At 37.2% G+C, this 72,089-nt stretch overlaps 3 protein-coding genes across 8 annotated transcripts in view; 1 reads left to right on the top strand and 2 right to left on the bottom strand.

Annotated features, from left to right (window-relative positions):
* The window catches only part of mRpL48 (mitochondrial ribosomal protein L48), a 38,575-nt gene extending 32,435 nt beyond the window's left edge, over positions 1–6,140 (bottom strand). Inside the window, exon 1 of the mRNA XM_073969439.1 lies at positions 6,135–6,140. The gene's annotated coding sequence lies outside the window, so the exon portion shown is untranslated. The remainder of the gene's footprint in view (positions 1–6,134) is intronic.
* A 4,388-nt stretch (positions 6,141–10,528) lies between these two features.
* Positions 10,529–12,531, bottom strand: cpb (F-actin-capping protein subunit beta). Its single transcript, XM_073969429.1, has 2 exons — positions 12,240–12,531; positions 10,529–11,825 (listed from the first exon to the last, which is right to left on the bottom strand). The coding sequence occupies exons 1-2, from the start codon at positions 12,240–12,242 to the stop codon at positions 11,004–11,006; spliced, it is 825 nt and encodes a 274-aa protein (XP_073825530.1). The 5' UTR covers positions 12,243–12,531; the 3' UTR covers positions 10,529–11,003.
* Positions 12,532–30,980: 18,449 nt separating this feature from the next.
* On the top strand, positions 30,981–61,502 carry Dlg5 (MAGUK family member discs large 5). 6 transcript variants are annotated; one of them, XM_073969442.1, is made up of 9 exons: positions 30,981–31,511; positions 32,449–32,643; positions 47,529–47,740; positions 49,750–54,063; positions 54,944–55,558; positions 55,711–55,930; positions 56,010–56,544; positions 56,619–56,835; positions 60,087–61,502. In XM_073969442.1, the coding sequence occupies exons 3-9, from the start codon at positions 47,686–47,688 to the stop codon at positions 60,188–60,190; spliced, it is 6,060 nt and encodes a 2,019-aa protein (XP_073825543.1). In that variant the 5' UTR covers positions 30,981–31,511; positions 32,449–32,643; positions 47,529–47,685; the 3' UTR covers positions 60,191–61,502. The 6 variants fall into 6 exon arrangements, with proteins under 6 accessions (XP_073825543.1, XP_073825547.1, XP_073825546.1 ...); XM_073969446.1 differs by lacking the exon at positions 32,449–32,643 and having other exon boundaries at positions 30,985–31,511; positions 56,010–56,251; positions 56,315–56,544; XM_073969445.1 differs by having other exon boundaries at positions 30,985–32,643; positions 56,010–56,251; positions 56,315–56,544.
* Positions 61,503–72,089: the final 10,587 nt, after the last annotated feature.

The raw sequence follows: 72,089 nt of genomic DNA, 5'->3' as shown, positions 1-72,089 counted from the left end.
TCAAATGTCGTAGGCGTAGTCGTAGTTTACAATTTTTATTATATACTACTAACATTTTTTATTTTATAGCATCATAGATCCATAAAATATTGAAAGAAACACACTTATCATTCCCTGGACGGATTTCTTGGGTTATAACGACTGATTAGTATTATGAATATATTTGTCCTTTATAGCTAAAATATAAAATTTTAAAGAATTCTTTTTGTAAAAAAATTTATAGAATTGTTAGTAGATCATGTTTAAACTTTTAATCCAGAAGGAAAAACCAACCCTACAGTTTTTACAATCAAAATAATTGTACGGCGTAGACGTTTTTGTAGTCATTGGCGACAATTTTTTTCCCATACAAAATTAAAAATTTTTTTTAATTGTAAAATAATTCGTTCGAAATCATCTTTTGAACAAGAACTAAGAAATTTGCATTGCTTGAATCGTTATACGAGGACTCTAACAGATTTTCAAAAGAAAGTTTGTCATCTGATAAAAATAAGAAATTTTTCATACGAAAATGAATAAAAGAAGTAATTTTTTTAATTATTTTCCAATATACATACATATTTCATTAATCATTGCCAAAAAATTCTTTTAAAATTGATTTGATTTTATTTTCATATGCAGTCGTTAACAAAATCTGTCACGACTCTTTCCTCGTATTCCAACGCCATAGCTGATACCGATTTGTCGTATCAAAAAAATAAATGTTATTCATAACCCAAGAAATCCGTCCAGGGAATGATGGATGTGTCTCTTTCGATATTTTATGGATCTATGATGCTATAAAATAAAAAAATGTTCGTAGTACATATATAATTTTTCATCATATAAAAAATGCAAACTACGACTACGCCTACGACATTTGAACGCATACGACTACGCCAACGGTTTTTAAATATTTTTAGGTGTAACTGTAATGAAAGGTATGTGAAACGTATTTAAAAGGTTCAGTGTTGCCAATAAATTGCGCGTTTTTTATACCCTCAGCCTTTAGGCTAAGGAGGGTATATACACTTTGATACGATGAAAATGTGCCTCATCGAAATAATGGTTTTAGACCCCAAGTATGTTTGGACAAAATTTGGAGTCAATCTAGCCTTGTCCGTCCGTCTGTCTGTCTGTCCTGCTGGCTGGAGCGCACGATAACTCTCGAACGGATGAACCGATTCGGTTCAAATTTTAGCTTTCGTAATATTTTGCCCAAACTTAGTTTAAGTTCGAAGATGAGCTACATCGGTCCACTCCTTCCGGTACCTCCCCCACAAAAGTTCGAAAATGTTCGGAAAGTTTGTGCGCACGATAACTCTTTAAGGGAGTGACCGATTTGGTCCATACGTTGTATAGCGTAAACTTTCTACCAGAGTAATATGAGGTTCCAATATCGTCTCAATTGGTCCACTCCTTCGGGTACCTCCCACACAAAATTTCGGAAAAGTTCAGATTAGGGCCATCTCTCGAATCGCTTTGATTTTAGTTTTAGCAACTTGTATTCACTGCCCTTCATACGACGGTACAAGTTTCATCAGGGGCAAGTCCATACTTTTTGAGAAAATAGCATGAAAGTTGCAAAAAACCCCTGTGACACCGTGTGAGGTGGTTGGAGCGCAAGATAACTCTCGAACGAATCTGCCGATTCGGTCCAACATATGGCCTTAGTAATATTTTGTCCAAACATAGTTTAAGTTTCAGGTACCTCCCCCACAAATGTTCGGAAAAATTGTTCGTACTGTAACTCTTGAAGGGAGTGGCCGAATTGGTCTATACTTTACACACCCTAATATATCTACCAGATATAGATCAGGTTCAAATATGGACTATATTGGTCCACTCCATCCGGTACCTCCCACACAAAATTTCGGATAAGTTCACTTTAACCCCCTGTTTTTGTAACTATTTTTTGTTCGTTCGTCTATATTCGTAATACATAATTTGGACATCCATAGCTCGCTCAGCACCTAGATGACATACAGACCTAATTCTTCGTAGACACGTTCTAAATATAGTTAAGAATTCCTCATTAAAAAATCAGCGTTTCACATCTGCGCTAAGGCGAGTAAATCGATCTACAAAATTTGACAATTCGTGTGAGAACAATACATTTTTTTACAAAAACAGGGAGTAAGACCTAATATCGAATCACTTTGAATTTTGTTGAAGCAACTTGTATTTGCTGCTTCAATTACGATGGTAAAAGTTTTTTAGGGGCAAGTCCATACTTCTTGAGCAAACACCCCGAAGAGTGTAAAAACCCCCTATGGCACCATATGTTGTGGCTGGAGATTCACTTCCATAACGGTCAATGTCGATCCATTCCTTTTAGTATCTCCTCCGCAAAACTTTTGATCTTTAATCCTAATCAAAATTTTTGTCGGTTCAAATGCCCAAAATTTTTAAAACCCATAGTCCCAATTTACATTGGGCGAGTTTACTTGCGGCAATTGTCATTTTGTAGGAGAGAGAGGTGAGGCATATGGTAACCCTTTGCCTCTCAGCACCCTCTCTCACCTTCAAACTGACAATTGCCGCAAGTAAACTCGCCTAATGTAAATTGGGACATACGTATTTTGGGAAAAAAGTTGTTTCAATATACACAGGCTGTCGGCAAAGCCGACTGATACTTTTTTACTTGTTATAATTGGTGTTGGTACTTGTTGATTTTTTACGGGTCAATTTTCACAATAAATGATGAAAATAATTGTGATAAGATCGAGTTGGGCTGTGTACCTTACCATTTCATAAAAAGGGAAGAGATTTTACTAATTTCCATCGAAACATTCTGCACATATTTGCACGTTTTTATGTGATATTTTGTCTTGCAGGTATGTACAGATTTTCTTTCATTCAGAATGTCAGAGTACAGTATAGGGTAACTTTCTGGCGTTTGGGTATAATTTAGAGTTTTGATATATTCTAAGACCTATTGTAAAATATTATGGCGAACAAGTTTCTATAATATTTTGGTCTGATAGGAGATTTTATAGGAGGTTTTAAAGGAGATTTTAACGATTTTTTAAAAAGTGACCAAAAGGACCCCTTTTGTGACTCGCACTAGGGTTAATCGTTTTAAGAAAAATATTCCTCGCATTCTTGTCAGTAAAGTTGTCAAAGACATTATACACCTAAAGTGCAAGGATTCCAAGTGATCTTAACTCAAATATTTCCAAAACTGTAAAAATGGTGGAAACTTGCAACCCTATTTTAGTTTCTTGGTTTTTTGGCAAAATTGATACCGATATTTCCTTGGTATGTAATGCAAATAGAGATTTAATTTCTTTGGTGACTTGTAATGAAATTTAGCGGAGAACATTTTTGTCTTTGATGCCGTTCTTCTAAAATGATGCTTTGTATGACAATTTTGCCAAAACCCACATGAAGTACGACCTTAACCCTAAAATGTGTTTATAATTTTGCATATTTCTGGAGTTTAGTCAAATATAGAGTTTTGGTGTATTCTTGGACCTATAGTAAAAATTTATGGCGAACAAATTTGTAGAATATTTTAATCTGATACGATCACATTTTATAGGAGAAGGGAACAAAAAGACCCCTTTAATTACCGTCTAAGGTTTAAAAAATACGAAAAATGAAATCAGCGACCCGAAAAACATAAGAGCTTAAGCTTATATCTAAATCCATTCATTTTTGGGGTTTTGGCCAGGTTTTTTTTTTGGAAAATTGGCCTCTGTGCATCACCACAACAAAATGCAGTAAAGCTGAAAGAAAATTACTTTTATTGTGGTTGTTAACCAAAGCCAAACAAACGAAAAATTGATACGTTTGGCAGCCAATGTTGGTTGCTTTCCGTAACAAATTTTTATTTCGGTCGCGGTGGCAACTGACAGTGCAACTGGGGTTTGAAAATAAAAATAAAATAAAGAAAACACAATTTTTTTAACATCAGATATTTATTTTCGAGTGTAAAAAAAATCAGACAGCGAATGTGCGAAATATCAAACTGCAAACATTCGAATGCGTTTGCTTTCCTGTGGATGGCTTGCTGCCATGATTATGTCAATCAAAATAACGTGTACTGGGTTAAATCTTTAACATGAACATGAAACTGCTGAAAACTATTTTAGGCATTTCGACACGTTGTTTTTTTTTCTTTTGCTAAATGCAATTTGATAAATGTTGATATTGACACCTGATGCTATCGGATCTATGAAATCTATACGGAATAGAATAATGAAAGAAGCAAAAACGTTATTAGGAAAATAAAGTACTTCTTTATAAGAAAGAATCGGCAGATCTATTATTTTTCGTTGTCGTATTTTTTAAGTATATTTTTCATGCACTAATTTAGATTTTTTAAAGAAAAATTTTTCAAGGACCAGCAGAGTGAATCTTGGCCTGTTCGCTATTATTTTGTCAGGATGATCTTGATGCAATGCGGTTAAGGAGTGTGGGGGTTCACATGTAAATTTCAGAAAATCTGAAAATTTTTATTGGCATATTTTAAAAAATAAATGGCATAGAATATCTTGAACAACTTTGCATCGGAACAATATTACCTGAGATATGAACGTTGGAACAGAAGAATTTTTTGTGTTTTGTATGTAGCATAGAAGCTAAAAACGTGTTTTTCTCGAAATGACTTTTTTAAAATCGGCGCCAACTCTAGCTCGAAGACTAATGAACTGTTTGTCTTATAGTAGGTTTATATATAACAGGATTTAACAAACCCACTGGGTTTCAAATGTCAATTACATTGCTTATATTTCAAATAAATCCTCATAAAGAAGGTTAACCCTGCAAAAATCTAAAATATAAACATGGCCTTATCAAGGACATCAAAATCTAGTCCTTTATCGATCAATTTTATATTAATTTTTGTTGCCCATTTTATGTCCATGCAACGTCACATCATGAAAATCAACTACCAGTGAGTTTTCTCACTAGTCCTTCATCGATAAATTTTATTTTAATTTTTGTTGCCAATTTTATTTTCAAGCAACGTCACTTTTCTAAGTCAAAAATGAAATTTTCATTTCATCTGTCCACAATTTCCGTAAAACCTGATCAGCCCGATCATGAATATCAACTACCCGCGAGTTTTCTCACTGTCTCCTTTAAGTTGCAACGGAAGAGAGACAAAACTCACGGGGGGTTTATACCCCGTTTATATATAACCGGATTTAACAAACCGACTGGGTTTTAAATGTCAATTCCATTGCTTATATTTCAAACAAATCCTCTCAAAGAAGGTTAACCCTGCAAAAAGCTCTAATATACACAGCATATTACATTTATGATCGGGCCGAATATTTTTTTAAAAAATCGTTCAATGAAGGACTTGCCCACAAAAATATATGACGATCGGTTTCGGTCTCCATATAACGTTACGCTTTGAATTTCAGTGTTTTTAAGTATTTCACCGCATTATCCAACTGAAACAAATGATATTTGGTAGATTTCTGCAAAGTATTGTAGTTATGAGTCCACGTTTTGATATAACCACCATAGAACGATACCTCCCGATGAAGGATTTATTTGGTCTTCGTTGGAGCTACACAACTTTTCTCCAGAATTCTGCCAGAAATCTTGTTCGATATAATTTATCGTGAGTGTATAAATAGATCGGCCCGCCAGAACTGAACGCCTTATTCACTTGTTTTACCACTTGCCATTTATAAAAATAGAGGAACGAATCAAAGAAACTTTGGACTTAATTCTAGAATTTCGTATACTAAATAAAGTTTAATGAAAATTTCTGTTCAAACCATTTAAAATGCAAAAATTAGATCCCTATATTGTAGACCAAACGTTGCTGATGCGGTAGTAAGTAATAGGCTTGTTCGTTAATTTCGCAAGTAAAAAGTATTTGCATGTTCTTGCAACTACTTCTCATTTCTCTTTCACTGAACAAGTTTGTTATCGAACAGCGTTTTGTAAAAGTTTGTGCAAACTTTTGGGTTATCGAACAGACCTAATATGTTAGGTAGATTTTTAGACTTTAACAAAACATTTTTGTTGCGTCTTGGTCATTCCAATAAGTCGAAGCTCAGACTAGAGTATTTTCGTGAGATAACTTGGTTAGTTTAGGCCTACTTAGAGCGAGTTCTTCAATACAGCAATTTCATGATTTTACTCTAGTGTCCTGAATCAGAGCAATCATCAATAAAACTTCCGTGGGGAATTTGCTCTCTTTTTTCGGCGAGAATATTCTGTAAAAAGTAATTCCATTAGTTATCAACATTTTAAAATATCGATTTAAAAGAATTTACTTACTTATTCCGGACCTCTTTTACCTTGCAGTGTAGAGCCGTAGAGAAAAAAATATAATAACCAATCCGAATGCTAACTGATTAAACCGAACACGCAATGAAAAAAATCGGCCCAATTATGAATATCAACTCCCCGTGAGATTTCTCACTGTTTCCTTTAAGTTGAAACGGCAGAAAGACAAAACTCACGGGGAGTTTACATTCATAATCACCCTGAATATTAAAAGAATTTCACTTTTTAAAAATATTTCCGACCGGAAAATTCCGTGGGAAATACTCACAATTGCCCTGATTATATCTGTTCCAGTACGATAACGATTTTTCCCTTTGCTTTGTTCCAGAACCTGCAAGAAGCTACTACTTTTACTACGATGGAAAAAAATAGCAGATTCTTGCAGTACTGGAACAGACCAAAAATTAAGTTAAAGTGTTTTATTTATAAATGCACTTAAAACTAGAAAATAATTTTTCAGGATGGTATCTCTCAAATAAAACGCTTCCCGTTTTTTTTTTTTAATTCAAATGCAAGCGTTTTATTAGAGAGATTCCATCATGAACAATTATTTTCTAGTTTTAAGTGCATTTATAAATAAAACCCTGTAATTTAATTTTTTAAATTATTTTTTATTTTCAACTTTTTTGTAAATAGATTTTTTTGACCACTGAGAACTTCATAACTATAGCCAATTTAGGCCGAAATTGTAGATAAAAACTTTAAAATGACCAAAATCATGTGATACAGTTACATAAGGGCTATACCAAAACCTGGACGTATGTCAATAATTTTTGGTGGGGAAGTTTCTGTACCATAGGGGACTCCAAATGCCAAGTTACAGCCAATTCTGGCTAAAAATGAAGATAAAATCCTTAAAACACTTGAAATCAGGTGGTACCACTATATGGGGGCTATATCAAAACCGGACCTAGTCAACAATTTTTGGTGGAGAAGTTTCTGTACCATTGGGAACTCCATATGCAAAGTTTCAGCCAATTCTGGTTGAAAATGAAGATAAAATCCTTAAAATACCTGAAATCGGGTGGTACCGCTATATGGAAGCTAAACCAAAACCTTGACTTACTATGTCCAACATTTTTGGTGAGGAAGTTTCTGTACCATTGGGAACCCCAAATGCCAAATTTCCGATTCGGCCTAAAAATGAAGATAGAATCTTTAAAATACTTTAATTTGGGCGGTACCTCTATTGGTGTTAGTGTCATATTCATGTATTGTCATCCAAATCTGAAAAGTGTGCAAAAGTTTTAGGGGTCGATTATGGATAGCAACCCAACTCCAGTTGCGTTGCCGACAGCTAATTTCAAAATAGAAAATTCCGTTTCTGCATTGATATTCATACTTTTTTACAATTAAATTAATATCTGAAGGTTCAAAACACTGTTGTTGAATGTCTTTGATAAACATTTCTATGATTTCACTCATTTTAATTGTATGCTTTCCTCATCTGGCAACTAAACTACAGTTGAGTTGCAATCCATAATCGACCCCTTAGTTCGATTGATCAACTGCAACTGTGTGGAAAATGTGTTACTAGATTTGAACTAAATGGTCATCAAAGCAAGTTAAATAAAACACTGTCAAATTAGTAGATTCTTGCACTTCTGGGACAGTCCAACTATTTCATATTTTAATTTAAAACATTTAAGTTGTCCTTCTTATTTTTGTTTCTCCTGTTTATTTATAGTAAGCGAGAAATTAAAATTGAGAAATATTTATAATTAGGCTGATATTTGTCGGCTTGTTTTTCCTCCTAGACTTACATGATATTTCTCCGATTGGCTTATATTTCCTTTACCGACCCACCGCAGAAAATTATGAAAACTTTACTACAGATAGTTGTTTTTATACCGATTCCAACGCTTTTTTGCATTTGTTGCGGAAATATATACTTCGTAAGATAGGCCTCCAAAGTTCGGAAAAAATTGGAAAAATTTACGATTTAAAAGAAAATTTTGTTCGCGTAGCCAAAATTTGCCCCCGTCCATAGCAGAAAGTCTGAAATCCCCGGCCGAAGGCCGGCTACTTAAGAAAACGTACGATTTAAAGGAAAATTTTGTATTTTTTTCTACGAAGGGTCAGTAAAGGTAATTTGTTCAAGATGATTTATAAATTCGAAAATTTTGTAGTATTTGTCATAAAAAGTCTCCTATCGGTAAGTATCAAACTCGGTTTAAAATACAGTGATATGTGAAGATTGGGTTCTCAGAATGATAGAACGGCATTTTATTTTGGAAAAACTTCTGTGCATTAAATATTCATATTTTTACTCTCAGGCGAATAACTCTGTTTCTATTAGGGTTTTCCAAAACAAAATCCTGTCAATGAAAGTAGACCATCTCACCTTTACATTGATGCAGAGAAGATGGCTTAGGTTGTTCAAATAGCGGTGATATGTCAATAGATTTAACCAATATATTTAACTATAATTTGATTAATGCGAAAAAAATGATTAAACATCAAACAACTAAACTTTAGAAAAGTTTACATTTCATGTAGCTTTATGGCCTGTTTCTCTAAGACAATTCAAAACGAAATTCGTTCGAATTACTACCAAACTCATATTATTGTAGAAACATTGACTGACTTCCGTATCGTCAATTGCTTTGTGTTTTCCAAACTTCGTCAAAATACTTCAGTTGCACACTCATACATCGTTCCTCGAAAATGCAACTAAATGTATCAAAAGTAAAAACGATACATGATTGCTTTTTACCTTCGTTAAAAATTTGTATTTTTGACGTTTTGAAACACGTAGCTTCGCAGTTGTTAAGTAAAACGGCGTTAAGAAACAACACTTTGTAGATTTTCAGTCATTTGTAAAGCAACTGACGATACGGAAGTAAGCCATTGTGTTTGATTGGATACAAAAAGGAAACATACATTTTCAAAAAAGCAGAAGTTTGGTCCTAGTTCGAACGAATTTAAATTCGAAACGCCTTAGTGAAAAAGGCAATTAATCTTTAATCATCGTTTTCGTATAATTTCATCTTTAAATTAATATAGATTGTGTAGACATTAGCTTTGAAATAATCGATGCACATTCATAAGTGAGACTCCTATCAATTTTATCGCGGTATAATGCCAACAATTTAGGTCAGTATTACCAGAATACATCTGAAATTAAAAAAAAAATCTCAATATACTAATTATAAAAAATAATGACCCTTTTCTCAAAAACGATTTGAAACCAAAATGATCACCCAACTTACATATCGCCGCCTGAAACTCCCGTTCCATACTATCGTGATTTCAATGACATAATTTCATGAAATTAAGCGTTACGTCTTTGGAAATTTCAGATGATATTCTTTTTTTATTTGATTTATTTAAAAGGAATTTTGATCTGAGAAAAGCTTATGCAGTGGGGTAATGTTTATCCCTTTCCGAGTATTGCTCATCTGTTATTTATATTTTGAAATTGCATTTGGGTTATTGCATTTGCCAACTGACGATTCCCAGAATTCTAGATAAACGTTTATAAAAAAAACAAAAACATTGTTCCACAACATCCCATACAGGACAAAGGAGACTTCTCTCATATCAATGAGTGCACCCCGATTCATATTTAGCTCAATGATATGGGACCTACTGTTTATCGCCGAGTCCGAACGACGTGTCTTAAGAAATGTCGCCAACATTACTGAGGGGTATTTTGCCACCGTTGAAAAAAATGTATGATTTTGCCTGGCCGGGGAATCGAACCTCCGACCTTCTGCGAGCAAGGCGGGCGTGCATACCATTGCACCACGTTTATACAAATCTCAAAAAGTTATGGCTGACTTCATAATTGCAGTATTTACATTGCAAAAAATGACAATATCTTAAAAAGATGAAGTAAATATGTGTGGCAACACTGACATTGTCAAAAAAAGACGTGTGAACGCACTCATTGCTTTACTTTTTGTAAAATTGCGTTTTTTGAAAATAAATTTTATTATATTGAATAATTACCGCAAATCCGCCATTTCTAATAGTTTCTTATGTATTTTTCCAGTTTTCTTTGCAAATGTCAGTTGGTGCTGTTATACTAAAGAAATGTCAATTGGTGTGCAGTCCACTTGAAAACACTGCACAAATTTGGCAATTGCTGCGGAGTGTGATGTGTCGCGTGACATTTATGAAGTCGCGACGATGTCAATAAAAAGACATGCTGCATTTATGAAGCCGGGACGATGTCATTTGACGCATCATACTGTATTTATGAAGTCAGCCTATCTACACTTCCGAATATCTCCTCTTTTTGACATTGTTCAAAAGAAATAGGGGTTTCCTTAGTGAATACTTAGTGAAGTAAGTGTTATAAGTTTTAGTTTTATTATAATTGTTGTTAAATCTTTATATGTCTACACTATTAATGTTTTTGTTTGTATTTTAAATAACTAGGCCTACATGTTGTTCATGTTTAATCGTTTGTGAACGTTGTGTTGTAATTGAATTTGTTTTTGTTATATTTTCTCCTAAAAGTGTATCAAAAAACAATGTTTTAAAATGATTTCGATAGACGTCTTAATGCCCAGTCAAAACGTGATCTTATTAATACTTCGTTTACATAAAAAATAATAACATGTATCAACTTTTGTTTTAATCAATATTTTCTTTCGTTTGTATTCACTTTTGTTTACTACAGCGCAACGAACTTCCATGCCATCATACCCCAAATGTTGGTCATCATCATCCTCTTTAAACTTAATGTGGTTTCGCTTTTGTGTGTTGTTTGTATGTTGCATATTGAATGGTTCTTGGAACCGCATTTTTTATTTTCAGTTCTATTCTGGTTTTACAGTACGTCTTAGAATGGCAGCAGCTAGATCTTGTTTCATGGCCACCTGTTGTCGTTGATCGGCCAAAGGCACCGTGCTGCGCAAACCGTTTACAATGTCTTTGGTCTTGCCAAAATAGATTTCGTTAAGGGTATTGCGGATTTTGTTCTCCATTTCTTCGACCATGCGACCAATATTGGCAATGTGGGGAGAGGAGTCGCTAACATTGGCATCCTGTTCAGTTTGACGTGTAAGGGAACCACCTAGATTCATTGTACCCGAGCCTTGCTTATTTGTTTGCAGCCACAACATGGCAGTTGAGGTGAGTTTGTAATGAGCATTACGACCTGTTGGTTTCTCTTGTACCTCTACCACATGAATTGAGTCCCAACAACCACGAATCTTTTTACTTCCATCACCAGCCTTTTTAATAAGTATGACTGCAGCAAAACCATGATCCAAATCCCAGAGATATACCGAAGAGACACCACCTTCATAGTACATTTCACGATACTGATCAAAAGCATAGTTGGCTTCGATTTCGAGTTTACGCAAACGTTCTGAGGGCATTTGTCCATCTTCCAGCGGTGGGTAGTAAGTATTGGACCAGGGTGATCTATACGAGTCTCCATCACGATTGTAATCACACAATAAGTAATCTTTGCCGTGCTCCTTATCCTTGGCAATTTTCAAGGGCTGGTCAACGGAGGAGAGTAAATCCTCACATAAATCAGGCGCCAAATCAATGAGGTCACTTAAGTTCTTTTCGATTTGTTGTGGTGGCAAACGACGCATCAAATCCAAAGCACAATCCATTTGTAGTTCCGACTGTAAAGACACAATAAGAAACCCAAAACCAAATGATAAAAGAGCGATAAAACCAGTATTTGCTACTAATATTTAAAGATTGATAACAAAGCCGTAGTAGCTTCTAAACAACTTGAGTGGACTGAATCATCATCACCATCATTGAATTGTTGCGTAGTGTAAATATTTGAATACCGGCAGAGAAAGAGGAAAAACATTGACGTTATGCACCACCCTCACACACAATTGACAAGAGATGGTGTGTCGTTGCACAGGAAAGTCCAATAAAATCATGCCTTGGACTTCCCACTTTAATATAATAACATTCTGGAGTTTTTCTTTTCTTCCTTTAACTCTTTGCCCCCCTTAAAGAGGTGTGTGTTTGTTTTCTATATTTTGTCATCGCATATTCCAAAATATTTATTTATTACTCACCATTTTTAGGGTTTTATTTTTTTCGTGGTTAGTTGTTCAGATTTACGCCAATGGAAAATTCCAAGTCCTAAGATTTAATTGGCAGGTTTTGGAAATCCCTAAGAGTTTCGACAAATGCTTTTTGTTTAATAATATAAAGAAATTGTAACTTTATTTTAATAAATATTTAATAGGGCAGAGGCACTTCACAAACTTTTCTGCTGATGAAGTTTTTTTGGCTCTCTTCTTACTAATCGTAGGGATCTCTAAATCGTCATCCGATATCGATAAGTCGAATTGCACACTCGAGTAATATCACTGAAAATTTGATTTTCATTAAAAAATTTCATGAAATTTGGCGTTCTTAGTCCCGGGCCACACTACAGTAATTTCACTGTAATTTTGACACGAAATTATGCGTCTCTAGATCGAGTAGAGTAAAATCGTAAAAATGCTGTAGTGGGGAATTCGAGCTAAGAACGCCTAATTTCATGAAATTTTTTAATGAAATTCATACTAGTGTGGACCGGGACTTGGACAGCAAATTTCATAATGTTACGAAATTCACTCGATTTCAACTGTCAATTGCATTGCTTAAACCTCAAATCCAATCCAATGGATTTCGGATGAGTTTTCATTTGACGTATACGAACGGAGTGCATTTTTCATAACTCTGTTGTGCTGAGTTTACATTTACGAAATCCAATCGATTTCATCTGTCAATTCCTTTGTGTATACGCCAAATGAAAACTCATCTGAAATAGATTCGATTTCATTTGACGTTTGAGCAATGGCATTGACAGTTGAAATCGAGTGGATTTCGTAAATGGAAACCAAGCATTACTCTAATTAGAACACAGCAAAAAATTTTGGAAGTTGTGCAATTGGAGTTATGATTTCACAACATCTTTCGATGTAGTCCAATGCTAAGTTTACATTTACGAAATCCACTCGATTTCAACTGTCAATGCCATTGCTCAAACGTCAAATGAAATCCAATCTATTTCAGATGAGTTTTCATTTGGCGTATACACAAAGGAATTGACAGAATAAAAAAGAAAATAGCATATCTTGGACACGTATTAAGGAACAACAAATACAACATTTTACAAGCAATTTTAAATAGAAAAATTGATGGAAGGCGTGCTAGAGGAAGAAAAGAAACATCTTGGCTCAAAAACATCATGGACTGGACAGGTTATACCGACGAAACTGATCTGCTGAATGCTGCAAGACACAGAGAGCTGACAACCACTATACTATAACATAAATATAATGCGGTAAGGGGTAGTTTACACTATATGTAAATTTCATATGACATGAAATTTTCCATCGTTATATATTCGTTAATATGTGCAAAAATGTAAAAAAACTACGTCTCCACATTGCCTCCGTGGGTAGATATGGAATGTTTTTTTTTTTCGTGTCATATGACATTAATAGATAGTGTAAACTACTTCTAAATATTAAAAAACAAAATGGATTGTACGATCACTTATATCAGGATAACGGATGAGTAAATAAAGAAGAAGATGTCAGAAATGAAGCAGGAAAGCAAGGCAATCAGGCAAGGCAGCTTATGTACGCAGGCCTTTACCATTTTTTAAAAGTAAAAGTAACGAGACGCAAATTATTTTTGAAGTGGAGTTAAAGCCCTCGGCACATACGGTCCGTTTAGTGACACGTTGCGACACGCGTTGTCCCAAAATAGTTAAATTATGTTTAACTTTAATGCGTCAGCCATGTTGTTGTTTTTCAAAAAACTTGGCTTCACTTACACATTTTTCATGTGGTTGTTGTAACGCAACTCAGAACGCACCGTATGTGCCGAGCGCTTAAGGCCTGCGTACATAAGCTGCCATGCCTGCTTACCTTGCTTACTTCTGATAAAAGAATAAAAAAGAAAAGAGCAACCCAGTTCGAAATTTCCTCGGCCTTCTTTATTCTTTTATTTTTATTACGTCAAAAATGAAGCAGGAAAGCAAGGCAATCAGGCAGAGCTGCTTATGTACGCAGGCCTTTAGAGTTTTTTTGGAAATCTGAACTGGAGTTGGAGGAAAAATGAAAAACCATTTGGACGATGAAGCAATATCATTTGAGTTGTCACAAAAAGCAGAGCAGAGGAAGTAAACTCAGTTATGATCAAATTTTATGGAGAGTTTTTATAATTTATATTAGTGTAATAAATTTTACACGAATAAGCAATGTATTTTATTTATTTTGGGATATTTGCAATGGCTTGCATTTTATAGCATCTTTATGGCCCCGGCACATACGGTACGTTGTGCTTTGCGTCACGCGTTAAAAACAACAACCACATGAAAAAAATGTAAGTGATGCCAAGTTTGTTCTTGAAGTTTTCATGTGGTTGTTGTAACGCGACGCACAACGTACCGTATGTGCCGGGGCCATTAGACTGTTTTTAAATTCAATCCAAAACACTACATCAAAGGCTGTGATTGGGATCGAAAATGGAGTGCATCCTAGCTGTGTACCGTGGAAGCAAAATGGAGTGCATCCTAGCTGCGCGCTCTCTTGTAAAATTCATAGGAAAAGATGTACTCCAGCGGCAATTGTTCTTGTGATTTAACTGCATCCACGGATGCAAACTTTTTGCTGGGACATTAAATTGCGAACATTTTTGCTGTAATTCACGAGACTGCAATTTTTAATGGAGTGGAGTTGGAGTCCATGTCGAAAGCTGAACTAGTGATGGGAAGGCAACATAAAACAACTTTGGGATGATGAAAGAAAATCAGATGCGCTTGGATTAAATCGAGAACGGAGGAAGTAAGATCAAATGTGATTGAATTTAATGGAAACATTTTTTTAATTTGTGTTGATATAATAAAGTTCTTGTTGTTCTTGTTTTACACAAATAAAATGCATTTTATTTATTTTGGGATATTTCGCAATGGCTTGCATTTTAATTTCATCTTTGGACTGATTAAAAATGCAATCCGAATAGTGCCTTTAAATTCAATCCAAAACACTACATCAAAAGCTGTGATTTGGATCGAAAATAGAGTGCATCTTAAGGGGTGTTTACACTATCTATCAATGTCATATGAGCTGTCACTTCTTTTATCCATTCGACATCCTTTATGTTTGTCAAAGTCCATACCACTTTTAGTTTTTGCATTCACACTAGCATACAATTTCATATGACCGCAAAATATAAATCACGCAAATAACACAATTTATATTGTTAAAAACTTTAATAGCGCTAACATTTTCGTTTTCTTTACCTATTTCCTTCATTTTTTGGTAAAATAGTTTTTTTCTAACAATTAATTTTTCAACTGCATGCGAAAATACATGGCCGAATAGAGCGCTCCCTAAATGAAAAATGTACATATGAGTTGCCACATCATTTTGACATCTCATATGACATTCATTTATAGTGTAAACACCCATTTAGCTGTGTGCTGTGGAAGCAAAATGGAGTGCATCTTAGCTGCGCGCTCTCTTGTAAAATTCATAAGTGAATTCATAGGACAAATGTACTGTACACTTGTAGTGATTCAACTGCATCCGCGGATGCAAACATTTTGCTGGGAATTCATAGGAAAAGATGTACTCCAACGGCAAATGTACTGTACAGTGATTCAACTGCATCCGCGGATGCAAACTTTTTGCTGGATTAACAGCGTGTTTTTGTAAAATGTTTTTGCCCATTCGTTCGTCGATTTCATGAACGAAGACACAATTTGGTTTTCATAGCGGTTGACGTTTGTATTCGTGTGACAAACAAATGAAAGCTTTTTATTATGACGAACGAATACGTCAAAAATAAACGAATGGAAAAGACCCATCGTTTTGAATGAAAATTAAATAATTTGAGTAATAAATGACACAAAACACACGCCAACTGGAAGGGAATTCAATTTTATTTATTTTCATAGAAGCACACTCCGTTTCTTCATATTATCACAATTATTTTTCGACAAATTTGATTACATTTTTTTCTTATTTTTTGTTGGTCATCTGTTTATCGGGGTTGCCATCAAGTAGCAAATTTTACGTGCAGATGCCTATGCAAAATTCACAAAATAAGTATCATGGAAACCCTGAAATATAAAAGCTTTTCCGAAATAGACGAAAGCTTTTAGATAAAAACGAATGGTTCGTAAAATTTTACAAGAACCAAATTTTGACCGTATACGTTTTAGTACGAACGTTTCGTGTGACAGGCCAGCATTTTTACAAAAACACCCTGTAAGAATACGAAAAAAAAGAAGTGTCATAACATACGAGATTGATGCTAGTGTAATGTAGCCTTTAATGTACGATTGGGGGTGCGAATACAGTTTAATTGTACGATTTTTTCATTCGCGAGCAAATGCTCGATCGAATCGAATGTCGTAATTAGGTCCCAGGCGAGGCAGTTTATGTACCCAGGCCTTTAAGGGCTGAGTACATAAAGGCCTGCGTACATAAGCTGTCTTGCCTGATTGCCATGGCAGAACTACCAGGTAGTGGTATCACACCAGCTGATCGAATATGAAAAGTCAAATCCCTTTATAAAAAAATATTTTTGTTGTAATTTCCCCAACAACATAAAGAAAGTTTTGACATAACATATTCAAAATTTTACGATGCCACTACCTGGGTAATTGTGCCATGCTGATTGCCTTGTAGGCCTTTAAGGCCTGGGTACATAAGCTGCTTTGCCTGGTTGCCTTGCTTTCCTGCTTCATTTTTGACATAATAAAAATAAAATAATAAAGGAGGCCGTGCAAATTTCGAACTGGGTTGCCCTTTTCTTTTTTATTCTTTTATCAGAAGCAAGCAAGGTAGGCAGGCCAGGCAGCTTATGTACTCACCCCTTTACTTCCTCAATCTCGTATCTTAAAAAAATAAAATTTTTGAGGAGAGATAACAAACTATGATTTTTGGGTACATCGGGGTTGTGGAAAAAGTTTAAACGCAATTATTAAGGCCTCGGCACATAAGCATAAGCTTTCTTATGGCCCCGGCACATACGGTCCGTTGTGCGTCGCGTCACGCGTTAAAAACAACAACCACATGAAAAAAGTGTAAGTGATGCCAAGTTTGTTCTTGAAGTTTTCATGTGGTTGTTGTAACGCGACGCTCAACGGACCGTATGTGCCGGGGCCTTTACATAATACATTTCTGGCAAAGGAATTAAGAAATGTCAGAACCACATTTCAATTAGGTCGAACTTGTACTATGTTTACATTTACGAAATCCACTCGATTTCAAATGTCAATTTCATTGCTCAAACGTCAAATGAAATCCAATCGATTTCAGATGAGTTTTCATTTGACGTATACGCAAAGGAATTGACAGCTGAAATCGAGTGGATTTCGCAAATGTAAACATAGTTACACGTACACATTTTTCTGAAAAGTAAAATGCATTTTTATAATATTTTTATAAAATAAAAGCAATTGTTGTTTCTCCTTTACATTTCTGTGAATTACTTGTACAAAATGTCAAGGAAAGCATTGACATTTCTGCCATTTTCATTTCCAAATTAATGGTGTTGACTACTTAACGATAATATCGATAGTAATCGATTTTCTAAACTATTGGTATGTTCCAGAACTGCAATAATCTACTAACAGGGTGTTTTTGTAAAAATGCTTGCCTGTCACACGAACCGTTTGTACTAAAACGTATACGTTCAAAATTTGGCTCTTGTAAAATTTTACGAACCATTCGTTTTTATCTGAAAGCTTTCGTCTATTTCATAAAAGCTTTTATATTTCAGGGTTTCCATGATACTTATTTTGTGAATTTTGCATAGGCATCTGTACGTAAAATGTGTTACTTGATGGCAACCCCGATAAACAGATGACAAACAAAAAATAAGAAAAAAAATGTAATCAAATTTGTCCAAAAGTAATTGTGATAGTATGAAGAAACGGATGTACATATACGCGTGTGCTTCTATGGAAATAAATAAAATTGCTTTCCCTTCCAGTTTTCGTGTGTTTTGTGCCATTTATTACTCAAATTATTTAATTTTCATTCAAAACGATGGGTCTTTTCCATTCGTTTATTTTTGACGTATTCGTTCGTCTGATTTTGTTACGAAAACCAAAAAAAATACGAAAATAAAAAGCTTTCATTTGTTTGTCACACGAATACAAACGTCAACCGCTATGAAAACCAAATTGTGTCTTCGTTCATGAAATCGACGAACGAATGGGCAAAAACTTTTTACAAAAACACGCTGTAAAGCTGGGTACACATTTGAATGACAGCTTTGTTGTTGCTTGCTAGTGTGGCCGTTCATTTTTGTCAGTCATCATGCAACCACAAAATGTTTTGTGGTTGCTGGATGGTTGGACAGTTATCGATACTTGAGAAATATCAGTCAGTTTTGAATGACAGCTTTGTTGTTGCTTGCTTGTGTGGCCGTTAATTTTTGTCATTCATCATGCAACCGCAAAATGTTTTGTGGTTGCTGGACGGTTTGACAGTTATCGATAATTGCGAAATATCGACCTTCAAAACTGACAATGTGTCCCATCTTTAAGGAGAAAAAACAATTGCTTTTATTTTATAAAAGTAATAAAAAAACATTTTACTTTTCCGAAAAATGTGTACTTGTGACTACGGGCTTACTTTCTCACACACACAAAACCGAAAAACAGCGAAATTTCTATTTATTTCAATGAATTTTTAGGTTGGGGGTTTTTGTTCCGATAATATCGAAAGGCAAAACTATCTATCGATATTGAAAGCTCTACTACCCAGCATAAAGTTTGCATCCGCGAATGCAGTTAAATCACTAGAACAATTGCCGCTGGAGTACATCTTTTCCTATGAATTTTACAAGAGAGCGCGCAGCTAGGAAGCTTCCACGGCACACAGCTAGGATACAGTCCGATCTAAATCACAGCCTTTGATGTAGTGTTTTGGATTGAATTTAACTGCAGTCTAAAGATGCTATAAAATGCAAACCATTGCAAATATCCCAAAATAAATAAAATACATTGCTTATTCGTGTAAACAAGAATATTAACTTTATTACACAAATACAAATTATAAAAACTCTTCATTATATTTGATCATAACTGAGCTTACTTCCTCTGCTCTGCTTTTTGTGACACCGCAACTGATATTGTTCATCATCCAAATGGTTTTTCATTTTTCCTCCAACTCCAGTTCAGATTTCCAAAAAAACTCTAATGCTTGGTTTACATTTCCGAAATCCACTCGATTTCATCTGTCAACTCCTTTGTGTATACGTCAAATGAAAACTCATCTGAAATCGATTGGATTTCATTTGACGTTTGAGTAATGGAATTGACAGTTGAAATCGAGTGGATTTCGTAAATGTAAACATAGTATAACTCCACTTCAAAAATAATTTGCGTGTCGTGAGTTATGCTTGGTTTACATTTACGAAATCCACGCGATTTCAACTGTCAAATCCATAGGTGAAACGTCAAATGAAATCCAGGCAGAGTAGTGGAAGTAAACTTATGCTCAGTTTACATTTACGAAATCCACTAGATTTCAACTGTCAATTCCATAGCTCAAACGTCAAATGAAATCTCATCTGGACGTTTAACCTATGGATTTGACAGTTGAAATCGAGTGGATTTCGTAAATGTAAACCAAGTATTAGTTACGATCAAATTTAATGGAGAGTTTTTATAATTTGAGTTAATGTAATAAAGTTAATATTCTTGTATATGTATTTTATTTATTTTGGGATATTTGCATCGGCTTGCATTTTATAACATTTATAACATTTTTTTTTTTATAACATTTTATAAGCACTACATCAAAGGCTATGATTTGGATCGAAAATGGAGTGCATCGTAGCTTGTAGCAGATTAAGTTAATTCATAAAGAGGTAGGACAGATCTGTATTGTCATACTAATGGAATATTCCATACCCAGAAATACTCTTGTTGTGCATTCATCACTCTCAAAACAAACCAATATATTCCCTTCATTCAGCTGTGCATGGCGGAATCTAAAGTGTTATATTTGATTGTAATATTACAAGAGCCAACTGTTATACTATCGAGTACAATGTATGTCATTTGATGTGGCTCTATTTTACAAGCAGTGGACAATTTTTTTTAGTATGCAAATGTAGTCGCCAAAAACAATATGTAATGGTAGAAATCGTTTAACCACGACAAGACAAAGCTACAAAAATTAATAAAAAGAAAGACAAGAAAACCTGCTATGCTGCTAGGGTAATGAGGAATTTAATAATTCTGTTTCGACCTCTTCTATTCTGATCGTTGACCACTCAAGTTAAAACATTTTTCTAGTGGAACAGTATAATAAGAAACAAAAAAATAAAATATACTTTGAAAGAACTTTGAAATTAAATCATAAACCTTGATAAACGATTTAAGTAACATACTGTTTTTGCAACGAACATTAAATAATTTAAAAAGTACCGTGAAAATTATAAATGAAATTTAATACAAAAAAACTGGTATTTTTCATGGCTTAATTAATGCCTTATAATTCAGCGATATTATAAAAGTTTGCCCGTTTTTTGGACAAGTGCATCATCCAACGTGGAAGCATCCAGGCTCTCCTTACCGTCTCGCTTACATAGCGATTCTTCATAACCAACGCTCATCAGTAATTTGCCAATGGATACCCATAAGAGGGAGTGAGACATATTAATGGTGTTAATGGTGATTTCTAATGAGCTCTGCTGTTCCTGATATGTACAGTTTCTAAATAATGACAGCTTTTCGATGATTTTGATGATTTGCAGTCGGCTAAACAAAGCCAGCAATAATTTATATAAAAAAAAAACAACTTTTAATAAGTATTATTGTGAATTTTGTAATGCTTTTACGTGATTCTATTTTTTCCAATTATTATCGTAGCCTTCGCTAAATTTATTTTATCATGATAATTAAAACATAAGAAACAGATCGTTAAATATTGCTTAAAACAGGTGATTTCCACTTGCGTGAATGTTTCATTAATTAATGATTCTTAAAATGTAATTATTTGTAAATAATTTCTATATGACTTGCATGTTAGAGTTTATTAAAGTAAATTCTTTTTATTGCACGGTTTACTCCGTGAATAAAATGTATAATCAATCTAAGAATTTGCATCAAAAGTGATGTATTGAGCTCGATCCGCACGTATTGAGCTCGATCCATCGGCAGTAAACCAAGGTAACATAACCTATACTATGTTTACATTTACGAAATCCACTCGATTTCAACTGTCAATTCCATTGCTCAAACGTCAAATGAAATCCAATCGATTTCAGATGAGTTTTCATTTGACGTATACACAAAGGAATTGACAGATGAAATCGAGTGGATTTCGTAAATGTAAACATAGTCCTACAAATAGTTCATTAAAACCTAAATCATCATCCTAACCTAATTTCATACCACTTCGTGTAAGTAGTCGTATAACATGCAGATTATATAATTTATGATAGACTTTGACTATTATGCTAAGTTTACACTAGCGCTCCAAAATCCACTGGATTTCACGAAATCCTGAAATACACCCTGGTGTTTACACTTATTTTTTTGTTGATTTCAAACATATCATAATGATCAAGGTAGATGCATATGCGCAGCTGATCGAACATGAATTTTCACCAGTTGTTGTAAATTGAACTAATCATCAAAAATATAAAAATATAGAACTTAACAACTTTATTTGGAAAATTATCTATATATCATATTAATTGTGCATAGTACTAACAAATGAAAAAATAAAAAAATGATTTTATCGTTGAGACATCATAATAATAAATGTTGATACATAAAAGTTGTGCTCAGAAGCTGCATAATATTAGTACTTGCAGTAGTTTTCCCGTTTATTGCTAAAAATGCGTTCCCGTACTCCGAAATATAGCAAGACTTGCACTTCTCTTTAAACAAAAATTGCTCTGAATAACACCTTCTTCTCCTCTTTTCTGCCATAAAATTTTGGACTAGTAGAAACTTGCAGCAAGCATGTTCATTGGCATCTTATATGATAGCTGATACGTTGATTTTGATATTTATGCAGGAGTTTTCGCAACTTCCGTCATTTTTCCGTTCCCGTATTTTTTAGGAATTTGGAAGCAATTTTTGACAATTCGCTCTTTTTTCTAACGTTACCATTAAAAAAGTACGAGAACACAATGAAAAGTAGAATTGTAACAAAGTAATTTAATATTTTTTTCACATTGTTTACAAATTTTGATACTAAAATTTGTTTGTTGCAGCAATTGACCATCTACCTTGTTTATTGTGATACGTGAAAAGTGTTGCAACTTTTGGTACTTTTTTAGGCAAAAACAGTGTTGTATATCATGTGTACTGTGATTTCGATGATGATTTCGCTGAAATCACGAAATGAGATGATTTCATTTTTGTATGCGAAATCATGATAAATTTTGCTGGATTCCGCGCGAAATCACGAAACACCTTCGAAATCACGAAACTACGCCGAATGTAAACTAAGCATTATCTTTAAATTACTCATTATTTGAGATAATTTAAAAAAATCATTTACTTATAATAGGCCGTTTACATATAACCGGGTTAACCCAGTGGGTCTGGGTTTCAAATGTCATTTCCATTGTGTATACTTCAAATAAATCCTCATAAAGAAGGTTAACCCTGCAAAAAACTATAATCTAAACGCCGTATAAGACACTAAAAGTGTAATCGATTTAAACAAAGCATATTGTTACGAATGTAACTGATAGGTTTAAGTTAGTTTAGTTTAATTTCCGTTAATTTAAAAATTTGAATTGTAACGTAAAGTTTCATTACGCAGTTACTTTATTTAAGCAACAACAATTATCATGTAGAATTATCTTCATTATTCTAGATGTTCTTTACCTTTCATTAATGTGCTTTTATTTTGTTTGCCATAGTCATGTAATTATTGTTTAGTTTGTCACTTCTTTTCTTACATTTATTTGTTGTTGTAATTACGTCATTGATCATCCCCCATGTATGTATGTGAGTATGGTTGTTCGCTTAAGGGCTGTTTACACCATCTATCAATGTCATATGAGCTGTCATTTCTTTCACCCATTCGACATTCTCTATGTTTGTCAAAATTGACGTCATCCATACAACTTTCAATTTGTGCGTTCATACCTACAAGTGTTATTTTCGTATGACATAACCTATAAATATAAAAACAGCTGTTTTTGTCATTGTTTACATTTATTGTTGAGTTGCAAATTTGCGCAAATTTTAATTTTGGTTGAAGGAAAATGAATATCTAGCATGTTTGTTGTGGTAGAATAGGTTTTTGGGGTTATAGAGGCATTTATGTTTTTGCCACAGAGCAATCATTTCCAAGACTGCTTCTTTCGACCAATCGATCTGAAAATTACATTATAAACACCCTTTGTTTACTTTTCTAAATATTTAAATATACATAACTTTCTATTTTCTTTTTTAAAAGATTTTGTTTTTCTTTTTTTGAGAATGCCAGAAAACAGCTGATAAATTTATGTTTACATACAAGAATGCCGTATCAAATAGAGCGCTCCCTAAATGAAAAATTTACATATGAGTTGCCAAATCATTTTGATAGATGAAAATGTTCATAGTGGTCACACTATGTGTACAACATTCGCAGGTAGAAAATTTGACATCTCATACGACATTGATAGATGGTGTAAACAACCCTTTAGTGCGAATGTGCGTCTGTGTGTTCATTGTACAGATTCGAGGTGTTGCCATATGCTCTAGATATTTCTCGAACAGGGAAACCTTGGGATATAAATGCAGGGGAACTGGCAATGACGAGTAGTTGTGTTTTAAGCGTTGAACTGAACAGATCGGTAAAAGAATAGCTGCGTGCTAACTAGAGACAAGCTGCGTGCTTAGTAATTAAAGTCGGTTACGAAGAAGTGTAATAAAGTAAATAAAGCATTGTAGAAACGTAATCTAAAACGAACCCTGTTTTATTTGGTACAAATCGTATCGGGGAATAAAACAACGTCTACACGGACATTAGTTAAATCTAATTCCGTAACAATTGGTGTCAGCAGTGAGATTACGACCATCCTACAATGAAGTTTAAGGATCTACGAGTGGAAGACTTGAAGAAGGAGCTAAGTAAGTTGGAGTTGTGTTCTACTGGCAACAAGGCCGAACTACAAAAACGCTTGTTGGAAGAGTTCGAGCGCCGTGGAATGAACATCGATGAATATGAGTTCGACGGTAAGGAGGAAGTCGAGTTATCGGCAAAGGGCGAATCCTGCGTTGAGGAAGTTTCGTCGGTAGCTGCCAGTGGAGACGATTTGAAATCAATGCTGGCTATGATGATGCTGGAAATGAATAAGAAAAGTGAAGAAAATTCCAAAATGATGGAGAAATTAGATGCTAAAATGGAAGAAAATTCCAGAAAGAGTGAAGAATATTCCAGAAAATTAGAGGAAAAGTTAGAAGAGAACTCTAGAAAAATCGCTAAGGGCATGGAAGAGAAATTAGAGGTAAATTCTAGAGCAATTAACGAGAAACTCGAAAACATCACGATGGTGATTGAAAAGAGAGTAGAAAACGTGGAGGTACAAATTAAAGAGTTGGATAAAAAGATTTTGTCTGTTGACGAGAAATTTCTGGCTCAAGATGAGAAGATTCTTGGCATAGAAAAGAAAATGTCGGAACTGGAAATCAAAGGCGGTCCAGTGAGAGCTATTCATAACACGATAAAAATCAAGCCTCCAGTGTTCGACGGCTCTACCTCTTTAAATGTGTTCAAATTACAGTTCGAGACATTGGCTGCTAGAGATTCTTGGAACGACAACGACAAGGCGGTATCACTCCTTATGGCATTGAAGGGTGATGCTGCTGACGTATTACAGAGTATTCCCGCCGCTTCTAGGAACAACTATGGAGATATAATGGCTGCTCTTGAACGTAAGTACGGTAGTGAACACAAGCAAGAGATCTACCGAATGGAACTGAGGGGAAGAGTCCAGAAGCCAAATGAGACCTTACAAGACTTTGCGGCTGATATAGAGCGGTTGGCGCAGTTGGCATATCTAGGAGAGACACATCCATTGGTGGACCGCATAAAGATTGAGACATTTGCAAGTGGTATTCGTGATCCAGAGATAAAATTTGCGACGTATGCGGCACCGATAGGAACATTTGCAGAAACCGTGTCATTTGCCCTGGCCCAAGAAACCGCGAGGATGCTGGTGAAACCTAAAGCCTACAACGTGAGGAGGCTGCAAGTTGAGGACAACAATTCCCAGACCGTTGTCGATCCGCTAAAGGATGCACTAATGCGTGTGAAACGAGGGGCTGGTAAAACGAGAAAGACTTGCTACAACTGTCGTAAAGCTGGACACATTGCACGAGAATGCATATTGCAACGACCAAGGCCCAGATCCACCTCACCGCCTTCAAAAAGCGACGACCAACCGGTGGCCAAGAATCTGGAAAGAGAGACATCAGGTGAATCAAATAAAATGAATTCCGTCAATCACGAGGCGCCGCTGGCAGAGGATGAAAACGATGGTCCCACAATTTCTATAGCCATAGTCCAGCAGAAGAACCACAACTTAACGGTGAAAGGCTTCGTCAATGGTGTATTGCGTACCTTGACATTGGACACCGGTGCAACAAAGTCCATTATTAGACCGGATTTGGTAAAAGGGAAGTATTGCCGTTAAATGGAGTCAAATTGCGGACGGCCACAGGCGAGACTACAACGGTGCATGGAAAGGCCTACCAAAGGCTGAGCATGGGTAGAAAATCTGTAAATTTCGATTTTGTAGTGGCCGATATTATGGACGAAGTTATACTTGGTGTAGACTTCATGATTGCCTTCGATATAAACCTGGACATAAAGCACCGTGTGATGACTTGGTCCAATGTGGAAATACCGATTAATGTGGGCTACAAAGAGAAGAAAAGCATGTGTCGCCCTAGCGCAGAATCTGACGAAATCGCTGTAGATGCCCGTACGCTGAAGGTGGAAGCCGCTGAAAAATGGCCAGTACGAAAGCGGAAAAATCTCGCAACGAGGAGGAAAAAGCGAAGATGTACGTCGAGGAAACGTCCATCAAAAAGCGGCCGTACAACAAGGAAGGACAAGTCCGATGAAGACCAGGTGGCACTTAGGAAGGTGACCACAAAGAAAGAAGGTATAACGTCAAGATTCCTGGAGAGAAAGCAACGTCCAGAAGAGCAGAAGTCCAAAGCTGACGCAGTCGAGGGTACATCTAAATCGGTTGCCACCACTACGGAACGAGAACTGCGTATAGTCAAGAGGAACAGGCTTAAGCGGGAGGCAGTGTTACCAATGCCCATACCACAGAGAGGGAACTGTGCCTATTCGGGACGAACAGGCTTAAGCGGGAGGCAATGTTACGAATGTAACTGATAGGTTTAAGTTAGTTTAGTTTAATTTCCGTTAATTTAAAAATTTGAATTGTAACGTAAAGTTTCATTACGCAGTTACTTTATTTAAGCAACAACAATTATCATGTAGAATTATCTTCATTATTCTAGATGTTCTTTACCTTTCATTAATGTGCTTTTATTTTGTTTGCCATAGTCATGTAATTATTGTTTAGTTTGTCACTTCTTTTCTTACATTTATTTGTTGTTGTAATTACGTCATTGATCATCCCCCATGTATGTATGTGAGTATGGTTGTTCGTTGACGCACATTCGCACGTCTGTGTGTTCATTGTACAGATTCGAGGTGTTGCCATATGCTCTAGATATTTCTCGAACAGGGAAACCTTGGGATATAAATGCAGGGGAACTGGCAATGACGAGTAGTTGTGTTTTAAGCGTTGAACTGAACAGATCGGTAAAAGAATAGCTGCGTGCTAACTAGAGACAAGCTGCGTGCTTAGTAATTAAAGTCGGTTACGAAGAAGTGTAATAAAGTAAATAAAGCATTGTAGAAACGTAATCTAAAACGAACCCTGTTTTATTTGGTACAAATCGTATCGGGGAATAAAACAACGTCTACACGGACATTAGTTAAATCTAATTCCGTAACAATATGAATGAATTTCCTATTAAAGCTGAGTACACATTGCCAGTTTTGAATGACAGCTTTGTTGGTGCTTGCTAGTGTGGCCGTTCATTTTTGTCATTCATCATGCAACCACAAAATGTTTCGTGGTTGCTGGACGGTTGGACAGTTATCGATAACTGCAAAATATCGACATTCAAAACTGACAATGTGTACTGCTCTTAATAAATGAATTGTAAATTGTATTCAAAATGAACTAATTAGATCTTTTTATTGGAATTGTTGATAGTGATAACATAGCGGTATAGTTGGTCTCATCAATGATTAGGGAAGTAGCTAACAGAATATCATGGACACTAGTTACTTATGTTTTATAGCGGGTGGGAACAATTTAAAAAGGTGTCCCAGCGAAAACATCATTCGCATACTCTTACAGTCTGTGATTCAAAAAAATTATATTAAGTCAGGTACAAGAAACAAGTCTTGAAGTGGTTAATTTTTTTTCTCTTGGAACAGTTTAACATTACTGGTTTGGAAAGAACCTCCCCCAATCCGGCGGGCTCAGCCCGTTTCAATACCACTCAAGCACTCCAAACCGTAGTGGAAAATGCAAAAAAATTAAAAATTATTCAAACAGACTGTTACAAGCTGTGTGTCGTGGAAGCAAAATGGAGTGCATCCTAGCTGCGCGCTCTCTTGTAAAATTCATAGGTGAATTCATAGGAAAAAATGTACTCCAGCGGCAATTGTTGTAGTGATTTAACTGCATCCGCGAAGTAATAAAAGTGATAAAACCATCATTAATCTTTTTTAAAAGCGCAGTTGTATTTTTTTAATTAAAAGTTGGGATCATATTTTGGGTTGTGGCGCTCTGTATGGAAATTCAGCTTTGATATTTGACATGCAGCTTCAGTGATCGTGGATCCACGTTACCGTCATTTGAGTTTATATATTCACTTCACGCCCATATTAAATGAAATTTCTCATAGCGGAGAGTATGAAAAGTTCGAAAATCCAAGCTTATACGCCATTTTTAGCATTCTGATTGTTAGTGATGCTGAGTTAAAATCTATAAGATTATCACAGAACAAAGTAGGTAATAGTAATACTATTCACGTGTTGGCCTCAATGCTAAATTAAAGCCAACGAAAGCCTCCTAGAAATATAGTGTTACGGACATCGGTATAGGTCTTACATAGCAGTACCACACTTGAGTTCTTTTGAAGCATTAGATAATGTTTTTCCTCTTTAGTAAGTAAAACAAAGTTAGCGTAGTCTTCATATATAGGATAGCATGGGGCAGCTTCGCCACTGTTGCGCCTTGCCAGCGCCGATTTAATTGATGCTACATGAAGGTGGTCTAAAGGAAATTTATGAGTTAATCGAAGATCAAAGAGCACTTTGATTATCTTTATGCAGATTCAATAAAATCGGCGCTGGCGAAAGCACAACAGCGGCGATGCTTACCCATGTTATCATACATAGTTAATCCTTATGTAAATGCTTTAAAAAGATTTTTCTCAATAAGGCAGAATTTACCTTGTGTACACTCCTCATTAACATAACATATGCTCATATAAAAACGCCGTTTTTAAAAGAAATCAACAAAATATTGCAATAATGTACTGTCGTTAAGACTTAACAACAACTTTTTTTTTGGTTGTTAACTTAACAATAATTTTCGGTAATTAACGACAAAATTTACTGACAAAAATTGTTAAAATTGGTATACAGAATAGCACTTACCGAAAATTATCGTTAACTACCGACATTCGTCGTTAATTCTGTCGTTAATGGGTACTTTACACGATATGTTTTTTACATATGAGTTGTCACTTTGCATATACATTTTGTATGGCAGAAGTGACAACTCATATGTAAAAAACATACCGTGTAAAGTACCCCTAAGTCGATGGTCAGACTAGCAAGGTTTCTTGAAACCAATTTCGTTAAAGTTTCTTTTCAAGTTTCGTTAGTGTCCACACACGTTAACGTGAAATTTCAGATTTTTGCGTCTCCTCTTTATTTTACCCTTCGCGTTTGTTTTGTTTCTCATACCAATAAAAACCAAACAAACATAAATGAACTAAAAAAAAAACAACACAAAATAATTAACATCAATAATTAAATTAATATTAATAGTTAAATGTTGACTCTTTCATTAATCAAATGTTTTTATTAAATCTTTTTATGTTTGTTTGTTGTTAACGTTTGCTTGAGAAAATAAAAATGAAAGAAAATGGAAGGAAAAAACTTGCAACGAATAACAAGAAGAGGCAACACCACAAACACAGAAAACCATGTACACGGGTTTCACTACTTCATACCCCTCGCCTATAAACTTGACGTCGCCATTTTGAAATCGTGCTAGTCTGACCATCGACTATAAACTTGACGTCGCCATGTTGAAATCGTGCTAGTCTGACCATCGACTAAGGAGTTACAGAATCGCACTACAGACTAGAGCTGGCAAACCATCGATATTCCCAACATTAGATATTTTCGATATAAAGTTTTAAAATATCGATTGCTATCGTTAAGTTGTCATCGCCTTTAATTTGGAGATGAAAATGGCGGAACTGTCAATGATTTTCTTGAAATTATGGAACAGTAGTTCACAGAAATGTAAAGGAGAATAAAGGCCTGCGTACATAAGCTGCTTTGCCTGGTTGCCTTGCTTTCCTGGTTCATTTTTGACATAATAAAAATAAAAGAATAAAGGAGGCCGAGCAAATTTCGAACTGGGTTGCCCTTTTCTTTTTTTATTCTTTTATCAGAAGCAAGTAAGGCAACCAGGCAAAGCAGCTTATGTACGCAGGCCTTAAAGAACTGTTTTTTTATAAAACATTTAAAAAATACATTTTATTTTACCGAAAAATGTGTACGTGTGACTACGGACTTACTTTCTTACACACACATAACCGAAAAGCAGCGAAATTTCTATTTATTTCAATGGATTTCAGGTTAGGGGTTTTTATTCCGATAATATCGATAGGAAAAACTATCTATCGATATTGAATTTTTAAATAATAATCGATATTATCGATAGTGCCATCGATTATTTGCCAGCTCTAGTAGTCACACGTACACATGTTTCGGTAAAATAAAGTGTATTTTTTTTTAATTTTTTATAAAATAAAAGCAGTTGTTTATTCTCCTTTACATTTCTGTGAACTACTTTTGCACAATTTCTAGAAAATCATTGACATTTCCGCCATTTTCATCTCCAAATTAATGGCGATGACAACTTAACGATAATATCGATAGCAATCCATATTTTAAAATATTATATCGAAAATATCTAATGTTGGGAATATCGATGGTTTGCCAGCTCTAGTGACTACGGACTTACTTTCTTAAGGGGAGTACACACTATCATTCAAAACTGACAGTCAACGTACTTTAAGGACGATTTTCCGGCAAATAAAAACTTTTATTTAGCTAAAAACGTTTGAAATAGTATATATACGGTATTATTTAGAGATTACAAAAGACATTTTTCAGTTAGGCTTTGATATTCACGAAATGGACCTCGATGACTGTCAGTTTTGCTTGTCAATGTGTACTATACTTAACACACACATAACCGAAAAGCAGCGAAATTTCTATTTATTTCAATGGATTTCAGGTTAGGGATTTTTATTCCGATAATATCGATAGGCAAAACTATCTATCGATATTGAATTTTTAAATAATAATCGATATTATCGATAGTGCCATCGATTTTTTGCCAGCTCTACTACAGACCCCCAGGTATAATCGAAAGTCGACTTCGATTTTTAATTTTTTGAAATCAAAAAGTCGACTAATCGATAATTCGAAAGTCGACGTAGGTATCCCTATTAAATATGGCAAAGGCAAAGTGAGACCAAGATTTCAAGCAGAAAGAAAAACTTAATTCTCTACTAAAAAGAAGTACAAATAACTAAAATTTCCAGTGGAAAAGTAATTTTACAACAAAAAATAATTGCAAATTTGTTAAATTTTATCAATGAAATTCCAAACAGTGTATAGAAATATGGATTGAAAAAAATATTGTGTCGGGTGTTCGCTGAAGTATTGAAAAAAATGATGAATTGGGAAAAGCAACATTGAATGAATGGTGGAGCAGCAAACGAAATAAATGGAAAGATATGAAGTGAAACTAAATTATACATAAAATGCTCTAGAAAATGTGTTGTGTTGAATGGATGAGACAAGAAAAATATCAATGAAAATTACGTGTGAAGCAACAAGTTAATGATTCGTTCTAACGGGAGTTTTAGTGAAAATTAACATAAAGAAAATCGGTAACACAAATACATCTACATAAATAGCAAAGTAGTAGATGTGGTGCGTATACGTAGAGAAAAGGTAAAGAAGAAATATAAAATGATCAGCTAGCTTTCTACTATTCTATTTTGTTTTTCTTACGTTGTTTCTTCTTCTGTGAGAAGTTTGTGTGTTAATTAATTTCAATATTTCATTAAACTGCTGATACTTGTTTTGTTGTATCGTGTCGTGCTTTTGTTTAGACCTTTCAAACGGTTTCTTATCCTCCTCTCGTTTCTTAATTCGTTGTATCTGTGTAACAACTTTTGGCATATTCTATTTGTGTTGTGTTATTTGTGTTTATTCCGGCCGTATCGTCGTGTGAATTTGCAACAGATAAATGTGGAGTGAATGAAAGTCAGCAATAGCAATAACAAAACGTCACATATTGCTTTTTTATTGTCACCTCACCTGCTGTCAATGTTCTACGAATGAGTGTTCTACTTGTTCTGCCAACGTCAACCTCAGACGTCATTGTCGGTATTTTTGTTTGTTGTTTTCTCCTGCTGTGACTTTCTGCCTCTGCTGCTGTTATTTTCACGGGAAACAAACCTTAACAACAATATCTAACTACTGATATCATAAACTACACGAAAAACAACAACATAACATACTCCGCGCTTAATACCTGATCCAGCAAGCACACGTATGGTTTTTTCTCCAAGTCTTTGACAGTCAGTCAACCTTCAATTGGTGTTGTTGTTGCAATCAACCTGCTGATGATTGATTGTGTTCGTTACCGCTTTCTGACTTGTAGACGACACAAAACCAACAACAATAACATTGAACTAACAAACAAAACAACGAACTTCAAACAAACTTCACTTGCTATATTTGTTGTTGGATTTAATGCGATAGTTTAATTTATGCTCTATATTCGCGTTAAAGAAGAAGTTTCTAAATGTTGTTGTTTTTTATTTAATTCACACAATGCGATTTAATTCAACTTCGGAAAACTGAAACATTTCCAATTGTACAGCAGCTAATGTATTTGGTCACATAGTGGACATTGTGGGGAACATTGCTGTTTCGTGCTTGTATGTGACGACAAATTTTTAAGCGGCTTATTTATCTCTGTCATCGGACCAGTGTACCCAAGCTGTACCAGTTCCACAAACTGGTGTGTTAATTTCACGCATTTAATTGGATTTTAGAATTTTTATTTGGAATTAAGGTAAGTTTCAGTTCTTTGTATGTGATGAACTTCAATTAAAATTTTTATTGTTGTTATGTTTTTTTTCATCATTTGTTCAAAAGGGATGATGATGCAAATAGTTTATTTCTTTGGAATGTGGTACAATATATAAATCTTCAGAGGTACATCGTTCTCACTACATTGTCCATTAAATAAAGATTTAATAATTCAGTACATTATGGGTTTTCCTTACAATTCCACTTCATTGTAACTTCGTATAGGCTTCAAATTTATATGAAAGAACAGTGAAACCTTCTACAAGAGCATAACTCGAATCTACAGAAACTAAAGTACGTATTTGAAGTCAGTTTATTTTATTGGTTTATTGGGACGAGTCCTGTGTGTGTGCTCACCGTGGATGACAAAACAAGAAGGCCTAAGGTTGAGCCAACACCAAGCAAGAAAATTCATAATTACAATATTTTACATTTAGGTTACTTAACGTAAATAATTCAGTATGTAAATACTTAGAATAGGTAAATGTGTCGGTAAAACAGTTCAAGTAAGAAAATTCAAATTCAAAGATAGGTATAAGTATAAACTAGTTTAGACCTTCGGTCTTGCTATTTCTAGATCATGAAGATTACCCAGACACGGGTGGGAGTCCTATTCACATGAAGGCTCCCACGGTAAAAGCCAAGAGAGTACTGACGTACGGAAAGAATCTTACAGTCGTTACCATATAAATGCTGAATTAGAGCCATGAAGAGGCGTTATGATACTCTTCCATTGCGTTACACTTGTATTTGTTGTTGTTGTAAAAGTATTTGATATGTTTGTATGTTCTTTGCTCTGCTTAATCTGTCTCTGGGTCTATCTCCAGTTCTAGAAATGTAGCTGCTTCGATGGGTTGCTGCCCAAAAGCTACTGGAGTAGGTTTGGCAGGGCAGTTGGAAATGTGCCACATGCTGGGCAGATTTTTTGGCGGTGTCTTCGATCATTGCCCTATAAGAATTTGGACGTCTGCACATCTCCTACATTTCAGCTTGTCGCAGATAGCTGTGGGGACGACGAGATAGTTGGTGTTCGGAATTCAGTGGTGTTCAATTCAGTGCCCACCTCTGCAGTCCATTTGGTGAACAGAGTGGCAGTAGATTCATTGGCAGATATTTGCATACTCCTCATGTGGAAAATGTGGTAAGATCGGTCAAAGAGGAGTTCAGCCTTTCACAAATGTCATCAGGGAAGGTACCTGACGCCAAGATCGTACAATCGTCCGCATACGTTACGATCTCAATGCCATTTGGAGGGGATAGAATACAGGAGAGGTAGAGGCTAAACCGTCCGAAAATATCACCCTGGGAAACAGGGATGTCAACTGTTCCGAGGTAAAAATCGCTACAGCCACATACGCACTATAGGTCTGTAGCGATTTTTACCTTAAAACAGTTGACATTCCTGATTAAACAGTGGTTTTTGTACGTCAAAAATCACCACAAGTAGCGGGAAAACCACCAACTTGGCACCCCTGCTGGGAGTTAAGATTAAACAGTTCTGGAAATATCCTGATAGCCTGTTTCACTCAACGGGGTTTGGACTTTTTGTTCCTGAAATCCACGTACGACTGGCGTGCACACATATAATTGATTACCCAACATTTCAAGCTTAGCCGGAGGTTTGTCTGCTCAATATCCTCAAATAGCGTGGAGTGCTTGACAGTATCAACGAATTTTGATAAGTCAAGCGCCATCATCACTGTTCTATCACAGGGCTTTCTCTGGTTGAGTTCTCGAAAAATTTATGTGGAGATGGCGTGCAGCGATGTCGTGCTGTACCGCTTGCGGAACCCATGCTGATGATAGGAAACTGGATGGCTATTTCTGACGCTGTGGAGGACTAATGCCTCATGGGTCTTTGCTACGGGGACAAAAGTGAAATCGGCGTGTACTATTCACCCTGCCCATTTTCCAGACTTCGGGAACGATGAGGGTGGTTAGCGGCAGGTTGAGAACTTTAGTGAGATACTTTACTCCCCACACATCCAGCTGTTTCAGTATTACCATGGAGATTCCATAAGGGCCCATCGCTTTGGATGATTTGCCGTTCCGGATGACATTCGCAACATCATCCATTGTAAATTGTGGTGGTTTGTCCTCGACAGGAAGAGATATAATGCGACGTAGTAGTCCCCGTACTCTTCTTCTCTTCGCTATGTCACTCACGAGGTGCTCGACGAACTGTGGATTAAAAAACCTTGCGCACATCTTCGGATCAGTGAACGTAATATCGCCAAACGTGACTGAGGTTCTATCTTCCTTCTTTCCAGGGTTCGAGAGTGACTTAACCGTTGCCTAGAACTCACTTATTCCGGTTTCAATGTTGCAACTCCTCAGATGATTTAACCACTTGTTCCGCTTATGCTCACTGACCAACCTGTTAACTTTCAGTGTTAGCCCCCTGACTCTGGGGTCACTGGGTTGGCTCGACGAAGCTCATTTCGCTCATTTCCTAATCCCGTCGCCTTTGCGGGGAAGTTTGTCTCACTTCGGGTATTCGACCAGCAGTTATATAGCGAACGTCCTTTCCGCTTCTCGAACATCAGAAGGATTGGGCAGATCTTTGAAGCGGTGATTAGTGATCTCCCTGAAACTCGGCTAATTAGCTTTCCCATGATTTACGAAATTGCGGCGTTCAGAGGTGATGAAATCGGGCGGTCTGGAGACAATTATGGGGAGATGGTCTGGTCCAAGAGAAAAGATGGCGGGTTGCCGGGGGACATCATTTGCAGACTAGGTGACACGATGTCTGGCGGACTGTGACACTCTCCGCTAATTCTGGTAGGTGCGTCATCATTGACCGTGCAAAACGTGGAACTATCAATTTGCTCAGAAAGCGCTGAACCCCTCTGGTCGTTTCCGAGGACCGAATGCCACAACTCATGATGTGCATTAAAGTCCCCCAAGACCAGACGGTTATGATCTACCAAAAGCGGGCTAATGTTAGGCTTGTAACCTGAGATACAAATATTTATCGGCGGGATGTATACGTTCAGCTACTCTACATCGGCAGTTCTACAGCTGACTGCTACCCCCATACATTCCATGTAACTGTCATTAGGGTCAGGCTCAAGCGATATAGGTCTTTATTGAACAGACTGGTGCAAAAGGAAAGCTAATACCCCATCTCCACTTCTGGTGCGATCCTTCCTCAGTACGTTACAACCATCACAATGCTGTAAATTGCAGTTGTTATAACCATCACGTTATAACCAATATAAATTGTTGAGTTTGGTTTCCTGCACCGCCGCCACCATGATATACTACTGACTCATGACGACCCAGTGGACTGTGTTCACGCAGCATGTAGCAACATAGTCCCTGTCGTAGTCCCTCGCATGGACGAGTCCAAAACAACCCCTGAGTTGTACCCACTCCCAGCATCAACTGCATTTCACCGAAAGTTGAGTGAGTGTGTTGGATGGATGTGACAAACTGAGCACATCCACAGTGGTTCAGCACGAACCAAAAGAATCCGGAACAGGTATTCGTATATGTTGCTTCCAAGACAAATCCAAACATCTGTATATTGAGGTGGCAGCCGCTGGCCTGAACGCGGTTGTTGTGAGGTCCCGGGTCAATCCGGTACATGTGGTCTCATCCAGGGACGACCTGCCCAGTCAAGTTATTATTTTTATTTATTTATTTAATTTCTTATATGCCAACTCTTTCGATCTTAAGGCTGCGCACTACATTATATTATTAACATAACAAAAATTAATATAAAGACTCTTCAAATTTGCAAGGGATGATTGAACTACTCGAAAAAATAATTACTATGGGTAAAAATGGGGGTAGTAATTTTAAAATAAAGAAAAATATATAAAATAGAAAACATATCAACTAATTAAGATTTATGAACTCTAGGAAGTGGAACGGATGTTAAACTACTCCATACTATTATTTATAAAAAAATGTATAACCGTTGTACTGAAATATCAGTACTGCGAGCAGCTAGATACGATTTAGAATGTATTATCGTGTCCCCACTTCCATTGACGCCATCATTGTTGGTTTATTTACGATTGGCTACGACTTCATAATTCATCTGATCAGGTGATGTGCCTCTGGTAAAAAAAACATAATATGCCCACAATATGGTTGTGGTTTTAATGCGATACGAAGAACTCGTTGAGGTATTAATTACATCATTTTGTTCGACCGTCTTGGAACTAATAGCTTAAAACATACGAAGCAATTAAGAAAATTTCACCTTCACAAGAATATTTCCCATGAAAAAGGGAAAAAGCGAAACCTTTCTTATATCTTAGAGATCTGTCTAAACAGGAATGTTCTGTCTAACTAGAAATATTGCCGGACTTTCGTTTCAACGACCTTCTGAGTGCAAGAGGCGCATGTTACCCATTTATTGCACCACTGAACTCGTTGCAGTAATTGATTTTTTGTTTCCTATAAAATACAACTATTTTTCTATTCATTTTTACTCTTTTTTCTAAATTTTATTCAATTTAGTCTGACGTGGTTGGTGGCTTGGTTTAACACTCTCCTATAACGCTTGCTACAAATGTTTGAATTTCACTTTAATATTTGTTGTATTGTTTTATTTCACTACTCTTGCGCTGTGAATCACTCATCATTGCCAAGCAGAAAACATTATTATCATGCCCATGCTCATCCGCATCATGATTTCTTTTGGCTTTGTTAATTAGCGAAAGTGTAGGGAGTGCAATTAACGGCATGCCACAATAGTTACAGACCGCTTCATATATAAACAGCACATGTGTATAAGTGTTATGCCGCAACAGAAGCGAACCACAAAAAATACATTCAATTTTATGCTAAATTATTCATGAATTGAACTCAATTTGAAAATAATGCCAGACTAAGCAAAACAAAAACAGCGCGTAGATGGAAATTGTCAAGGACGAATGAAAGGCCTAACAGTTGCAACTACTAACTAGAAATAAAATAATTTCCTATTACACACAATTTTTCCAATTTACACATGTGAATGGGCGGATTTTGAGGTCTTGTAACAATTTGGATCTGTAAAAAAGTAATTCATTATAAACATGGCATTGATCCGATGTCGGATTTGAACTTAAAATGTTTGAACTTTGTGAGCTCAATCATTTACATCGCATGAACATTTTGCGAAATCTGTGGGGTGGAATGCTTTGAGCAAAATGTCGTATCTCCACTAACTAAACAGCGTCGAAAGGGGGGCTGCGGTTCTCAATCCTAAATCAAACTCGTAGTTTACGAGGGCGGTTCAGAAACTTCTTAGCCTATCAATGAAAGAGAATAGTTAGTTTTTCAAAAATATTTTTATTTTTCAATATAATCTCCTGACGTAGTGACGTAGGGGGTGGAAGATACCAAGGAACGGTCCTGGCCGGTTTTAACATGGCAAAGTCCAGGATTTATCTTGGTCCCTCTTTCATCTCAAGTGGACACTGACCTCCCCGTGGTGTCACCTGGGGAACTGCCTTTAACACCCGTTAAAGGTAGTGAGCTAACATGTGCCGCGCGTTCTCCCATAAGAACGTTAAAAACTTGAGTTTGGGCGTCGGGCTAGTAACCCTCCCCTAGAAAAAACAGCCTACTATGAAAAAACGAAAGAAAAGAAAAACAAATCCCCCAAAAGTTGACGACCCCCGCAAACGTTTTGAGGACCATGATCTGCGAATCTGCACCTGGAATGTTCGCACCCTTTATAGAGAAAGTGCAGTTTACGCATTGGTAGATGTACTTGAAAAGTACAAGGCCGACATTACTGCCATACAGGAAATACAATGGAACGGGAAAGGTGTCACAACAACACCTAAAGGTGACGCACTGTATTATAGCTGTCATGACGTAAAGCATGAGTTTGGTTGCGGATTCGTAGTTAGTCGAAGACTAAAACATCTGGTACCCAGCTTCACCCCAGTGAATGAAAGACTTGCTGCAATTCGAATAAAAGCTAAATTCTTCAACATCAGCTTTATTTGCGCTCATGCTCCCACTGAAGAAAAGGACGAACAGACCAAAGATATATTTTACGAGAATAAAATAGAAGAAACATATGACCGTTGCCCTGCCCATGACATTAAAATCATTCTAGGCGATTTTAATGCCAAAATTGGAAAGGAGAATATCTTTGGCCCAACAGTCGGGAAATTCAGTCTCCACAGTGAAACATCTGACAATGGTATGAGGCTGATAGACTTTGCAGCTGCAAAAAACATGGTAGTTAGCAGTACCAGATTTAATCATCTCGATATTCATAAGGGCACCTGGCTGTCTCCAGATCAAAGAACAAGTAATCAAATTGATCATGTTGCGATAGATGGAAGACATTCATCCAGTGTGTTGGATGTACGATCGTTCCGAGGCGCAAACATTGATTCGACCACTACCTTGTTGCAGCAAAGGTACGTACCCGTTTAAACGTTGCAAATAAAGCACGAACAGACACAACGCGGGAGTTGGACATCGATAGGCTGCAAACACAACAGATAGCCACAGCATATTCCACTCAACTAGCCCAATTGCTTAACGCGAGCACTCCTTGTCCCGATAACATAACAACACAATGGCAAAATATTGCCCACTCCATGCAAACAGCCGCAAAATCCATACTTGGATTCCAGAGACCTCCACAAAGGAATTCATGGTATGAAAAATGCGGCATATAGAGCTACTTTACAATCAGTAGCAACGCGTAGCGCACGAAAGAGATATCGGGAGAAAAGGAGAGAAGAGAAACGTCTTTTCCGCAAGAAAAAGAGAGAAATGGAAAAGCGGGAGTGTGAAAAAATCGAGATGTACAGGAGCCAGAATGAAGTCAGAAAATTTTACCAAAGAGTGAAACATCAAACAGATGGCTTTGGTACAGGCACATCCTCCTGTAGAGACCAGCAAGGTAATCTGGTAACAGATACAGATAGCGTGCTCAGGATATGGAAGGAACATTTCTCCAATCTGCTGGTATCCAATAGTAGCGAAGACAATGATGCCACAAATCCAATCCCAGAAGATGGTATAGAATGTATACCGCCCGGCCAAGATGAGGTAAAAACAGCAATCAACCGGCAAATCCTAGAGAAGACCCAAGAGATGCAGATCGACACATATCACCTTTTTGTCGATTATAATGCAGCATTCGACAGTCCACTCCGACCAAAGGTATTCCATGCAATGTCTGAATTTGGTATCCCCGCAAAGCTCATCCGGCTTTGTAAGATGACTTTAAATGATACTAGGTCCTCACTTAAAATTGGAAAGAACCTCTCCGAAGAATTTTGTACCAAAAGAGGTTTCAGACAAGGAGACAGCCTTCCGTGTGACCTATTCAACATTTTGCTGGAAAAGGTAATACGAGATGCAAATGTCAAAAGAAATGGCACAATTTACACCAATAGCCACATGTTACTTGCTTATGCTGATGACATAGACATCATGAGACGATCAGTAAAGGAAGTAACTGATACCTTATCTAAAGCAACTGCTTATAAAATGTATCGAACCGAGTGCATTTTTCATAACTAGACATCGGATTTTGCATATTTTTCAAAATTTCAAATATAAAAATTGTTATATTTTTGGGCGACTTCCTATATATTTTTTTACATATTTGTATATAATACTAGCGGACCCGGCGAACTTCGTCTCGCTATTAAGGAATAAAATTTCATACAAAAACTCAATTTTCGATTTTTCCAATTTTCCGACTTTTCCAGAGAGATTTTCCAAAATTTTCTTCCGTAAAGACCTTCTCCTCGAAAATACGAATAACTGACAAAAAATTTTACAGAAATCGGCCTAGCCGTTCTTATTTTATGAATTACTATACATTTTTTACACCATTTTTATATATAGATGACAAAATATGTTAAAATTAGAAGATTTTTTGACGATTTTTTTTAAAAAATAAAAATTATTTAGTAGCCCTGCTCTGAATACGGCCATGCTGCGATTCTACGACGGCAGGCAGCGTGTTCTTTCGTACCCGATTGATCCGAAACCATAGTGTTTCGGTCAGCGGCGTCTGGCCACAACAACAACTGAGATTGGGGGTAATCACAATACTCCCCTCTTCAGTGGATCTGGCAAACTATCGATAGTCGAGACTAACGTTATGATCACTGCTATAAAACTTTGTTTATATCGGCCTCAGAAGCAATTATGTTTTAAATGATTCCTAACAGATAACCCAAATAACTTATTTTGGTGGCCGAAGTAACCTTTCCTTTACGACAGCAATCAAAACGATAGTCAGCCTGTCGATAGTTTACCAGCTATATGCGGCGTTTGGAAAAAGGTTACGGGATAAGGGTAGCCAGATCTGACACCATGAACCTAGATGTAAGGTATTGGAAACAATCGGATCAATTCCCTTCAAAGAAGAACTTCATCTTTGCTTTTCATGAAGGAATCCGAAATGAAAATAACGGTATACAACAAACACATTGCAATACAGAGTAATCCAATGGTTTCAGATTTCAAGCTTTTCATCTTGATAATGATTAGTCAGCCAATCTCCCTCTTATTTAATTGTTTTAAACCACTGTGGAATCAACACAAAACAAAGAAATAAATACAAGCTCATAAACCTAAACGACCTTGCCTTTCACATCATTTTACAAATGTATTTTTATTTTCTCTGCTACAAGCAAATCAGCAAAATCAGCAACAAAATAACTTTAAAATTTGTTTCTATTTTATTGATATTATTGTGAAATATATTTAACTAATTTGAAAGTAAGACTGCAAAAAAATAACAAGGTGGGGATATAATAGCGGTATTCACTCATTGGGGTAGATTTACAACTCTTGTTAATGTACTATATGTACCAGGGGTTTTTACAACGAAGTGTGAATGTCTTTTTTGTGAATATCGTAAACAAATCCAAACATCTTAACATCACCGTCAGTCTACATTTTAGTTTCAGTTTTATTACACTTTTTTCATAAAAACTTGATTTTTTCTTGGCCTCTATTCTTTTATTATTTTTATTTTTCCCATTTTCTACCAAAAAAAACAAAACTCCTACATAAAATAAAATTCATAACAAAATGACGGCACAACAATCAGCTACAATCAGCTGTTCTACACCCTTGTAAAGTACAGTGAAATGTTTACAAGACAACCCTGTGGTAAATTAAACATTCATGTATTTTGTTGTTGTGGTGTTGTAACAGTTGTAGATCTACAATATTAACAAGATGTACAAGATCTACAATGCCACTTTACCAACATGAGTGAATACCGCTATTTATACCCTCAGCATTTATGCTAACGAGGGTATATACACTTTCATACGGGCAAAATGTCCCTCTCGAAATAATGGTTTTAGACCCCAAGTATGTTTGGCGAAATCCGTTTCAGACAATTTGGAGTCGATTTAGCCATGTCCGTCCGTCCGTCTGACTGTCTGGCTGGAGCGCATGATAACTCTCGAACGGATCAACCGATTCGGTTCAAAATTTGGCTTTCGTACTATTTTATCCAAACATAGTTTAAGTTCGAAGATGGGTTATATTGGTCCACTCCTTCCGGTACCTCCCCCACAAAAGTTCGAAAATGTTCGGAAAATTTGTCTGCACTGTAACTGTAACTCTTGAAGGGAGTAACCGATTCGGTCCATACTTTGCAAATCGTGAAATGTCTACCAGACTTAGATGTGGTTCCAATATGGACTCAATCGGTCCCCTCCTTCTGGAACCTCCCACAAAAAATTTCGGAAATGTTCAGCCTGCTCTAGAATCGCTTTGATTTTTGTTGTAACAACATGTATTCACCGCCCCCCATACAACGGTACAAGTTTCTGAAAAGTGCAAAAAACCCCTATGGCACCGTGTTTAGTGGTAGGAGCGCAAGATAACTGTTGAACGGATCTGCAAACTCGGTTCAAAAATTTGGACTTCGAAATATTTTGTGCAAACTTAGTATAAGTTGGAGGATAAGCCATATCGGTTCACACCTTCTGGTACCTCCCCCACAAAAATTCAAAAATTTTCGGAAAAATTGTGCGCACGATAACTCTTGAAGGGAGTGACCGTTTTGGTCCATACTTTACACATCCAAATACATGTATATCAGGTTTTAACATGGACTATATTTGTCCACTCATTCGGGTACCTCCCACACAAAATTTTGAATGAATTCACTTTAAGACCTGCTCCCGAAACACTTTGATTTCTGTTGAAGCAACTTGCTGCACCAATTACGACGGTAAATGCTTTTTCAGTGGCAAGTCCATACTTCTTGAGAAAACAGCCCAAAAGGTGTTCAAATTTAGATTCAGTTCGAAGATTGGCCACAATTTTCCCTACTTCCCTCCAATATTTAAAAATATCACTAAAATGGTATGCACGATATCCCTTGAACGGGGCCACCAAATTTATCCAAACATTGGATCTCCCAATCTGTTGTCCAAATTTAGTTTAACTTCTAAAATGGCCGATATGGATCTTCTCTTTATGTTACCTTCCCCACAAAAGTTAAACAAATGTGTCAATCTGTCCGTAGATGAAAGTTTTAATTCACATAGGCTGAGGGTATATCGGGTATATCTCTGTCGGCAAAGCCGACTGATACTTTTTTACTTGTTTTCTTTTAAACAAATTTAGTTAAAATTTGTAATAGGATTTTGTTTGTAAATAATGTACATATGTATGTATGTTTGGAGGATGAGAAAAAATACAAATAGATGTAAGTCTAGCCGCTTCGCATATAGAAGAGCGTGAGTACGATTTTCCGTTGAGACAACATCGTATTTTTAACGTTCGGTATTTAATGACCGCCAGCTTAAAGATGGCTTAAATTTCCTGGGTATTTTAGTCATGTTCAAGTTTTCTACAAGAGGTGTTGAACTATGCTCGCCTTGTCTTTAGGATTCGACGACGATTTCTTCGGAAAGTTCGTGGGAAATACCAACGGCCTTATTCTGAACGTAAATTCCCCTTTATTTTTCTCACTCCCTCCTTTAAGTTGAAAAGGTGAAACTAATGGGGAATTTACGTTCAAAATAAGCCTTCTAGTTTTTTTATAATATTTTTTATATCTTTTGGATTTTATTTGGCAGTACGTGTTTTTTTGCTCAAAATGATGAACACATTTTTGCCGAAACAAACGAAACAAATATGACAGCATATCTTTATTTTGTTTGTTTGTCACATGATAAACTAAAGTTTACCTAAATACTTGGAAATTAACAATAATGTAGATACATTTTTCATACCCCAGTATTACGTTTATCGAAAAGGGTATATGGCAAAAACCAAAAATGTTTTGCAATCGATGAATCCGAGTTTCACCCTTTCAGAATTCGCGAGCTATTAACATATTCTATATAGTATGAGTGCAATTATTTAAAATTAAATGTTTTACGAGGGATTCCATAGTGTCGACCATTAAAATTAATTTTCGTAGAAGCTGTGTTGGCATCAACGTAGAAAAATGGGTAAAAATGGGTTGAAGCCAACAAGTTTTTTATGTTCCCTTCCAATTTATGGCTAAACTTTACATTTTATTGACCTATGCCCAAAGAATACACCATGGGCAACATGATACTAGTGCATGATTTTTCGATACATCCACTGCATCCACCTAAAATTGATGCTGACATTTTGAAGCCGGAATTTCGGGGTTTTTTGAATTTTTTTAATAAGCCTGATGCGCAACAAGATAATATTCAAAACTCATAATAGGATTATAGAACTCGTTATTTTACATCGTTTAATGTATATCTCATGAGCGTGCTCCATACAGCATCCTAGTAATTGAAGTCCAAAGTCGAAAAATTGATGCGTAAATTTTCTTAAAAAAAAAACCTATTTTTTGCGTCTAGAATTTACAAGTGTCATTCAATTTCCTTTAAACCCGCGTGAATTTAGTTTTTTTACATGACGGTTCTAACGAGGACTTCCGCGAATCCATTCATTAAAATGGTGGATATAGATAGATACCTTGAAAATAGGAAAATCTGCAAAAATATATTTTGACAAATCCGCGTACTAGACCGCGATTTTCTTTGAAAATGTTTACATAAATGGAACCCTTTATACGCGATTATAATACATATTTGCGAAAACGTGTGTCATAAATTACGAAGATACGCGAGTAATATGGGTAATTTACCCAAAATAGAATGCGGAGGCACATCTGCGGTTCTTGAAGAATCTATTTGAAATGGGTGTATTTTTACGCAGTTTAGATGAGTGCTACTGAAACCACCGGATGCGCATCATCCAGTGTGATGCAACTGGCGGCACACTTTGACCGCTGAGTGAAACATCGAAATATGCATAAATATTGAAAGAGATTGATTCGCTGTATCCAAAAACGGGTGCGTATCAACTGATTTTAACTAATTCGCGAATAATAGGCTTTTTAATTTTCACATTTTCTTGAATGATTGTAATTTAATATTACTCTTATTTTCCTATCCTTATAAGTTATCACACTGAGCAACTAAGCGATGGTAAACCATATTTCTTGATGAAGTTTTAGCAGTACACATTAATTATTTTATGGGATTTTAGCGAAATAGTTGGAGAACTTCCAAATATTTTTTTTTCTAATCAAACCAAAAAATACATTTTAACAATAAGCTATTTTCTCTTTTGTTGTTGCTATAATATGCAATTTATGTACCCAATCTCTATAAATTCGTTTTCATGTTTTTCTACGCATTGTCTGGTTTCGCAGATATTAATTTATTTTTTGAGGTTTTGTATATTTTTCAATATTTTTATACCCTCCACCATAGGATGGGGGTATATTAAGTTTGTCACTACGTTTGTAACTACTCGAAATAATCATTGTAGACCCCACAAAGTATATATATTCTTGGTCAGCGTTCAATTCTACATCGATATAGCCATGTCCGTCTATCCGTCTGTGGAAATCACTCTAGCGTCCGAACGGATTGACGTAGGTTGATGAAATTTTGGGAAAATATGTTATATTTACGTAGGACTTTTGGTATTGAAAGCGGGTTATGTAGGTCCACGCTTTCGTATAGCCCCCATACAAAATGACGAGTGACGCGTCCTACCAAAGTTGGGTTATATAGGTCCACGTTTTGGTATAGGCCCATATAAGGCCCCATATAAAGTACGCGTCATTTTAATATATTTTGAATGTATTAGACCCATTTGACCACAGAATTGGTTGTAATTTGGTATTTTGTGTCTTCAGAGGCCAGAAAACATTCCTACCAAAGTTGGGTTATATAGCTCCACGTTTTGGTATAGCCCCCACATAAGGCCCCTTATAAAGTACGCGTCATTTTAATATATTTTGAATGTATTAGACCCATTTGACCAAAGAATCGGTTGTAACTTTGTATTTTGTGTTTCCAGAGGCTAAGAAACATTTCTACCATAAAATGTTTATATAGGTCCACGTGTTGATATAGCCCCCATAATACAATATCTCCCGATTTTCGTTTTAGCCTCATTATCACACCGAGATGGCTGAAATTTGGTATTTAATCTTCTTTAGGCGTATAAAACTTTCCTCCAGAAATTTGTAGGTATAGGTCCATGCCATCATATAGCCCCCATAGAACGGTACCTTCCGAATTTCGGGATTTTGAAGGTTGTGGCCACATTAATCCACCGAAATGGCTGAAATTTGTGGTGGAGGGTATAAAAAGTTCGGTCCGACCGAACTTAACGCTTTTCTTACTTGTTTTATTATTTGTTGATTTTCCGCGAAAATAAAAATACTTTTTTTATTTTTGCCTTATTAAGGCGAAGGTCATTTATAGTGATATTTAATTAATTCTCTTTCGAGTTGAGCTTATTAGACCTATTTTATACATTGAAAAATTAGGAGTCTACCGAAGTCCCACGCATTCAACCATTACGCTACGTTTCACGGGTGATTAACCCGATATTCAGGCGTATTGAATGTTGTTTTTGTGGCAGACGAAGGCAAAGCTTGGGAACTAGTATATATATCGCACTTCATTAGATAAATGCATATGCGAAATTATGTCAGTTAATTGAAACTCCAAACTTTTCCTATAGTCCAGCTGGGTAATCCCATTGTTCAATGTTCACAAATACTATGGTAAGTTTTATTCCTACGTCATTAGTAATTGCTCTCCTATATCAGAAGATTTTTGATCATCAATTATACCGAAATATAGGAAATTTGGTATTTAGTCTTCTTTGAGCCTAAAAACTTTCCGACAGAAATTTGTCGGTATAGATCGACGTTTTGAAATAGCCCCCATAGAATGGTGCCTCACATTGTTTTACCGAAATTGCTGAAATTTAGTATTAGGTCTTCTTCATACACGAAAGGAAACTAATTATTCCATTTTACTTCAAAAACTTGTTGTGAAGGGTATAACAAGTTCGGCCCGGCCGAACTTAACGCCGTTCTTACTTGTTTTTCTTCCCATAGTTGTTTATTTTATGGAAACTACCCCAAAACTTCGGAAGCAAATTGACAGACCAACGGTTATGTTGGAAAATGTGTATTTACTTACCCCTTTTAAGTATTTTAATGGGAGACATGGGGTCTCCAGAATGATATCGGTATTTGGATACTGATAAATGAATTCCAATTAGAATGAATGCATAATTTCTGCTTAAACAATATAAAATTGTTATTTTAGTTTTCATACACGATGCAGACAACCGATTTCCCTTTCATTCATTCAGTTCAGTTATTCATGATTTTGTGGTGGGTGCGTACAAATGTTGAACAATCAGGTTTGACAGAGGTTTGTGTTCTTATCATATCTGTAATTACGAGTACTTCACTGACAGTATTTTTTCGTATGCCTTTCATTTTTGTTGTTATTGTTAATTTTATCTAATATTTCAATTGTATGTTGTTGGTTGCGGCGGTGTTGTTATAAAATACTAATCATGTTTATTTTGTGTAATCTTCTATTTCAGATTGTTTTATTGTGGTGTTTCTTTTTGCTGTTTTTTTGTTTCTTCGCTCGCTCATTCGTTCTTCATATTAAGTCTTCTTTCCATTCATCATTGTTAAGAACGACCACAGATTTGTTAATTTCAAAGTATCCAAATAACGAAAGAAAGAAATGATGTGATGGCTAAAATGGCTTCAGGGGATCTTTCTTTAACCAGTACGAGTAGTCAAGAAGGTAAGTCTCGCTTGTTTTTGTTGTTTTTGTCGAAGTAGTATTATTTATAAAGAAAGACAAGGTCGTGATTTTTTACGGTATCTGATTAGAGTTAAAATGCCATCATTTAAAAATAAAAAAAAACATCGAAGAACGTTTTTAATTGTTGTTGATACTATTAAAGGGAAATTATGTCATTATTATTGAATTTATTTTAGATTAGAATTCATAATATAGTAATATAGTTTTTATTAATTTGTTAAATAATAATGATGTATGTTGGTCAGTTAACAAATAATGTAGATACATTATCTGGAATGTGTGGATATTGCAGATGTTTAATTTTTAAGTAGCTGGATTTGTTCAGTCTCTTTCATATCTTTGTATAGCCTACTGTACTTAATGTTGTTGTCCTCCCACTTGGCATAGATTTTATGCAGCAGTGACCAGTAATTACCCCCCACAGTAATTCTGATCTCTGACTAGCAAAGTATGAGAATAGACGGAGTTCTACATCCTGAGATTACACCCAGATCTGTTCTGCCAAATCTTTACGGCTTTGTCAAAGTAGAACTTATTGAGTTTGTCGAGGAAAGGGCAAGGTCGTAGCTTGACAAACTTCTCCCCTGTAGTTTAGGAGACTGGTTTTCCCGTCTTGCTAGTTCATCATCTGTCTCATTTCCCTCAACGTTGGAATACACAACATGTAACAACCATACCACTAGTTTTTGACATAGACATATATTTTGAACAGTCTTAGATTTGATGGAGAGGTCCCTACCCTACCTACAAAGACTGTTCCCACTAGTAACTCTAGGGCTTTCAATACTGCAAAAACATCGTCTTCTGAAGAACACTGCAGTTATCGTTAAATTAGAGTATCTAGAGCGCAGTTTGTCACGTGCCATCACTTCGTTTAATGCTCTCAATGGGGTTTGGATCCTTTGAGATCACCTTGCGAAATCTGGCCGTTAGCTCCCTCAATTGCCTCACTGAAGTTTATGCAATAATTCATCTTAGCTTTCCAGACCTCACTTTTATACTTATTGAAACTAGACCTGTTTAATTCCCAATCAGTATTAAGTTTAGTCCAATTCTTGTTATATGCACTCCTGCTGACCTTCTGTCGGTTAGCTAGATCTGTTAATGGGCAAGACTTTTCATAGCTATCCCCAAAAACACTTGTGAGATCTTCAACTTGACTTTCAACTTCCCTCGCTGCGTGAAGCTCTAGAATTTCACACAGTCTTGAAGAAACTAGAGATTTGAATAATTCTCAGTTGGTCCTTCGGGGGTTCCTACGATTCGATTCACCTCACAAATTGGTGTCACGGCTTCCTCAGTGGAAGTGATCAGCATTTGCCGCACAGCCCATTATTAAACTCCAACTGCCCGATGCCTCGGCCACTAGTTTGCGCACCAATTGACTTGGTGGGTTAGGTACTTCATCCATATATGCATATAGGCCGAGGACAGTACTAAGGACCTTCTCGAGCCTATTTTCAACCTCAGTACTATCGTTTCGCCGCCACTGTAATTGAAGAGCTAAATATGCTTTAGACTTATTTTTGTACAAATAGTGTCCATCATCGTCCGACAGAGGCATGTCATCCCAATTGTTCACAAGAGTACTTTCCCCGACTTGACCTAGAGATCCGTCTGAATTGAGTCACTCACAGAGTCCATAGTCGGTGTGGTGCAGTATTGTCCGTACTCATAACAGTCGTTTTCTACAAGGGCACTCCTCTGCCATGATTTGAACTTGGCAACTACAACGAAGCTCCATTCTATTACCGACTGATAGCAAACATGAAACACTGATAGGCATGTTCGCTTAACACCTCGGTGTTGGGAGATCTCTTTTTAGGTAGGAGTTCACTACCTGAAATATGAATGTCACTCGTCACAAAGATGTACTGAGAAAAATTCAGTACACCTTTTGATACAACTAAGTTTTGTAGATAACATACCGAAAACCCAATAGTCCCAATTATACTTTGATTTTTTTTTCTTCTTTTTCTTTTTTGCAGAAGAAGGTCCTGAATATGCCGATTATGATCGAACACTACGCCCCCCATCGAATTCTAGTGGCAGTACAACGGCAGGCAACATGAACAACAATAGTTCAAATAATAATAGCTCCGGTGGGGGCGGAGGTGTCAGTGGTAGCAACTCGGGAAAATTTGATGCTATAAAAATGCAATATGAATCCGCCTTAATGGAATTAAAAACGTTGCGGCATCAGCATGCCGACACTGTGCGACGATGTGATAATTTAGAAAATCAATTGGCATTCTATCAGGAACAATATAATGCAGCTATGAATCAAATTAAAAGTTCCGAACGTAATAAGGTAACAGATGTTGTGGCTGAAAATGCCCGTCTCAAGCAGCAAAATTCGCTGCTGGAGAGGAAATTAATGCGCCTAGAGAATGAGAGTAGTCAAAGTCCGGCAGAAAGAAATGCAAATTCCTATTACTGTGATTATAATGAACGCGGTGGCCCGGGTGGTCCCGGCGGTGGCAATGGCGGTGTTAAATGTGATGGCACATGTCCAGAAACGGAAAAGCTCAGCGAAGAGCTAATATTAAGTAAAGAACGTAACAATGATTTAATGAAAGAAAAAGAGAAATATAAGAAAAGTTTCAATGCCGTACTCATGGATTTGGAAAAGGAGAGGAAATTCTATAGAGATTCAAGGGATCAATTTAACATGCAAAGGGAACAATTCCAGCTGCAAAGGGAAATTATGGAAAAGGAAAATCAAAAATTGAAAAGTCTATTGGCAAGTGAAACGGACAAGAATTTGTTGATCACCATGCAAAAGAGCCGCATCGAAGATGAGCTGAATCAATTGCTTTCCGAAAAGGATAATGTTTTGCAGGAACATCAGAAAATGTCTGATGATTTGGCAGCAGCCAATAAAGAAATAGAACAATACAAAAAGGATGAAATAATGTATAAGAATGAATTGAAGTTGTTACAACAAAAAAGAGATTTGCTCAAATCGCGTGAAAGCACCTGGTCCAAAGAGTTTTCGGATAGTAAAGATGACTTCAAGGAAATTGAAAAATTACGCAAGAGTCTTGAAAAGGCTCATGCAGAGGTGGAACGAGCCGCCCAAGACACTGAGGAAGCCAAACGTGTACGCGACTGGGCCATATCTCAACGTGAGAAAATCGTACAGGAACGTGATTCGGTAAAGACATTATGTGATAATTTACGCAAGGAACGGGATAAAGCCATCTCAGATTTACTCTCAGCCATTAGGGATAGTGAGAAAATCAAAAAGCAAAAGGATGAAGCTCAACGTAAAATCGATGTGCTCAAGGAACAACTGGAGCAAAATCAAAATAATGATTCGGCATCAAGGCGTAGTTTCCGCATGAGTACCTATGAGGCGGAGGATATTTTGGAAATTGATTTGACCAACTATCATGCCGATTGTGACATTGGCTTGATTTTGGATGACAGCAATCAAAGGCAATTGGTGTGTGGGGTGACCAACGTTTCTCCGGCATTTGGCAAATTAAAAATTAACGATGTTATCGTGAAAGTGAATAATATTGATTGTCAAAATTTAACAAAACGCATGCTGATAGATGAAATTAGAGCCTCAGCTCCAAGATGTACTTTGCTGGTATCCCGCACCCGGCAAAGTAAAAGACACTTCTATACGGTGCACTTGAATCTACAACAAAATCCCAATCATGGTCTCCACTTGGATACAGGGGTTTTCATTTCAAAAATTGAACCTAACTCAGTGGCTGCCTTCGAACCCGAGTTGGAAGCCGGAGATCGCATATTGTCCATTAATAACAAATCAATGGAAGGTATTCAATCGCTTGAGGATGTCATGGCCATATTGAATGATGAACGCAATGAATCCATTGCCATATTTGCCTTGAAAAATGTTCAAGATTCCGGTGGTAGCTCAGATTCACAGAGACGTATGACCACTTCGGCCGCACAAACTGATTCCATAGATTCTATGCATCGTGTAACGGGCACCAAACATCCTTCGAAAATTGCCGAAATGCTTAGTAAATTCAAAGAGAAAATACACATATCTAAACCGGGTTCAGATGGCGGTGACCATTTTGCCCAAGAACATGATGCCTTAGCTGCCTTAGATTCAGTATTAAGTGAAAATTCTTCGGAGAAAAGTAAAGAAAATCTCTTTAAACGCAACAAATCAAAAAAGAAGGAGAAAGAGGCGGCGGCCAAGAGTATGGGCACATGGCCTCGTACCAATATACTGCAAGCATCACAAGAAAATCCGACGGGAACTATTGTACATCGAGAAAAGAAAAGGGCCCCACTATCGCTGTTCACTGCCGGTCCCATCAATGTGGACAAAGATGATGAGCGGGCGGATTCAGATGAAGCTCCTCCACCTTTGCCACCCATGCACAATAAACCTCAGGCCCATATACGCAATGGTGTTGGGTCGAATGTCAAACATAACCCCAATCGCAATTCGAATCCTATACCCAGTTCCGTGCTTTTTCAAAGCCCAAATAGTGCAGGCGGAAATGGTGGCAACGGCGGCGGTGGCAACTATGCCGTTAATAATTATATGAGACATTCTGTGTATGCCACACCAACGAGCATGGAATCAGAACCATTGGTTATGGAACAGTCCAAACCTTTGCAACGGCCCAATCCCATAATGGGCAGTGCTGCGGTGCCAAACATGAGACCCAAGCAAACGGATAAATATGGCAACCCAAGATTGCAAAATCACAATTATCAAAATCGTTACTCCTTGAATATAACACCCACAGAATTGTATAAAACCACAGGGCAACAGGCCCAACAACAGGTCATCAACAATGGTGGGCAACTTTCACAACATCAACAAATGTCCATGAGCGGAGGTGGTGGAGATTTAATTGCACGTAAACAACATTTATTCGATATGTTCCACAATTCCTCCTCCTCTTCGAATAATAAACAAATGACAGCTCCTCAACATCCAGCCCTTTTTGTTCCCCTGCAGCCTCCTCAACCGCCACCACATTCAAGCAACTTCATTAGATCAAACTCATCCAATCAGCAACAACAACAGAACTCTTTGGATATGATTTCATTAAAATCTCAAAATTCCATAGATTCGATATTGTCGACGAAAAGTCCTCCCATAAGTGAATATGCTGTGCTTGCCAACTATCCCAAAAGGGGTATACCAATGCCTCAATCTGCCCCAGGTTCAGCCACAAAGAATGTCTCAAAATATCCCAGTGATAGTGAGAGTATAGCTTCGGGTGTTGCGGGTGGCGGTGGTGGTGGAGGGGGTCTTTTTCTTTCCAACAATAATGGACCCCATTCGACAAGACATATGCCTTTGTTTCCCTCCTTTACACAATCCACCCACAGGCCAATACGGCACTCTAGTCCTTTAACACTACCCTCACCACCGCCGTTGCTGCAACATGGTGTTGGCACAGGAGGCGGGAATTCATCCTCAACCAATTCCCATCCACACCATCATTTGGTTGATTCCTCAATTGGCATACCCACATCATCGGTGGATAAATTCGAAATGGATTACATGCAGCATCAACAACAACAGCACAATCAACATCAATCGCATCCTCACTATTTAAGTGATTACCCGCCCAACATACCCTCACATGCCTCCGGCTATCATCCGTCACCAGTGGGTGGCGGCGGTATGAATACATCAAGCTCTTCCGGCGTTCAAGGTGTAATCTATGAAGGTGGCACATTTCCACGCAAAAAGGATCATCAACGTTTGCGTATACCCTCGAATCCAAGTGTAGCTAGTAAAAATAGTGGTGTTAAAAACAGTTCTGGGTCCATAGATCATCACTACAGTGCATCGGGCCAAACAACAGGTTCCTCTTTAATGACATCCTCAATGTCACCATATGGCGGCGGCATTAATAGTGGAGCCATGGTAAGCTCCCATCATCAGCATCATCATACGGCCCTAACAAATGTTGCCGCCAATGGTGGTAACAGTGGTCGAGGTTCACCAATGCCTCAGGTTCACGTTGAGGTCCTTTCGCATGGCGGCAGTAAACGTAATTCCAATGTGCCGTCGGATTTTTTATGCCCTGGAGATCTTAGAAGAGTCACGATTGAAAAGAGCGATAAATCGCTCGGTATTACAATTCAATGTAATAACAATGGAGGCGGTATTTTTGTATCAACTGTAGCCGACAAAAGTATTGCCACTCGTGCTGGTCTTCAGGTGGGCGATCAACTCTTAGAAGTTTGCGGCTTAAATATGCGCTCGGCTACAAATGATATAGCAGCTAATGTCTTGCGTCAATGTGGTAATTCGATAACCATGTTGGTGCAATATAATCCAGAAAGTAAGTATTGAAGATCTGTAGATGTTTACGTTTAAGGTTAGGGGCAACATTGAGGAGTTTTTGCTTTTTGTTTGTCAGAGTAGATGCCCTCTGGAGGCATCTAATTCAGAGTAGGCCCTCAGGGTATATCTACTACAGAGTAGGTGTTCTCTGCTGTCATCTCTCTTTACTCTAAAATCATCTACTATAGAGTAGATGTCCTCTGGGTCCATCTACTACATAGTAGATACCCTCTGCTGCCATCTACTACAGATTAGATGCTCTGTAGGGACATCTACTACAGAGTGGATGTCGTCTGAGGTCATCTACTATATTACTACTGGGCTCTGGGCGCAGCTATCACCGAGTAGGGCTTCTACTCTACTTCTACTACCGCATAAATTACCTTTGGGGCCATCTACTACCGAGAAGATGACCTCTGGTGCCAGATACTACCGAGTAGATGCTCTCTAGATGACCTATGCGGCCTTCTACTACCGCATAATTTGGGGCCATCTACTACCGAGAAGATGACCTCTGGTGCCAGATACTATACAGTAGATGCCTTCTGGACACCTTCATTTCCAAGGTATTTCGCCTTGCACAGAATTAAAGCGCTCAAAGTCCCCCTTTCCTAAGGCAATGGCGGTCATAACACCCATAATACAGAAGACCCTATTGCAACGGTATGACGAACATAACTCCAAGAATTTGTTTTGGGCCTTGTGTCCGTTTGAACGTAATGTCATCTCGTCACAAAAACATAAAGTTATCCTAATCGGAATAGCAGTATCCGCCTCTGGTAAAATTTTCAAAGCAATCCTCCAAACATAACTTAATTTTTTCCCCTATAACTTATATTTAACTTTCTCAGCAATTAATCCCCAATTATTGTTTTCAGAATTTCACTCAGCTGAATATGAAGGCACTCACAATTTAGAACCTGAATCTCCTGTAAATCATTCGGGTTCACCAACACCACGTAACTCACCACGTCCTCCCATGCGACCAATGATGGCATCACTGCCACCAATGCCCATTGTACAAAGCCAACAACAACAACAGCCAACAAATGTTATGACACAAAGTGCAATAATGCCTCAATCAACATCGCTGATATCACAAAAATCAATTAAGGATCAAAGTTTTGCTGATAGTTTAGAAAATCAATCGGATATAAGTTCAAGCCAAGATTTACCATCGTCGAATGCAACAACCACAACAACGGCATCTACGACATCAACACTGCCGTATGAAGAAGAGCCACGTTATGTCACGCTGCATATGGATAAGTCAAAAAACCCTGGCATTAAGTTATTCGGTGGTAATAAAGTTGGTATATTTGTACATGATGTACATCCTGGATCGCCATCGGATCGTGCCGGTGTTCGCAAGGGGGATCAAATACTTGAGTATAATGGTGTTGATCTGCGGTGTGTTACGGCCGAACAGGCGGCAAATGAGATCTCAAAATTAACCGATACTGTTACAATGTTGGTGCAAAATAAATTAAAAAGTAAGTAAAATGTTCAAAATGGTGGCTTTTGTTTATAAAAATTAGTATAGAATAATCAACTGCTGAAGGATGCGAACGATTGTTATAAACGAATCTTATCCATATTTAGAATATTCCAGTAATTTAATATCACTTCTTTTATTTCCAATTAGAATTAAAACAAATTAAAGACAAATCGGGCGATTCTTTTTATATACGAGTGGGGTTTGATCGCACTGGTGACTTGAATGAGGGTGATTTACGTTTTGTCAAAGATGAAGTTCTCTATGTAGATAATACTGTGTTCAATGGGACCTTTGGCTTGTGGCGTGCTTGGAAATTGGACTCCAAAGGATATCGTAAAGAGTGCGGCATAATACCGTCGCAAATGAAGTAAGTAATTTTTAAAACACAAGTAAACTAAAAAAAAAAACTAAAAAAAAAAATAAAATTATTCTCCCTCTTTTTCCAGAGTTGAAGAAGAAATGCGTGCAGCTGAAGTAGTGGAATGTGAAAGCGGCAGCACTGCACGACGTGGCAGTACATCAACACGACGATCGTTTTTTCGTCGGAAAAAACATCAACGTAGCTCCTCCAGAGATTCAACAGAAATCGCTAGTTTCAGTAATACACAATTGAGTTACTTTCCTGACTCAGGCATCCTCAATGATGATGGTGGGATTTTGAGTTATCAAAGAGTTGAACGTTTAGATTGTAAGTATTATGACAACACGCACAAAAATCTTATAACATTGTCATATATTTCCAAATCTTCAGCTCCCGTTCGACGTCCAGTTTTAATAATTGGCCCACTCTCAGAATGCGTGATGGAACGTTTGACCATTGATTTTTCCAATTTATTTAAATTTTGTGATGTTACTGTTATGGATTGTTCACAGGATGCTATGGAAGAAGGTCTGCAACAGAATATCTTCGTGGATTATCGTCGGCGTGGCAATAAATTTGAATGCACCACCATTGAAACAATTAATAATGCCTGTAAAAATGTAAGTTAACTTTCTTGCATTATTTTTGATTTTGAAATAAATTCGCTATTCGTTTTTATCTCCTTTTTTTGTAGGATCGCCGTCATTGTATACTTGATATATCTATATCGGCCGTTGAACGTTTACAACGTTTGCAAATCTATCCAATTGTTTTATTGTTACGCTTTAAATCCGCAAAACAAATTCGAGAAATTCGTGACTTTGGTACTGATAAAATTTCCGCTAAAGCGGCTAAAGAAATGTATGAGCGGGCACTCAAACTTGAAAGTGATTATAAACAGTATATATCTGGTAAGTAGTTTAGGTTTATAATTCATGTTTTTTTACAAAAATGTGATAGGTTTAAGTTGAGGTAGATTCCATATATACGATCATAGGAATATATCCGATAAAGTGATTTTGTGACGGCTTGCATGGGATAACAATCTTGACGCGATACAGGGGCTTAGGTCGCAATCTCTCGGTGCTCGACATGGCATCTTAAACGGACTAATAGAGCTCCGTTTTACTTGACTTTTGAGCGCGAGAAAGTGCGGCTGACCAAAGGTTATCCAGGTAGTGATCTCCTACCCATCAGAGATCCCCCAACACCGGGGTGTTATGCGTAATACTCGTGCCTATCGGTGTTTTAAGGTTTGCAGTGGGGTACCTAAAACTGTATTCGAACGGAGCCTCGTTGACACCTGGGCGAATCAACGAGTAACGAACTTGTTCTTCTGCCAATGCCCTTACCGTGGTAAGGAGGCAATGCCAAGGTTGACCTCCCATCCTTCCCTTAAACTATATAACTTATGGAAAATAGAACTTTTAAAAAAAACCCCAAAAAACAAAAACTTTCAAAAAAACAAAAAACCCCGACTGATGTTGGTGTGGATGCCTTGGCACCCTCAGTCTTCACTTCCACAAGCGCAAGTACCTCTCTCTCGTTGACGATTAGGAATATGGACACGGACAACTCTCATTTAATCTCCCCCTCCACTTCGCGTGGTACCCCAACTAGGGGTAAGGTCGACAGCCCTACGCTGGACGTCATAAACGACAGTCTAAATAGACAGAGCAGGGTCCTCCTATCCAAGATAGATGAGAGCTTTCTCACATCAACAAATTTGGATGACGAACAGGTCGACGAGGTAAATGACTCAACCTTAACCAACGAGGAAGAAATAATGGAAACCACCATTATTCCCTCCACAGGTCAAGCTGAGTCGTCACCTCTGTCCGACAAAATCGTTCCTCCAATTTGATCAGGAGAAAAACCCTCACAGCTTCTTAGACAAACTGCCGTTGATGAAGTTGTCGGAGAGTGCGACGCAGCCATGGAGGTCATGGATGAAATATCAACGATAATGTCAAATTGGTATATGAACTAGAAGTCAACTATTTGACCAACATTCTCAGAATATTGTTTGCACCACCTCAATCGTTCATGAAGCCTTTAATAATAGTAAGGCAATAAGAAAAACATTTTCTTCTGTCAGCCTTTGAACTGTCTTAAAGCGAAAAATGTTGGACTTTTGTGGGGAGGCCTTCGAACTTGATCTTAGTTAAGAAAAATATTACGAGGCGGAAACTTTGGGACCAAATCGGTTACAGCCTATCGTTTGCATCAGCCAGGTAGGCAGACGGACGGACGTGACTAAATCGACTTCAAATTGTCTGAAACGGACTTATCTTATTATTTTAGTAGCACATTTTAGTATATTTCTTATCATGGCAATGCGTCATGTCGCTGGGATCAGACCACCTCCATCAACTCTGCAGGCCTATTTCTGCTGATAGAATACCCTAGATACGACCTATCTTCCCAGAGGCTGCAAAAATCGCAGTGGAACGAGATGATCTCCACCGTACACAGGTGATCCAAACGTCAGAGTACTGACTGACGAACATAAACGTTTAAAACGCTTTTCAAGGAGGAACGACCGGACTTCCGTCATATTTGACGTCGATGTTGTGCCAGATCCGCGAAAGTGTGCCTTTCGACTCAACAGGCTGTTTGTAAAGCACCCAGAAAGTGATAGGGCACAGAGAAGAGTTTCACGTCGCATTAGAATTTTTCCAGTCGAAGATGAAACATTACAGTTCTCCAGTTCTGAGTTGCAGAAGTCATTCCGAAAGCAAAATCATTCAAAGCAATTGGTCTGTGCCAAGAATTACATTGTCATGTTGAAACAACTAGGTGAACCTGAAGTTGTCAAGGTGCTTAATTTGACTTAGCTACCCAAGTGTGAATCCTACAGGCCAATATTTTTCTCTCGTCAATAGCAAAGAAGCGGGAGGCCTTTGAGGGAGTTTCCGGAATCAGAATATCAAATAACAAACGTAACGACGTAATAAGACATGAAAGCAGAGGTTTTATCCAGAATAAGACGTGTGACAGAATGGTTGCACTAGATTTGTCTAAGGCATTTGATACTGTCCGTCACGACAATCATTTGTAGAGTTCAGGTACCCGAAGTCAAAGCCCCGTAAGCCGGTAATGCTAAACATTGCACCACGGTAGAATGGCACTCGTCTGATCGCCAGTCTCTATCGACGCACCCAGTTGAGGTAGCATCCTTTCTGAGCCTGGAAACACAACTCGATTGAGAACAAACAACATGTGGCCGTTGCTACAAAAACAAAAACACAGCTAAAAAAATGTGATCTTGTTTGGCGGCGGAGCTTCGGTGTGCAAGGCGGTAATGCTAACCATTGCGCCACGGTAGAATTATACATTTGTCTATTGGAACAATAGTTCAGTAGAAGCCAACAATAAAAAGGTTATTAATTAAGGCTGCAATATATTCCAGTTTTTATCTTCTTATTAAAAAATATATACATTAGGGTGGTTCGATTTGTGTGGAAGGAAAAAAACCTTAATGAGCCCTTCGCGTTTCTGATTCCTGGGATTGAACTGAGCAAAAAAGTCCACTGGACCATATATCTACCGTGAAAATCGAGCCTCCCGATTTTGACTTTAAGTTTTTTATTGACGTTTTTTGGATATTTTGGCATATAACAGCCAACCCATTGAGATTTTCGTTTTAACACAAAGACAAAAATTGTAGCCAAGACAGTAATTGAAAACTCTCTAATACATCGCGAACGCATTGGAACTCTTTTTTAGGCAGTTTTGGCCTTAAGAATGTGCAAACTTTTTGGAAAATGTCGATAAATGACATTGTGCTACAAAATTTGACCAGAAAATTATTCAAGCGTTCTGATGCAAAATTATATCGTGTTGGGATCCATGGACAACGACAACGCCTTTAGTTCGTTGGGGTCACTTCGTTTGAAAAACTGGGTTTCTTACATTTTCAAATTTAAACGGACATATCTTCTTTTTTCACAAAGGATTTCTAGTGATCCTGCTTCCTTTTAAAGGGGTGAATAATATCTTTAGAACAAGTTTTTTGAGGGGGTTTTTAGACTTAAACCACTATAACGCGAAGGGCTCATTAAGGTTTTCAAATCGCCCCGGCCTAATATACATATATATTTAAAAAAAATCCCTTACAAGCATTTTTAAATTAATAATATTTTTATTCGCTTCATTTCAGCTGTTATTCCTGGTGTTAGCATTAAACACATGTGTACCCAAATAAAGGATGCCGTTGATAAGGAACAGGATAAGATTCTATGGGTTCCTGTTTCGAATAATTAAAAAAAATATGAAATTACTATTGCATAATACTATAACGAAATAGTATTTATTGAGTTTCTTTCTCGTCTATATTTTTTGTCTCTTTTGTATTGAAAAACGCACATATCAAAATATTTTATTTTGTTTATAATTTATATGTTAGTTTATTTTCTAAATAATTTTGATATAAAAAATATTTTAACTCACACACAAACACATACAACCACGACCAATTTTAAGTATTTTTTCTGGTGTAGAATATCTTTGTAATCATTGAAAAAAAAAAAAAAAAACAAAAATATATATAATTTGTTATATTTAATTTTATTACAGATATAAGCTTATTTTTTACTAATAACTGCAAGTATTCTTTTATGTTGATTTATGTTTTAGTTTTTTGTTTGTTTATTGTCTTTTGTTGAAAGAGCAAGGGCTTTTTTGTATAAGTAAATTCGATGACAATGTTTTAGCCATTGTGCTTCTTTCCCTTTATACAGACCAGAATATAATAAACAACCCTTATTGAGTATATTTGAAAAATATTACTCCGGTTTTGTTTCTCCGTCCTTAATGGAACTAAATTTTCAAAAAATAGATTGTATGTTTTTCATAATATCATTTGATATTTTTTATATATTTATTTGCAAAATTTATCGATTCCATTGCCCTGCTCATTAGGCAATTGTTGTGTGTTCTTTTATAGCTTCTAATAACATTCTTTATAAACAAATGTAACGTCTCTTATTTAAAACTAAACGCTTTAATTGAAAAGTATTTTCATTTTATTTATATGCAACTACTTTTTTGTTTTACTTATTAAATATTAATGACACACAAACACAGAATAAGACATTACATACTGTGGTACTAGATTTTAGCACACTATAAAGTGTGGAGGAGGGTGTTATTCTGAAGTTCACATCGTTTGCCAACGATTTTAGATATTTCATACTGACTTATGATACAATGTTGTAGCACAGTGTAGTGTTGATTATTTACAAATGAAATTTTATTTCCACTTCCAAGCTGCAATGTATTTTATTTTATTATTCTTTTTAAGTTTATATTTTATTTATTATAAAACATTGTTTTATTTGCTATTCTCGTTTATTTCCTTTAATGCCTTAAGAAAACATAAAACGCCTTTATGCCAATAACAACTAACCACACATACTTATGTAAATTAAGTGCCTTCAATTTTATATACAAGATATCTAAAGTATATACAATATGCCTATCTAACTTTATCTACTTATATACAAAAAAAACAAAAAGAAAAAAAAAACACATTTAAAATTTTATAACAATTGAAAATTGTTACCATTTTGTAAAATGTTTGTCATTAGTTGAAATAATTTATATAATTAAAATATGCATAAATTTATATATATATATATATTTGTTTTATTTCATCTTTTTATTTTTATAAATAAATTTATAAATTTTTGTCTGGTTACAGGGTTCTATTTTAAATTTATATACAACATTTTATTATACTTGACATTGAGGACAAATAAAATAATAAATAATTGCAATTTTATATAAAACAAAAATTAATAACGTTAATAATATATTATTTATATATATTATGCATCTATATATAATTTATATACATATATATACACAAAGAAGAAATTATTTCTTCAAAAAATAAAACAATTGTATTTTAATATTGAAAATATGTAAATTGTTTGCATTTTTATTTTGGAAATCTGGGTTTAATGAGGTTTAGGATGTTCTGAGTAATTTTTTTGGAGGATTTTGCGTAAAACAATTTTGGATTTGAAGGAATAATTTTAAGGTCTATCTATCGGCACACATTTCGACTCTTTAAGAATATTTTTTTTGACGTGTATTTTGTCAATACGTGTATTTTGTCAATACGTGTATTTTGTCTATGGTCAATAAGAGTCATCAAACAAGCTGAAACTGTCGAGGCAAAATTTTTGTTCAATTTCACCATACTTTATATATTTATTTTGTCCGCTGCTGGGATTGAACATGCGAACTTCCGATTTGTAGCTAAACACACTACACGCTGTGTCACGCTAACGAATATATGCCGGGCAATCATGAATCAAATGGGTCTATCTTGTATTGCCACTAAACTTGAGTTGCGTTGTCAGTTGTCTGCGCGACTGAGATGAAATGTTGTACCATTAATGTCAACTCAACTGGGTGGTCGATAAACATGTTATCGATCAGTGTTTTTTCAAACTTGTGATCTCTATTCGCCAAAAAAACATTTTAAAAATAATTGCGCTTTGGATAACTCTTTTGTGTATTCTGGACAATATTTTAATATTTTGGCTGAGTTTTCGAGCAAATTTGGAAAACAACCCAAGATTGGAATATAACCTGCCCATTGAATCTTCGGATCGTCAAGTTTTATTTGCTGTCCCAAAAAATGATAAGTTCGGTGGAATTATTTTTTGATGATGAAGAAAATATACAGGACATTGCATCTATTAGAAGAAATTTGAGGGAAAAGTCGAATCCATTGGAATTGCCATCTGCACTGTAAGCTGATGATCATGTGTAAAGATCTGTATAATCAGTAAATTATCTCAGGTTTAAGGCGTATTTTGCATTGCCAAAGGATGCCGTAGTTTACGTTGTGGAAACGTTAAAGGATGACTTCAAAGAAAGTTACAGATCAACAGGAATCCCCCACTTTTAAAAGTGTGCGCAGCGTTGCGATTCTTGGAGGACGGAAGTTTCCAAAAGTCCCATGGCAATGATTTCAACAATTGCATGGCTCAATCTACATTGTCGAGAGTATTGAAGGAAGTTGTCCACTTGATAGACGACAAATTGTGCCAAAATTGGATCGTTTCGAAGTTGAAAGATGAGAAACAAAGGCAAAATAAAAACCATTTTTATTCAAAAACGAAATTCTCTGGTGTAGTTGGCTATATAGATGGAGGATGTTCGTCATTTGTACTTAAACTGAACCTACTGTATTTGTCACCAAATTCATTTGTAAAAGATTTGCTGCTGTCCGCTCCAAAGGCGATAAATTCACTTATTTTGATGGACCACCACCAGTGTCGTTGAAGTTTATTTTATTTTGAGGCATTTTCTTTTTCAACTTTGCTTTAAAGTGAATCCAGACTCAGCCACTCTTCAGGTGTTCGTGTTAGAGGTTCATGGCTGTTTAAACTGTCCGAAATGGACCTCCACGCTTCATCCGCTGTGGCTTTGGTTTCACCAAAACTCCCGAACTCCTCGGGCTAAGTTTGGATTTTCACTCAGTTTATCAATTAATATTTCGAACTGCTGCTTTGTCGTTATTTTCACCATATTCATACACAAAATTAATTAATGATGCAAAGAATCAATAATTGTTAACAAAATGTTTATTTTTCCTTCTATTTTACTTCTTGTTTCTTCGAAAATGTTCACTGCAACTGAAAATTGGTGGTTGCTGAAAAACAGCCGCTTCGTCAACTGAGATTCGCAACTTCAGTTGAGAGTTGCCATACGTGGATCAATTTTGACAACTGGCAACGCCACTCAACGATAATTGTTATCGACGATCGACCCCTTATTTTCCGTGCGGAAAATTCATGATTGCCCTAATGATTTGTTTAAATGCTCTTCGTATTTTTGGTAACAAAAGAATTCTTTGCCGACAACGAGCGTTGAACTCACAGCTCTAGGTTGTGAGTCGGATATACACACTAGGTCGAACCAAACAACGACAATTTTTTGAAAGGCCTACCCTCAAATTTTTTCCATTAAATCCAAACCCCTTATATAAAATTTTTTTGGCGATTGGTTAACGTTAACCCGTGCCACCTGATGAATTTTCACGAAAATGCTCTAAAAGCCGTATATATGGTCCAATCGATGAAAACAACTTTACCAGTAGTGGGATTCTCTAGGGCATTTTTTGGTTACCGATAAAAATCGGTCAAATTAAAACGCAAAATAATGAATAAAAAGTTCAAATAAAAGTTGACATCTTAGGTTAGGTTAAATGACGCGTAACCGTCAACGTAATCGACGGTCACTCCACTCGGAGACCTTATGGTCCATTGTGTTCATCCTGGGGGGGTGTTATTAGCTGAAGAGATTGCTGAAAGGAGAGAAATAGAATATGATGTTGTAGAAGAAAGGGAGATATTTAGAATAGAATTGAGGCAGAAGTGGGAAGTAAAAGCTTAATTGTTCATCATGGTACTGCCATTTCTTTTTGCTGCAGCCATTTTAGGCTCTTGGCAAAAAGAAGAAGACTTTTTGGTTCGGTTTCACAGAAGGATGAGAGAGACTGGATCGTGTGTTCACCCGTTATCCGTAGTCTTTTGCTCGTGAGCATTGGACAGCGGCACAGTAAATGTTCGATTGTCTCTAATTCCTCCTCATCCTCACAAAGTCTGCAGTAGTCGGCGCCTTCGGTTCTACCCCATTTATAAGTCATTGCTCTGATGTTGCAGTGGCCTGTGATTAGACCAACTGTTAGTCTGAGTTCGATCTTTTTCAATGAAAGTAGAGATGATGTTCTGCGTTTGGAAAGGAGTGGCCAGATTGCTTTGGAAACCCTACAACTAGGTTCGTTTTGCCAAATCTGACTAGCCTTATCCCGATAGCCCTGTTCTAACAGCCGCATGAAGTAGCACAAGGGTGGCTTGACCGAGTTTTCGATTATGATATCTTGTGACTCTGATCCGCGGCGTGCCAATTCATCCGCCATTTCATTTCCTACAATATTACAGTGACCTGGGACCCAACACAGTGTTACTGCTGATTTTAGGTCACTTAATACTTTAATACAGTCCAAAACAACTGCAGACTTGATGGAGTAGGACATTAGTGATTTGAGGGCCGCCTGACTATCGACGTATATAGTCACCGGTCCATCGATGTCCTCTTTAATGTTCTTAATTAGTTCTGCAGCTTTTTTGATTGCAAAAATCTCTGCTTGAAAAACGCTACACTCTTTATTCAACTTAAAAGAGAGTTGAAGGTTGAGAATGTCGCTGTATACACCTGCCCCTGTTCCATTTTCCATCTTAGATCCATCGGTATAGACTTCTATACCGTCTAGTGGTGGAGTGTTGTGGGTCCAGGCTTCTCTGCTGGGAATGTGAACAACTATTGGCTCGAAGTTCATTTGTGGTGATATGTAGTCACTTAAATGCTCCTTGCTTGTTGGCACATTCGTTCGGTTGAGAATCGCAGCGTGGCCCTGTTGGGAGCCGCACCACTGGTTGAGCTCCTTGAGACGTAAAGCGCTCTTAGATGCCTGCTCCTCTACAACGAGATCTAACGGAGTAAGATCCAACAGCACGTTAAGGGCTGCCTGTGGAGTGCTCCTAGCAGCACCAGTTATGAGCATTGATGCTGCTCTTTGGACTCTGTTTATTTCATGCAGATATGATTTCTTGCCTAGGGCATTCCACCAAACTAGAGCTCCATAGGTGAGAATTGGGCGTACGACTGTCATAAAAACCCAGTGTATGACTTGTGGTCTCAGTCCCCAACTCTTACCAATGGAGTTCTTGCAAGTGTACAGTGCTATTAGTCCTCTCTTGGCGCGTTCTTCGACATTTCTTTTCCATGATAGCTGATGGTCCAGAATTATGCCGAGATATTTGGCTTCCAAAGAGAGCTCTAAAGTGACACCATTTAGCGTTGGTAGAGTGAATGCATCAATTTTCCTCTTCCTTGTGAAAAGGACCAGCTCTGTTTTAGAGGGATTTACCCCTAGTCCGTTCCGATGGGCCCAACCCGCTAACTTGTTAAGGGCTCCTTGCATAACATCCGATACGGTCTGAGGGAATTTCCCACTTATCATCAAGACAACGTCATCGGCGTAAGCGGTGGTTTTAATGCGAAGTCTGTCAAATTCTTGGAGCATTTCATTGATCACTAGGAGCCAAAGTAATGGAGAAAGTACTCCCCCTTGAGGTGTGCCTCTGGTGACAGACTTCCTAATGGAATTATAGCCGATGCGAGAATTTATTATCCTACTACTAAGCATGTTATCAATCCAACTGATTAGGGTAGGGGAGCAGTTCAAGCCCACAAGTGAATTATGAATTGACTCCAAATTGACGTTATTAAAGGCTCCTTCTATGTCTAGAAAGGCTGCTAACGTAAAATTTGAGTTGTCGATATTCTTCTCGATAAACCCGACAACTTCATTTAGAGCAGTTTCTACCGATTTGCCCTTAGTGTAGGCATGCTGGGCAGAACTGATTGATGACATTGGTAGTTTGCCTCTAATTTCAAGGTCCAATAGTCTTTCCAAAGTTTTTAGCAGAAAGGATGACAGACTGATCGGCCTATAGTCTTTTGGAAGTGTGTGACTAGGTTTTCCTGCTTTAGGAATGAATGTCACTGTGACTTCTCTCCATAGAACCGGAATGTATGACAAAATCAGACACGCCTTGAAAATACTCTCCAGAGAAGGGATAAGCAACTCAGATGCATTCTGCATCATCGCAGGTATAATGCCATCTGGTCCGGGAGATTTATAGGGTTTAAATGTGTTTAAAGCCCAAGCGATCTTTGGGCGGCTTATGATCTCCTCGATGTCACTCCTATCCATCATGGCAGCGTTACGTATTATTGGATCGCTCTGGGGATCGGATACGTCCGCGCATTTTGGGAAGTGGGTGGTAGCTAGAAGATCGAGGGTCTCTAGATCAGAGTTTGTCCATGTACCGTCTTCACGTTTCATGCTTCCAATGGATTTTGGGTCCTTCGAAAGCATTCGGCGGAATCTGGTAATGTCCTTCTCTGTCTCTATTGCCTCACTAAAGCATACCCATGATTTTCGCTTGGCCTTTTTGATTTCGCTGTTATATTTGTTGAATGCTTCTTTATAAGCATCCCAGTCTGTGTAAAGTTTAGTCTTATTGGCCTTATTGTATAATTTTCTGCTAGTCTTCCTTAGTTTCGCTAGATTTTTGTTCCACCAAACTGGTTGGCATCTCTTACCTGGATAAGTAAGTGGGCAAGAGGCCTCATAGCTGTCCACCAGAATACTTGTCACATGATTTACTGCTTTTTCAACTTCATTGACTGAGGATAAAGTTTTCACTATGCCCAGTTTTGAAGAAGAAAGTTCAGTAAATTTGTGCCAGTTAGTTTTCCGGGGGTTCCTATGCGGGTTTTGATGGATTCCATCTAAAGCGTCGTGGAATAGTATTTTCCGATGATCGGAGAAGGAACACTCGTTGGATACTTTCCAATCACATACGATCGATTCATCCTTGTTTATAAGGGTGAGGTCAATGACTTCCTCCCTGTTCCTGTTTTGAAAAGTAGCTTCGTTACCCCTATTACATATTCTGAGATTATATTGTAATAAAAAGTCAAATAAGGACTCACCCCTTGCATTCGTGTCGCTGCTACCCCAGTGGAAGTGGTGAGCATTGGCATCACATCCCATAATGATGAGGCTTGTGCTCCCCATTTCTTTTAACAGCAGTTCAACATGCTGACCTGGTGGATCAGGGTGCTCATAGGGCATGTAGATAGATGTGAAGATAGTGACTCGTTTAGAGTGGTCTTCCATCCTAACAGCAGTTATGTCTCCTCCACTGAAATTAGAGAGGAGAAGTAAGTTAAGGTTCTTTTTGCCGACTATACATGTTCTTACCTTATCTCCATTGGAAGCGGCGAAAGTGGTATAGTTTTTGTCATTCAGTCCGGCAACCCTGTTCTTATAAAGATAGGGTTCCTGGATTAGGGCAATGTCAACTTGGTGTTTTGTGAGGGTTAGGAGGAGTTCGGCCGCAGCAGCTTTGCAGTGATGCAGGTTGATCTGCATGATGCAAAGCCGCTGCTGCTTGCGCCTACCTACTGCCTTGGAGCGGTGCGGAATCTGATCCATCCCGAACCAAAATGCAATTTTCCCTCACGTTGTCGTAGATAGCCCTGGCCACTGGCGTCGATTGATACCCTGATAGTCAGGCCCTCCTGGTCTGGGTTTGAACTAATGAGTCTCCAATTGTCGGTTTGGAGATTAGGGTTCTGTTTCTTGAGAATCGTCAGGATGCGTGCTGGGTCCTAAGGGCGGTGGCACCCATGCTGACATGATTCTACCACAGGGGATCTCGTCCACTGACACTGCCGCGAGCTCGCAACCCTCCCAAAGACTGCCAAGGCCATTCACTGTGGAGACAAGAAAGTTTAACGATTCCTTGTTTTCGCAGCTTATAACCTTAACACCTTTGTAGAGAGTGGCACTCCCGAATTGTGTGTTGGTGCTATCCCCATCTCCCGAGAAGATTATATCTCTCAGGCGTTCTTCGAATAGTCTCCATCGGCTTTCTCTAATTTGCCCTTCGGGGGCAGCCCTGTCTATGACTGCTACGCGAAGGCTGTCCGGAGTCAAGGTACGGGATGAGGTTGAATTTTCGATCTTCCCACCATGCTTCGAACCTTTAAAGGGCACTTTGTGGCTGGGACCAGCCTTTTCGGCTGCCCCGGCGATTGTGTTCTCCTTAGGCTTCGATTTCGAGTGATGGACAGATGAAGTAGAGGGTTCGCCTGCCAGACTCCTAGAAGGTTTCTTTGAGGAAGGATGTGGTTCCTCAGTTGATCTTGCTCTCTTGGCCGAAGAGGATGGCTGAGGGCGCGGATTAGCTTTTGGTTCCTCATCCTTACTGGCAGAGGCCTTATTTGAGTCCGATCGACCAACCGTCTTCTCTAGCTGTGTTCTTCCTGTGTCCTCGTTTTTAGATTCCGTAGGGGCCGCATACACTTTGACTCCTTCGCTATGCGTTCCAGCGGGAGTATGTGATGCTTCCATGTTTGCCCTTTCCCCCAGTGAAGGCAGCGGGATTCCTTCAATCCTACTGGACTTCTTGGGTATCTGGGGGTGTGTTCTCTCGAATTTCTGCACTGTTTTAAGGTTCAACCGTATTAGTTTCACCTCCCTTTCCGATAGTGAAGAGGGTTCCCTGCCTACAAATTTCCTTAGGAAATTCAGCGACCTTCTGTATCCACCTCTTCTTTTTGATTCAGCGGTACGACGGCGTCTGGCGGTTGCGGGAATGCTGTCGGAGGTGGTTTTCATTGGTCCTCCTGCCTGAACCGCATTTTGCCTGGTTAGTCCTAGTCTATCGGCTTTGGCCGACGAAGGATCCTTCTCGATATACTCCTTTGTTGGATCCACGAGGTCCGAGCTCACAGGATTACACATCGAAGACTCATGTCCATCCGACGACGTTTGAATGACAGTCACGTCCATTTCATCATCCGATGAGGATGCGTATTCGATGTTGTTAGCGTGAGAGCTACCTTGACTGAGTCGCAGATTCAGAGTCTTATCAAGAAGGGTTAGTAGTTGCCTACTTTGCTCTGTCAGACTATCGTGGATTTCAGATAGGTCCGATACCCCTATGTCGTTCCCTCCCGAAACTACAGTCCTAATAACCTTAGGCTGACATTCGCCAGTCAAGGTATTATCGTAATCATTTTGAATAGCCGAGTCGTCATCAGTTAAGGTGATTTGTTTGTTTAAAGGTTTATTGTTATTTGTATTGTTATCCATGAGCTATTGATTGACTGGGGGTACTGAGGTCGACCATGGCATAGCCCTCCTTTACCATGGCAAGAACTTGACAACTAAGCCTATACTCGTTGAGGCGCCCAGGTATCAACGAGAAAGTTGACATCTTGCTACCGGTAGAACTTTGCGACTACTTTTTATTGGTCACTAACTTACGAATAATATCGATAATTACCGAAATCATAAGCATCTTAATTTTAACGATTTTTGTCGATAACAAAAAAATGCGTTAGAGAATCCCATTACAGTTCATTGTTGTCGGTAAAATTACTTTGATAGGTTAACGATAACCCGTCCCCCCTGACCGACTTTAAAAATGCGATTTTGAATTTTTTGCGGCATTCTCAATACTACCTGTACTTTAAAATAAGCCACTAAATATTTTTCATATTTTTTTAAGTGATATATAGGGGTAACCCCTTAACGTTAACCGTTCGCCGTAAAATTTCATATATAAGGTTTTTGGATCGAATGGAAAAAAAATTGGGCCGCTCTCATAATACTGCGTAAAGTAGGAGATGATTACCACAGACCTCCAAAAATTGTTGCGTGGGTGGGTTTTTTTAGACCGTGTAGGCGGCGCTATTTTATTTAATCCTTAACCATTGCAAATGGAAAATTAATATTTACTCACCGACACAAAAACCATTTTTTGCGAAAAAATGGGAAGTGGGGACCGGCAAAATTAATTTTAATTTATTAGTAAAATTAAAATAATTTGATGCGCTCGCGCTACATGTGAAACCCGAAACTGAATGAGCAGAAGCAGCAATGGCATTGCCATCGGCAGAAAAATTTAGAGCTGCATTCGGTGGTATGTTACATACATTTTAATCAACACTGAAAATGTTCAGCCATTTAGTGTGCCGTACGCCATTAAACAAATTTTCATATTTAATATTGGAAATTTTATGAAAATGGTGGAAAATGTCGAAGTTATAAATAGGGAAAGCGGAAAAATTATGTTCTTAGTCTTCTGATAACCGTCACGGTATAAGTTTACCTTCTCAGCAGTTTCTAAAATAATTAACAACAGAGAAAATCAAAGATCTGTGTAACGTTTTTATTGTGGAGTGTTTATTTCATTAATAGCGGGTGGAATTAAAATTAAAGTGAGTTAATAATAGTTGATGGATGATGTTAGAAGTGGCTAAAAGAGACCATTCTTTTTTTTTTTGTTGGTAGGTTCCCCAAGGAAATAGTCCATGTTACTGGCCTCTGGTACTCCGAAGTGGGGGCCAGTGATCTTTTTATTCTACACAAAAGCGTCTACATTATAAAGAAGGCTGGGTTGTGGCAAAGCAAAGTAGAAACAACGAGCAATTCGTGTAGTTGTTGGTGTGTTGCCGTTTACCCCATAAAAAACAACAGTGCTTCTCATCCTTTTTGTGCTTTGCGGTGGTTTTCAAACAGCTACAAATTTGCTATCGGGGAGTTGAAGGTTTCCATCAATTTGGCCATTGAAAGACACAAAAAAAGTAAGGTAACCTGTATATTCCAACAACTGAATGTATCAAGGCGGTTATCTGTAAAACTACAAAGAAAAAGGAGAAATCATAAGTAAAAATTTACTAATTTTATGAAAATCGAAGAAAAAAACAACAAATATTAGAAATTAAAATTGATATAAATTTTTAGCAATACGGATCTGAGCATTTAAGCCTTGGAGCGTGTTGCATTTGTTATAACTATGAAATAACTACAAAAAACAAATTCAACTAGCTTAAGTTAATGTTGTGTTGTCTATGTGTGCGTTTTATGTTTTGAATCTTAAATATTGTGAGGGTTTTTAATGCCAAGCATAATTTAAATAAGACTTTTTATATAGTGTCCAAGGGAATACTAGAGACATCTTTGTGCAGAGTGTTGTAGAGGCCGGATATTAGCCCAATAAACCATTATCAGTGAGCTCATTTATAATAGGTTATTAAATATAATAGAAAAAAGCTAGTAAAGCGTAAACTAATATCTCTAGGGTTCTTGGCGGGACACGAAGATAGCCATTTTTAATTTCTTAAATTTCTTTTGTTTGCTGGTATTAGAAATTCATTAAAATCAAATAGGACTCACAGAATATCAAACTCATTTAAATTTAAGTCTTTTTATATAAAAATAAATGTAATATGTATTGAATGTGATTGAATATTTAATATGTTTTAATTGTTTTTGAACAGGGGTAATCCCAACAGGTGATGAGGTGAGTGTGTGTGTTCGTGGGGTTTCCAATAAAATGTATTTGTTGTGGACATTTGGAAACCATGGAAGGGAGGGCAGAATGTGGGAGTAGTCCATCATGGCTCCCTTATCGAGGCAGATTATTTGTGTGTGTGATTGTAGTGTTTTGTGGAAAGTTAGAGTTCAAATTCGTGTTCGCCCTGTGGGCTAGAGATG

The sequence above is a fragment of the Musca autumnalis genome, unplaced genomic scaffold (assembly GCF_047663935.1).
Source record: "Musca autumnalis isolate F117 unplaced genomic scaffold, ASM4766393v1 scaffold_2, whole genome shotgun sequence".
NCBI lineage: Eukaryota > Metazoa > Arthropoda > Insecta > Diptera > Muscidae > Musca > Musca autumnalis.
Note: the sequence above shows the minus strand (reverse complement) of the source record. Positions and strands in the feature narration are given on the sequence as shown.

Bases quoted from the DNA above. Each gene is read 5' to 3' on its own strand.
- Dlg5 (XM_073969442.1), top strand. From the start codon at position 47,686: ATGGCTAAAATGGCTTCAGGGGATCTTTCTTTAACCAGTACGAGTAGT. The intron at 55,559-55,710 runs GTAAGTAAAATG...ATTTCCAATTAG, and splicing joins GGTGCAAAATAAATTAAAAA to AATTAAAACAAATTAAAGAC. The intron at 56,545-56,618 runs GTAAGTTAACTT...CTTTTTTTGTAG, and splicing joins TTAATAATGCCTGTAAAAAT to GATCGCCGTCATTGTATACT.